General features: G+C 39.8%; 1 protein-coding gene across 9 annotated transcripts; it reads left to right on the top strand.

Annotated features, from left to right (window-relative positions):
- The first annotated feature begins 17,090 nt into the window (after window positions 1–17,090).
- ZNF438 (zinc finger protein 438) lies at window positions 17,091–57,867 on the top strand. Of its 9 annotated transcripts, XM_048952300.1 has the most exons (8): window positions 18,526–18,757; window positions 20,493–20,574; window positions 21,053–21,106; window positions 38,861–38,952; window positions 40,289–40,345; window positions 47,844–47,948; window positions 52,707–54,561; window positions 56,099–57,867. In XM_048952300.1, exons 5-8 carry the CDS (start codon window positions 40,318–40,320, stop codon window positions 56,709–56,711), a joined length of 2,601 nt encoding a protein of 866 aa, XP_048808257.1. In that variant the 5' UTR covers window positions 18,526–18,757; window positions 20,493–20,574; window positions 21,053–21,106; window positions 38,861–38,952; window positions 40,289–40,317; the 3' UTR covers window positions 56,712–57,867. The 9 variants fall into 9 exon arrangements, with proteins under 9 accessions (XP_048808256.1, XP_048808257.1, XP_048808254.1 ...); XM_048952299.1 differs by lacking the exons at window positions 18,526–18,757; window positions 38,861–38,952 and adding an exon at window positions 17,091–18,492; XM_048952297.1 differs by lacking the exon at window positions 38,861–38,952 and having other exon boundaries at window positions 18,527–18,757.
- Window positions 57,868–72,089: the final 14,222 nt, after the last annotated feature.

Below are 72,089 nucleotides of genomic sequence, written 5' to 3' on the forward strand. Positions count from 1 at the left end.
CATGCCATAAATACAGTTTTCTTCCTGCATGTCTCTCAGTCAGAACAATAGAAAAATGTGACCAGAATGATTAAGTGGAGAAAATAAGGTCTTTAACGTTTTTCTCCACATGCACTCAGTCTACTCAACTCTTGTGTAACTTAATGTAAAAGTTTAAATTTTATGTCCTCATTGTTCATTTCTGAGTAGGACTTGAATAAAATGCCTGGGAGGAAATAAAACAAAAAGCCAACAAGATCTTATTTAATGAATGCTGGTATATGGTCTTTTACAGAATAAAATTTAAATGCGTACATTGTTTATTATGATAGTAAAATAACAAATCTCTTCAGTTTTTCACAGCAGTCACAGAAATTGTCTCTTTCATGCTTCCTGCCAGCACTGAGCTGTACCCCAGCAGAGTCATTTTCTTTAGTATCATACACTGCATAAAAATCTTTTTTTTTTTAATTCCTGATAGTAATGAATCTCAGAGGCAAAGAGCTCTTTTCCATCCTTTCAGTATTACGACTGTAAAGGTATGAGGGCAGCTTGAATCATTAAACTGAGGGCAACATTCAGGAGAGACCCAAATGGGACCTCCCTGATGGATTAAATGTAATGTTCTCATTGCAGAAAACGGCTAACATGGATGCAGGCAGGAGGTTGGCTCAATGCTCTGCTAGTTCTCAGCCTAAAGAAACTGTGGTTTGTGCAGCTTTTCTTTATGTAAGAAGCACATTCACAGTCACTGTTCGGACTCAGTGGCATTATGCAAACTCTTAGGACCTTTTCCACCCTTTGTGGTTCTCTAGACACGAGTGCTGTGTTACTGCATGTATTCCTCTGCGTGTTCTGAAGGTATTTTTCCTTAGTGACCTGCTTACCGGACTGGCTAAAACTCAGATTATGGTGGCTTCCAATGGACATTAAGCACATATGGTACTTTCTCAGGCAGGAGTGACCTTTTGAATTCGGAGCTGTAAAGCGCAGCTACTGTGTTTACTCTGTTGAGGGACAAATCATACTCCGCAGGTCTCGTACTCCCAGGTTGGTTGTAAACCTTTTCCTTATGTTTACACTGCACTCTGGGACTCAAATTTCTCACTCTCATGAGGTCCCTGCGTGTATGAGGCTCTCTTGACAAATGTGACTGATTCAGCTCTTGTGCTGTCCTCCTGTGCCAGACACATGTCCAAATTGGCATGAGCTTCACTGTAATGCCTGATAAGAGATAAGTTAGCTGCACTGAAATAAAGTTGCCACATGGGATCATATTTTTTGTTCTCATGTCTCCAAATGAAGCTATTTCAGGAATTGAGAGTAATTCTCTTGGAGAAACAAAGTTTATATAGCCAACATAAACAATCCTATGCCTGCTTCATGCCAGGGAAGGAAGAAAGGGGTGATATTTCTTTTGCTACCAACATAGGCTCTTTTGCTTGAATAGTATTTTTGGCAGATGCTACCATATTTAACTTCCCACAATGGCACTGTTTACTTAAGGCCAATATAAAACATCCCTGGCCCTTCTCTTAGATTTTTCAGTCCCTCAGTGGACTTTCCCGTATCCTTTTAAGCACATTTTTTGTGGTGCCTTTGGAATCACTACTTGGTGCCGTTAAACGAAATACTTCCAAGCAATAAGAACTCCATCTCAGCAGGGCAAGGAAATGTGCTGTAGCAGCTGCACTATTGTTCATATATTTCATGACCTTCTGTACACCCTGTTCTCAACAGTAGTTCTGAGGAACAAAATAACCGCCGGAGGTTACCTAGCCAAGTACCTTGTCACAGGCAGAGCTCAGTTGTGATTACTTAGAGAAGAGAGTTAAAAAAGGACAGTGGTGCTCTGTCTAATATGTATGGAAACATCTGGCAATCACTTTAGGCAAAGCTATGCAGTTTTGTTTTATCAGACTGACCTATGAGAAGTTTGCTCTCTGTATTTTTTTGCTATAGAAAATGTATTTGCATCTACAAATGCTTTACATTTGATTTTAAAATCAAATATGTGTAGCTGTAAAAATAAGTTCCAAATTTTTATAGGAAGCATGCTAGGTCCTTCCTGATAATGGCTTACGGTCAGCCAACACAGCCTCTGCTTTCAACAGAATAGTCATTTTTCACTCATGATTTCAGGCTGAAGCCTCCCTCTCCAGATGAGCACAATGGCACTGCTTCTGTTTGTGCCTGCCGTGTGTCCATTGCTGGTCTATGGCTTTGCAAATGTTGGAGTAGAATGGCACTCCAACCAAAGCTCCTTCCTTACCCTGTCTAGCTGCTCTGCAAGTTGCCACTGCTGCTGATGAGCCATGAAGGGCTGTCCCAGTGAGTCACTGAAGGCAAAGTCATGGGACTCTATAGGCTTGGAGAAACACAGTTTGGACAGCCAGCATTTTCTCTGGCTTAGAGGGGCAGCCAAGGAATGCAGTTTTATCCTTTATGTGCTTGCCTAAATGTCCTGGGGTTGGCCTTGTGGTCACCTATCTATGTTATGCCTAATGTTTCTCCCACGTGCTATTTCTGTTGAACAGAATTGATTGCTGGCATGGAGGTAAGGACCAACAGCTCTGGCTCTTGACACTCAGAGCTTCTGGTCATGTTTTTCCACTGATTTTCTCAAGTAAAAATACTGCCTATTACCTTAGAACCCTCACCACCATCATTACCGTTTTCTGTATTTTCCTGTGAAGTACTGTGGGTACCAAATACAATCCAGATAGCCATCTGCAGAAATAGTGTCTCCCGAAGGCAGTGCAAAACGTGTGCAAACGTGTTCTATTTTCCCAAGGACACCTGCCAGAATCCTGCTGATACATCAAACGCAGGAAAGTATTTGGCACCAGCCACGTCTCCAAAGATTTCTCTTCTTGCAGGTAGTGGAAAATGCTCCTTTTAAAATGCATTTATTTTATTTTTTTGTTCTCTCTGTGTATGTGAACCACTCTGACTTTCCCTGCCACAGTGTCCAATAAGCACATCCACACTGGGAGGGCTCTTTGGATCCCTTAAAGCAATTACCCAGTCCCTCTCAGTTCCTGCCTCGAGGTGTGAACTCGCCTTGCTGCTGTGCCGCACTCTCTTTGGTCTGTTTCGTGCTTCTGAGAGCTTTCTTCTTCCCCAGAGGACATCCTCTACCTCATTTTCAGTTTTTTAAGTGCTTGGGTTTTCCAACAAATGCATCTTCTTAATGGCATTGGGATGCTTCAAACCCGTTGATGGGTGTTGTTTTCACTGGTGCACTCACAAATTGTGCTGAGGTGGTAGCATGATAGAATACCAACAAACAAAGCTTTTGCTTGCTCAGGCAAGATTAGAGGGAATGAGACACACTGCCCTGCATTCACGGGTACATGTGTGTGCTCTGAGATACAGAACATGGAGAAGTCACGGTCTGTGAAGATAAGAGAAAAGTGCATGAGGGGTTTGACTGCAGGAACTGCTAAGCATGAACTAAGGAACATCTGAGGCTTTTTGTGTGCAAAATGCAGAATCAGCTGAAGGACAGGATTTTGTAGTAATGAGGGATGTTAACCAGGTATTCATTGGTGAAAGAATGCTGCAGAATGCTGACGGTTCAGTGAGTTCTTGGAATTACTGGCGGTGTCTTTATAAAAGTGAGGAAGGAAGCAGAAAGCAGGCTTTTCAAAGTTGATGCTAAGCAGTAAAGAATTACGAGAGTGTGAAGGTGAAAGACTGCATGTGTTGGAGTAACCTTGGAGTCAAAGGTATGTGATCTCTAGAAAGGAAATGAAGGGAACAGAGAATGGTAATGGCCTAGAAGTGTGGAGACTTCAATAAACTCTTGGATAGCTGGTAGCTAAGTGAACATAAGCATTAAAGACGGCTGTAAATGCCTCAAAGAAATATTTCTAAGTACAGCAGTGTACATCATTTCACATCACAGGAACTACAGAAAATGTGAGAAGAGATCAAACTGAGTAAGCTGTGATCATTCATAATATGAGCTCAAATTCGGAAGTAAATTGAAACTGTGTCAGATTACTTGGGACTGAAGAAAAGTAGCCTCATCACACTGGGCCAGAATTTATGTTTTATCTTTTCTTACTCTGTTTTTCTGACATCCAAACTTAGATGCAAAGAGCGAGAGTGATGAAGCTGATAAGTTCAGCAACATTGAGGGTGAATGCAAGGAACATGACAGTTTCTGCTTAAAAACGAAGGAGAGCTACAAAGCCAAGAAGGCTTAATTGGATCGTTTTGCATCTGTTCTCATTCAAATGATTGCTCTAACCAGTCCTCCAGCACAATTTTGGCTAAGGACTGTGGGGTGTGGCTTCAATTTAGAAGAGAAAATAGCCTAAGGAATTCTTATGTTAGGTGTTTTCAGACCAGTTGCATCTGCTTCATAAACTTCATCTGTGGTTTCAACTGTAACAGGATGGCACAAAACTTGGTTCAAGAACTGTATCCAAAAATCTGTCATTTGTTCTCTGTTAGAGAATAGATGTATTTTCAGAAGGATTCCACAGGAATCTGTTTCGGATCACTTTCTGCTTGATCTCTATCCCGAAGACCTGAATATTTAATGTTTGAGAATGACATGGAACTGGGGGAACTACAGATGAGCTGCACAACCAGCTTGCAATTCAGTGTTCTTAAAGGAACTTCTTGAAGAAATGGTCTGAGAAAAGGCAGAATGAAAAAGAACAGGGATAAGGGCAAAGCATGCTTGTGCAGGTATGATCAACTGGGTAAATACCAGTTGTGGGTGCTGTCAGCTTCTCAAAAATGAGTCTGGAGAGATAGTGGATCATAAGCTGAGCGAGGCTCAATACAGGCGTTCCATTTCAAAAAGGCAGACTCAACACTGAGCTACGTAAGCAGGAGTGTGGCTTAGTATTGGATGATTTTATCCTGCTCTCCTCAGCACTGCTGGGGCATCAGCTGGAGCATCATGCCCAGTTTTACCGATGGCCTTCAAAAAGCACACAAAATAGCTCGGAGCAATCCAGAGGAGCCTACAGAAATGATTAGTGCTGTGAAACACAACCTGGGAGGCAAACCTGAGAAAAATGTGCTTGTACAGCCTACATAAACAACAGAGAGAAGATAGAGTGAAAAGGAAAGTGATAACTTCTCAAACGTGTGAAAGACCACATTAAAAATTAAATAAATTTAAATATTAGATAAAACATCCTGCAGATAAAAACAGAGACAAGCTAGATCCAGTTGGTGAATGTGGTGAAATCACAGTATTTCTGTGACTGGTGTGACTGGATGGAGTCAGGAACAGATGAGACCAAAAAAAAAAAAAAAAAAACACTGCAAAAATTCACCAATAAATAATTTTTCCTAATTGTGGGTAGAGAGGTGGGCTACACAATCTCTTGATTGTCTTCTCAGCCACATATTCAGTTGTATGTATCTTACAAATTGTTTACATCCTCCTTTTGGGTAGAACTCATTACTAAGAGGCCCAAAGTGTATCACTTCTTTCTGGTTTTTGTGTTAGAGTTCATGGTGTGTTCTTCCATCCTTCTTAGAATTGTGGCTGTTCTATTTGCATTTTATATTCTTGCATTTTTGATGACATTTTCCACTGATCCTACACAAAAATCATCTTGGCTGTTAATGCTGCCGTTGCCCTTTCTTATTCCTGCTGTGCACACTTCCCTGACACTTGCAGACTCTTACACAATGACGTAATCTTTTGGTCTTGCACCTCACTCCGTAGTTCAGCATTAATTTCCTTATTGTCTTCCCAGAACACAGCTCCATTTACAGTCTTGGGGGCACTACTTCTTAATACCGCTCCTGGCTATGTAACTTCTTCTACATGATCAAACCCATTCCAGCTGTAATAAATAAAATTAGAAAGGATCAAGTGGATCACTGTTTCTATTCTTCTAAGAGAAATGCTATAGCTTAAGACTGTGATTAATATATAGCTTAAGACTAGATTAATGCTAAGTACAATCAAAATTTTAAGACGACAGGTGCTTGCCCTTCAAAATATAAAGAAGAGAGTGATTAGAAGAATGAAGGGTGGAGGCAGGAGCACACGGCCTGAAAGTAAATTCATGCTGCGGTTGCAGACTGTGCTCCCTGTAACATTTTCACTGGAGTAAATTGCAGGATAAGAATGAGAATCAGGGGAACTGGTGGCTGAGGCCAGTTCCTTCTGCTTTCCTTAACCCCGCTCTTCTTAGCAATTATTTCTTAGAGAATCAGACTTATGCTCAATTTCCCTAGCAGCAGAGTTCATATGTACTTGATTACTTACACAGGAGACAATTTAACCATGAAAACCTCATACATGAGGGATTAGCTGAGGGCAAAGTAGGGCTCTTAAACTCTTAATGTAAGTATAGTCATGACAGCACAGTTTGATTAAATTGAAACATTGAACTTACTAAAGTATAGATTTAATTCTAATAATTTTAAAGGTGTCAAAAAGGAAGGGGTACTCATTTTACTCTGCATACAGTGTATATATGTGTCTCCCAGAGGGAAACAATGAACAGACCATGCAGGGGAAAGAAAATAAACTATTCTGTTTCCTGTACATCATTCTTCTTCTGGTACTTAGAATTCTTATGGACACATCTGCATGATTTCTACAAATCCTGTTGCACCTCATAGACAGAAATGAGATTAGTGAATCAAAGTTTTATTTGAAAGGCAGAAAGCAGTGTTCATCTGTCTTGAGATAAAATGCACTTATAAAAGTGTTACAAGTTCTCATTTTCTGCAGATGTAAAAAATAACTCATTCATAATGTCATGCAAAGGGTTTTTCGAGATATGTCTGCCATCTTCTTCTTATTGTCACAGTTTCTGACTTCATGCTTAGTGTTTATGTTTGCCATCCATCATGCAATCCCAGCTGACATATGATTTGATTTTTCTGCTACATAAACCAATTGTACATTGCTGTAGTTTCAGTAACAGGGGCTACTCACACCATAAGAAGAGCACTGAGCCTTTATTTGTTTTCTTTAGGTTCCTTTCCTAAAGTTCTGGGGCCAGATTCTCAGATTTTTCCCTGGGGTCTTCATTGTAGTTCTGTTGATGCTCTGTTGTTGCCAAACTCGCCTTTCATCTCTACAAATCAACTTTTAAGTGAGTCATTCGATATTTTTGTTTTACTGAAATCTTTCCTCTGGGTTGAATGCTTTGAGATCTCTTTCTGTACTCATGGGCACCCATGTGATTTGCTAAAATAATTTGTGCGAAATTATGAATCCAACTTTAAAGACTGATGCCTAAAAATAACCACCTCAAAATCAATGGCCAGTTTGAAGAAACCTGGTTTGTACATTTTATGTGCTGTGATAAATGACTGTTGCACTGTATTAAGTTTACAGCGAGAGTGACTCAGGTGGATGGCATGAAGTGCTTCATTCACCAGCTACAAATCCGTTCTCTTTTGCCTTGAAGAAAGGGAAAAAGCAAACATGATTTCTGACCGTTGCACAGCAAACAGCCGCACAGGTGTGTGCGGAGATGGATAAAGTGTGCAACTGTCACCATTGTGCAATTGCTCACGATTTAAGAGTCAGCCAGCAGCAGAAACAGGAAGAGAAAAGGTCATGGGAGGACAGTGTCCATGGCCAGGGTCAGATTTCAGAGTGGGGTCCTTAGGGGAGAAAATGAAAAACATTTGGATGTAATTAAGGCACTAATCTGGAAAAATGAGGAACAGTTGAAACCTGCAGAGTTGGGACATTGTACAAACTTCTGTCCTTGGTTGCAGAGCAGCCTTGCAGTAGCTTCTGCTACCGAGAATAGGAAAGAAAGACTGGAAGAAACTATGGTTCCCAGCTCAACCCCAAGGCGGTATCATTTGTGGTGCTGTAGCTTCAATAAAGGCAGAGAAAGGAATACAATAGGAAGGGGGTCTGGGAGGAAATGACATGCATTGCTTAGAGCTTCGCTTCTCTGAGGGTAGCACTTTCACATCTCTGAAAATGTGTATTTCTCCTAGAAGTGGCTTTCCAGTTGTCATCTTCAATTTTCTGCTAGAAAGTTCGCCTTGTGCTTATAAATAGCATGTAAATAGCAGGTAGGGTTTGAGTTATATAAAATAACACTGTGGAGAATATGCACATACATTTGCTGATCTTTATTTGTTGCTTCACCTCACTCTCACCACCATAAATAAATAAATAAATAAAAACCGAGGGAGGGTGAGGACAGCACAAAACGAGGCAAAGGAAGGCAAGATGCTGGAGCTCCTTTTACCTTTTACAGAGCCTATGTACGGTACAGCTCCAAGCAGCTACGGGCATGGGTATCCAGCTTAGTTCCAGTGTTCTGTGTTTTGTCACCAGGAAGTATAGCAACAGAGTTGAAGAAGAAAATTGGGGCACTTAGTTACACTCAGTGCCTGCCCACGTTTTAGAAGGCACACTAGAAAACCCTGGTTTCTAGTGTTCTGGGCATCCCAGACAGGCAGACACTGAAGATGGTAGACTTCAAAGTCTATCTTCAACCACTGTGAACTGGCAGAGCTATACCTCCGAGAAAAGCAATGATGCTCAGCATGACAGTATCATAAATCTTCCTATTAGAAGCCGTATGCACATATATGAGGTTATTGAACAAACCAGGAATCTAGTTGGATGTGGGTCAGAATGGATGTTGTATATCCTGTTATCTACTAAGAAAAAGAAGTATGTAATAACTTGATATTATTAAATGAGAAAAACGAAATATAGCTTAACATTTGATAGAAATATGTACTTTTCACTAATTAGATCTAAATGTTCATGAGTTTCACATGAAAGTAATTTTAAAATTTCATTTTGTGGTAATTCTTTCTAAAAGTGGCAGTGGCATGCAGCAAGGACTACAACTGTTCCTTTGAAGAAGTCTGTGTCTGCAGTGGTATGAAAATAAAATCCCACATCAAAGAGTACGGTACGAGTTAGCCCTGACCCACAGACAAGGATATTTATGCAAGGATGTGTGTGCGTTTTTTTCTAAGTTATGCCTTATGTTTTGTTCTTCTGACTTACAAATACTTTTTCTGTTCTTGTTTTCCCCTTGCTGGTGATATGGCTGTAGCAGAAAAATGCACAGATGTACCAAAAGCCCCAAACCTGCAGTTTAAGGGATGCTCTCCTGGCTCACCAGAAGCTGGTAGGGTGTATTCTGGTGTTGTTTGAACCAGATTTATGCTGATGGAACACCTCTGGGTGAAATCCAGGTCTTTTGGAACTCAGTGGCAAAGCCTGACTCCAAGGACAGCCAAATGAAATCAGCTTACAGAGAAAGCCTTGGAAATACCTTTGTTATTTATGCATTTGACTCGAGCCAAGTGATCTAACTGTTGATGAATTCCAGTAACGTAAGTCCCAACTGATGCCATTAAAGTAAACTGAGTTAATCTTGTTTTACATACATGGGACTGAGATCAGAATTTGTCCTAAATAATTTTTTTCATTTGTTTAAGTGGAAGAAGTGGAACTAAGGGTCCTTATTTACAGCTGGATAAGGATGTAAAGGTAAGAGGAGATGCAGGGAGAAAGGAGGAATAACAGTAATTTCTCTGAAGCATTCAGGCTCCTGGAGCAGCTGTTGCTGCCACTGCTGCCACCAGCCTGCACAATTACAAGGCATCCACATATTTCTTCTTAACAGAAACGTTACCTTGCTCACTTAGAATATCACAGCAGTTTTTTTACTCATTTTTGGCTCTTGAACAGACTGGTGACATTTCGGTGCTTGTAAGTTGTACCAGTGTGAGAGGGCTACATGGGAACCCCTTATTTTATCCTCTTCTACTGCCTGAGGTAGGCTGAGCCACAGGTGCTGGGCGGCAGCCATCAGTGCTCTGCCATGCATGGGCGTGGGCTGCTGCGGAAGTGCTGGGAGCTCAGTCCTGTCCTGGATAAATGGTGTGTTTACTTCCATCTAGCTGTCACTGAACACGGACGTCTAGAAGGCACTGTCAGAGCAAATGAAGCAGAAAAGGTGCTCCCCAAAATCAGTGGAGACAAATACCTCCCCTCTGCTTTCTGAAGAGATGCCAGTTCCTCCTGTGTATGCACCTGGATGAGCAGCACCATTCAAAACAACATCTCAATCTCCCATGGCACCGAGCCCAGAAGGTGACCTGCCAGCCCCAGCCCGGTTAACTGCTAGCAGGCAGCAGGGCCTCCTGAAGGGTGAGAAGAAACAATTTCTGCCGCGCTGTGGACAACTCTCACATGGTTGCTCTGGAGCTGCATCCCTCTGACCTCTGAGACAGATTTCTAGGAAGTGTCCTCTGTCTGACACCTGCTGTGAACACCAGGCACCTGAGTGCTGCTTCATGCCTGTCCCAGCAGCCTTCCTAGTGGGCTGAGTCCACAGGCAGGTTTCCTATCATGTGCAGTGATTCCCGAAATACAGCCTTGCAGACTTTGCCTTCCTCCCCCTTCCACATTAAACATATTCCCATGTCCTCAGAAGCCCTATGAACCTACAGTGTCAAATCCACCTGCCTTTATGCCTGCCAATGCCTGTACACTGATGGACATTATCGTGGCCTCCAGCAGCATCCCCTGCACTGCCTGTCAGCAGGTTCACCGTGGCACTGGCAGAATTGCTAGGTGCCAGAAGAAACATGGGATTTATTGGTTTTAAGTCTGGTCTCTGCCGTTTCTTGTAGATATCCTAGAATTAACTGTTAGAAAGAAGCACTACAGAATAGCTTCATGGAATAGTGAGGGATTTATTCAAACAGAGCAGTGGAGACCCTACCTTGACTCCAGGGGGAAAAAAAGGTGGTATAAGTGGATTTCCATGTGTTGTAGTGAAATCCTTTCACTTTTAATGAATGAATAAACTTGCTCCATGTAACAACCCCAAGCAGACATTGCCAGGAATTCCCCACCGGTGTTCCCCTGGCATACCCACTCTTTGCATATTTCCTGTCCATTGGCTGTAAAAAGAACTTCCAATTTTGTATACTTAGCTTTCCAGCTTATTCCAATTAGGAGCACCCCTACAATGACTTTCTTTCTTTCTCTCTTCTGTGGAGAGGAAAGCTTTTATGTTAAAAATCAAAATAGCCCTTCTCTCTTATTCTGGTTTTGTGCTGTGTGTACTCTGGCATCTCAAATTTTACCACTGCAAACTCAGAGATGTGATCCCTCTGCACAAAGGAGTTCTACTGCTGAGTGTGCTCAAAAGCGTAACCAACTGAACAAACTGGCAGCCCGTGTAATGCTGCTGGGAAGGCTGCTTTCCATTGTGCACCTCCTGCATAGCATCCAGGGTCTGCTCCACTCCTCTGCTGCTCTTTGTACTGGAGATGCCACAAGTTTTCCCAGGGCCAGCATCTCCTTCCTTCCCTCTTATGTCTGCTAAGTAATTCAGTCAGAATACTATATCTCCCCTCATTTGTGTTCTTGTTACCATGCAGACTGTAACTGGTAGGAATTCCCTAGGATATCCTGCATCCTTCTGGTCACATATTTTGCCCTTAACCCAGGAGACAAATTACCACAGTGGTCTCATTTCTTTCCTTTCAGGACACAGATGTCTTGGCACAGGATTCTCAATGAAGAATCCCAGTTCAGAATTGCTGTCTTTTCCTTCCTCTCATTGCTACACTACTCGTGGTCAAGAGCTGGACAGTCACAGGCCCAGTTGGCTTCTTTCCTTAACCTGGCTGCACAAGGAAATGAGACATTTACCACAGCACTTTTATTTTTATTTTTTTAATTGTTTTTTATTTTTATTATGACTTTTTTTTTTCTCTTGTCTGTCAGTGCCCTGATAGTAACACAGAAATCCACCAAGAAACATCTGAGAAAGGCAGAACCTCAAAGAAAATCACATTCTTACTGTGGTAATAAACAGATAGGGGAAGAAAGAAGAGATAATATGTGGTCTAATACCGTCACAGAGGATTACTGGACATAAATGATTACACATTTTAGGTGGCAGCAAGCTCAGGCAGGCTAACCCAGCACCTTACCATCCTAGCCCTGGCACTGGCATTCCCTGCAAACCAGGAGTGCCAGCACGGTCCTGAGTGCAATGGAGGTGGGAAAATGCACAGGAAATCAAGGTCCATGGATTCTGCTCCTGCTGGGACCTCTTTTCTTGCCTTATGGTATCCTTTTAAGAACACACCATTGTTGGTTTTAAACTAGAATCAGGTGTTTATTTGCATAGCTTCTATATTTGAGATCACAATCTACTATGTGAGTATTAGATTATTTTTGCCTTCTGAAATGTAGCATTGGACTAATTAATAAATTAAATATGTAAACATTTGCTTAATTAAGTACAGCTCCATTTTTTTCTTGATGGACCTTACTCAATCCATTTTTAATATACCTATGTTTATATATACAATACATATGAAAAAGAAAATAATAAAAACTAACGTGTTAACTATGTAAAATGTTCAGATAATGAACTATGAAAATTATTAGGCTTCACCATTGATTAAAAACTAAAACAACTGGTTTCACACGTATGTGTGACATTAACCTTGAAAAGAGCTACTATAAAGAATAAAATAAATGTTGAATGCTTTCAAACTACAGATTTTAGGAGGGTTCAGAAGACAGACTTCCGTTTAATTGTATTTTTGGGCTGCTGCCAGGTTGTCATTATTCCCTAGAGCTGAATCTGTGGACATCAGAGGTTCTCCCCTGGAGCTGCATGTATAGACATTAAAGATTTGGAGTCATTACATACCTTAAGCTAGGAGAGACAAGGGACTAGCTTCTAATTACAGCTTGTACCCACTTAAGGTTATTTAAGCTTGATGCACAAGCCTTGATGTAGATGAAAATCAGCTCCTCAGTCAGTTCAAATGTACTCACAAAAAGGGTTACAATTCCGTTTAACTTCTTCTTACCAAAATCTTGGGAAAAAAAGAGTCTTTTCATAACCACCAGGGCTCTGTGTGTTTTATCTGAAATCTGCTGTATAAAAAAGGGGATTGATTTTTTTTTTTCACATTAAGGGCAAAATGGCAGGAGCTCTGTGAATCACTAACTGTTAAACACATACCTGCCCACAAAAGAGCTCACTATTCAAATAAAAATGGGATTTCTGCATTTTAACTGTATGACTCGCAGGGCTCAATTATTTTGGATTTGTATTAAATTAAAAGCCTAAAATTATTTTCCCATGAATATTCAAGTCAGATTTTTTCCAAGGCCATGGGTCACTTGATTGTGCCCAGGAGTTTATTCCAAACTCTGCTGGTGATGTCTGACTTAATGATGTTTCAGTACACAATACTTCATGGTGACCAAAGCTGGTTCCCATGACTTCTTACATTCAGTTGGGGAGTATATCTTTCCCAGGCATTACTCCATGTTATTGTTTTCCAGAAATGCAACATTTTGTGATGATCCTTGATTTCTTACTTCTGTTTGTAGGCTGTAGATGTATTCATGGAAACGAAACTGCCATATAGAAGCAACAATGAGAAAAAATGTTACTAGTTAAATGTGGAGTGACATGTGTAACTATAATAAAAACTCTTGGTAATACACCTGGCCACTGTGGGACAGAATGTCATGCTCCACGTGCCGGGAATGACAGTGTGATGCCACAAGCATCTGAGAATCGATGGTGAGTCAGTACTCTAGCTCAGTGGCCTTGTTGCAGTGGGAACTGTACAACTGCAGGAGGCAACCAAGTAAATTGAGGTGTATTTCTAGCTCTCTTGTGTAGTAAGGTAAACTGAACCAAGGGATGTAGAAATGCAAAATTGCCAGTAATGGTAAAAGAAAACAGGAAGAAACACAACTACACAAATAAGTAGGTTGCACTGAAAGTAATGCCTCGTGTTTATTTCCATGTAAACCACAACAGATACAAAGAGTACAGTAACACTATTTGATAGAGCAAATTCTCAGCTATAAAGCACTATTTTTCAAAGTCACCACCATTGCTGTGCATTTCTACCAGCAATGAACAAGAGCCTGCATGCCCTAATGGTAAATATCTGCACCAGTGGAGGTGACCACTGTTTCACAGCTGTTACAACAGCATCACTGCCAGGAAAATGTTGTCCATGTAGCCCAGCTTTCTTTGAGCCAAAGAGACGGCAGTCAGAAGGTGCCAAATCTGTACTATATGATGGCTGTAGTAGAACAGTCCAGCCAAGATTGGACTGTGGAACACCCACGGTCTTTGAGCTGCTATAGGACCTGGCATGACTGTGTCGCCAGAGAAAGGTTGTTTTCCTCTCTGGCCTGACTCTGCAAGTTTGAGCCTTCAGCTTAGTCAGTGTTGCAATGTAGCTGTCAGTGTTGATGGTTTGTCTGTGTTCCAGGTATTCCAGAAGGAATTCCCCTTTCCTATCTCAAAAAAACAGTGCACATCACTTTACCTGCTGAGGGCTCTGTCTTGAACATCTTCATTGATGGGAAATTCACCTGTGCCATGGACTGCAGTTTTGACTCTGGCTCAGAGCCTAACCAGAAAAGGTGAATAGTCTTCTTGCTCGGTGGGTTCCATATAGAGAAAGCACTTGAATGATTTTGTTTTTAATCAAAGAAATGATATGTAAGAACTACCTACCTTAAGAGCTATTAAATTTAAGAGGTATTTCAAGTTTCTTGATGTTAAAATGAAAACAAATCCTCTATGCAAGAACCCTGCTCTGGCCACTGCTTCTCTTCCTGAGCTGTGTTCTTCATTCCAAGTAGTTAATTTTTATGACTTTATGAGGCTTCTCTTCATCATCAATGTGATGGTTTTATGAACTAACACAGAATTCTAAGCAAAAATAATGTAATTTAACACTTCTCTAATCACAGTATTATCTATTGGTATACTGCATTTATGGAAAAAGATGTATGGAGTATTATTTTCCAGATTGCAATTACAAGGCCATTTTCTTTGGGGAAAAAAAAAAAAAGGCCATAGTTGAGGGATGTTTTTAGTCTTCCCATTTTTGTCCCTCTTTTCAGGCTTCGTTAACAAGTGCTATGAGAAATTTTTTACAAAATACTGCTTGTCCCCTCGGATGCACAGCAGCTGGGCTGGCTGACCGGCTTACACATTTTTCAAGTGTTCTTTTAACTGCTTTTTAGGAACAACAAGTTTTAGAAGCCTTTTGTTAATTGTAATTTGTTCAACCCTTATGGAAGTTGTTTTCCAAATGAACATAAAACACTGCTACTGCTGAGTCATTCGTTTCTATCCTCTCCATTTATCTTGTATCTATTTGCAGTTTCCATTTCTCTCCTCTTCATTCTGCTTGCTAAGCCTACTTTCCTCATGGATGTATTATTTCATTTTTTCTGTTCTACCATTTTTGCTGTTTTTATTGACTCCATGTACATATATATGACTCTTAGCTTTCCATTTCCAAAAAATTCTGCTTTTTTATTCCTTCCCATTGCTGACAGTTTCATGCAGAGCCTTTTTATCCTACAGCTGTAGCAAAACAAAAACAAAAACAAAAATCAAAACAAACCAAAAATAAACAAACTTAAAAACAAAAAAGTGATGCTGAGAGAAGTGAGGTTACTTCTTCCTGCTTGCAAGCTTGCACGTTTCCTCTCAGGTTTTCTTGGCTTCTCATCAAGAAAAACAAGAAAAGAGACAAGAACTATGTGTTCTTGGCTTGTCACACTATTTTATTACCTTGAAGGATAGAGATCAACTTGTTGGGCATAAAACGAGCACTTTAGAGCAAGCAGTCTGTGGATTTTTTTAAACAATTCTTATTTGGCATCATCAGTCAAACCCTTCATGTTGCTGAAATCTATTGCTGTCTTTGAAAAATCCGTCATTCTAAGCTGGTACAAAATCAGTTCAAAGACAGATTTTTCTTTATGAATTTATGATTTCTTAGAAGCTCTTGAAAGTGTCTCCTCAAAAGAATAATAAGAAGTACTTAAAATATGTTCTTACTTTCTTCTATGAACCAATAACAATGGATATAAATTCTGGCCTTCCTCATATTACAAAACAAAAACTAGTTTGAAAGAATATTAGAGGTTGAGAAATCACATCTTGAGAAGTTAGGAAATGTCACCTAGTATTATTTTGACAATTATGCATTATGATACAATTCTCAGTTATGTTCCAAACATTAAAAAAAAAAAAAAGTTTCACTGAGTCAGTAACTGCCATGTGCTTACATTCTTCTTATTGCTGGGACTGTGTGCAAGACTGCAGCGCATATTATCCCTAAATCTGACATTTCCTCCTTCTATCTGCTCCTGCAAGTCCATCTTATTCCACTTCAGCAGACTGAAGTCCATCCTCTGCTTAACGTCTGGATCTTTGTTCAGTCGCAGTCTCGCCATGCAGTCAGTTTTAAGGTTAGATCAAAATGACCAGCTGAAAACCCCCATTCAGCCATCCCGTTACACTGGAGGTATCTGACCGCTGAAGAGGTGGAATTTGTCAATTTCACCTAGTAACCTTAGGCCCCTCCTATAGACAGAGAAACAGAAACTTACAAGGCACCACTGATGACCACTCAGGAGTCTTCAGGAGAGAAACTGCAGCCCAATGTATTGGCCTTTCTAGTTGTGTTGATATATGGCAGAAGTATTACTATGCAAGCATACTTCTTGATTTTAGTCTAAAAATATACTACAGTGCTAAGAAAACAATGTGAGATTTTGTACATCTATTTTTAATCTGTTTAATTCTCAACTACTAATGCTCTTCTAAGTAGTCCAAGTTTGTTACCTTCTCATATGATCAGAATTCTTAAATATGTACATATACTTTTCATTTTATTCTACGTGATTGCCCACTACCTTTCTTATCATTTGTATAAAGGATTGAGTAAAAACTTTTCTACCTAATATTTATTCTAAAGAATTGCCAATGCAATCTTTAAAATGGTTATTATCTCTGTCCATCGTAAGATTGTAAGAAGAGAAAGAAATATTTTCACCAGGTACCATACTGCGATTTTCTTCTGCTATCAATGTTAGCAAGTTCTTAAGTTCTACGTAATTTCACTGCTAAGAGTAAACTTCTACTACTTTGCTTCTAGGAAAAAGTCATTCTCAGAAAACCTCCAAGATGGAACTGAGATCTCTGACACACTTTCCCCTATGATATTCAAAGGGCAGTGCCTCAGCATATCATAAACTATGATGTTGAGGGGCTATTCCACACAAAATACCATCTTCAAAAAGAGTTGCAAGGAAGTCTTTTTCCCAGGATTCTGTTTTAAAACGTGAGGTCCCAGATTAAAATTTATTACCACTGCTTCAAAGTTTCTAAAGCTTATCGTGAAGTGTGGTCTTAGGAAAATTAATATACTCTATTAGAAGGAACTGATCTTTTCTGTGAATAATGAACAGTCTACAATGAAAGTTTATATTGTCTCACTATTCTCATCAGTTATCTTCTTTTCTTTCACCAGCAACAGATAAACCCACTGTAGAATTTTATGATGTTTTTAAATGAAAACTAATAGCTGGTAAAGGCACAGACACATTTGCACATCACAATGAATATTTTGTGTCTCTTCAGATAGCAGGTAAATATATCAACAACCATTGTATGGTAATTATGTCTCATTTATGGTTCAAGAAGTCAGTGCATATACTGAGTATAGCAACATTTTTGCTCAAGTAAGTTAGACACAAATGGCTTCAAAAGGAATTACAACTGTTTACAACAATTTGAGGGTTCTCTTTCAAATTCATTGTATTTTATAGGCTCTGTAATTGCCAAACACTTTGGATTTAGTAGGCACAAAAAGGTGAGGAATAAATTTGTTTATTTTTAAACTTCAGTTCCTGCTGAAATTGTAAATGACTTTTACATGAAGCAGTTCAGATACCTACATTCCAAGCAGAACACCTAACTAAAGAAAGTATCTTATTATAAATGTACTTCAATTCTCAAGTGATTCTAAGTCAATTTGTCTGTCCTATCACCAGATATTTCATATGCCACGATGAAGAAATCTGCATATATATTTACAGACTTAAAATATGTTAACGTACTGTTAACTAACAAAGTTTGTTTTTCAGCCTGAGGTATATGTGGAGCAACACGGAGGTTTGGAAAGGAGTACATCGTTCTTGCATCTTCTCCTGTCTTGACCTCTATTTTTGCAATTTCTTGTGCTTTTTTTTCCAAGCACATGACAACAGATAGCAGAATTAAATGCTTCCCCTTCACAACTTCCACTTCCCAGAGATGTGCTAATGCAACTTTACAGATCCATCGCTCCAGCAGGGCTGGGGTGATCCTATCCTCCTCTTTTTCAGCAAACGGCTGTGACCCGACAGAATAGCTGTGGTAAATGGGCTCAGGGGTCCTGGCGGAGCTCCAAAGAGTTTGTGGTGATGGAGACAGCAGAAGACACCAAGCTGAGAGGTGCAGCCGTATGACAGAAGGGAACACAAGCTGAGCTAGGCCCCATCCCTGGAGGCACTCAAGGCCGGGTCGGGTGGGGCCCTGGGCAGCCCGAGCTGCTGGGGGCAGCCCTGCCCACGGCACAGGGATAGGACCCGTGACCTTTAAGGTTCCTTCCGGCCCAAGATGTCCGCGCGTCTGTGAGGACGAAGGAAACGAAGGGCCAGAAGGACCAGGCGAGGTGGGTGGCTCAGAGCGAGCGCAGCCACCCGCTACAAAGCGCAGGCAACAGCAGGGCGGCGCACGGGCAGGCAAACGTAACCCCGCGCCCAGGAGCCACCCACCGCAGGCCTCAGCCGCCCCTCGGCGGCCCCACTCGCCCGCCAACGCCGGCACCACGCCTGCGCCGCGCCGGGGCGGCGGTTTCCCCGCGGGCCGTGACGCCACACCGTCTCCGTGACGCCGCGGCGGCGTGACGTGACGCGGCCACGCGGAGGGGCGCGTGTGTAAGTTCCCTTCCCTTGCAACGGAGGGAGCCGCGGGACGGGGTGGGGGCGGGCGGGACCGCTCCCGGTCTCTGCTCACGCCGCCCCGGCTTCAGGAAGCCGGCGGCGGGGCCGGGCGGTCTGGCGGCCGCTCGGGGCTGGGCAGGAGGAGGAGCCGGGGCCGTCCGCCGAGGCTCTTCCCGCGCTTCGGAGGGTTGCGGCGGGGCCGGGCGGCGCTGAGGCGCCTGTGCTCGGGCCGGGCCGAGCTGAGCTGAGACGCGGAAGCGCCGCGCCGGGTGAGATCCCATCAGCGCCGTGCCCGGATCCGGGCCCAGGTGCTGTCAGCAGACCTCGCCGCCTCCTCCGGGCAGCGCTGCCGTCCCGTAACGCTGCCGAGGTCCGGAAGGAGCCTGAGGGCGCCCGGCCTCGGCTCTGTGGAAGTAGATGCGATCGGGGCGGAGGGCTCCTGCCCGGCCGGGGCTGAGGCCTGTCACCTCCACAGCTCCTCGGGGCTTCATGTTAACGAGGTAATGACCGTATCCCAAGCACTGAGCGGTCCTGTGTGGCTGGTGTTGGAAAAGCAAAGAAGGAAGTGTGAGAAGGCTTCCTAGAAGCGTTGTGGGAGGGCTGTGAGCGTGCCCTCAGTGAGGCAGATGAGAAAGAAAGCACTAGAGAGGCTTGCTGCACTTTATCTTGTCCCACGGTCACGATTGCTGGAAGACTGCCCAGTTCTGTGCCTGAGCTGGATCTGTGGGATGTGCCTTACATACTATCGGCAGTCTTACCCCCTTCAAGTCAGGAGCCAAGCAGCAAGTAGCAGTTGTTTTCTCACTGCTCTCCTGGGAGCTGTGTAAGGAGCCCGAGGCTCACTCAGCGGTCCCATATCTGTGGTGCAGTTCACCTGGCTTAGTGTAGAAGTTACTGTCACGGATTTGCTTACACTGATGCATTTGTAATGTGATATGAGCAATGGAATAATTACTATGCAATAAAATCACAGAGAGATGGCTAAAATAAGATAAATACACAACTCCCCTGGATCACAGGATTAGCTGAGTGCAGCTTGGTTTTTTGCTCGTTCTTTTTTTTTTTTCCTATCTTTTTTTTTTTTATTTTTTTCCAGGGCTGTACAGCAGCCAAGATACTCAGTTGCTTTTTTTTTTTCCCATCTAATCTTATCATAGCTACTTATTTTTAGTAGCAGTTCTGGTGAAGTTAGCTCTTTTTGTTTATTTTATTTATTTTTATTTTTTAGAAGCTATTTTTGTGCAAAGCAAAATGTACGTATCAGCATGAGGGCATATCTTGTTCTGCTTCGGCTGTTGAAGGATTTGGGTTTTGTCCAAGTTCCAGAAAGATCAGAAAGGGAAGAAAGGAAAAACCTTATAACAGTTATGATGCCAGTTTAAAGTATTTTTCTCTAGTGATCTGGTGTAATGTGTTGGTTCAGTGAAAAAAAAAAAAAGAGTTCTTGCATAATGATAGCTGGAGGGTCAGAATAAAAACAACATGAGTCAAAGGTTTTCAGCGTTTGCATTGAGTAATAGATTTTAAGGTGACCAGAAATTCTGTAGCTAGTGTTTACCCAAACATTCACGAAGGAAATACTAATTTCCTATTTATCTTCTGAGTCTAATTTCTGGAAATATTGGAGCTAGCAATGGCAGTGACAGCGTATGATGAGATTTTTGTCATTGCCATGTATGACTTTGGATATGGTTAGCAAACGTCATATGTATATGTTTTTAATGTGCAGGTTCAGTGATCGTGCTGCGTTAGACCAACAGGACTTTCTTCATCAGTGACTTGATGTGTTTTGAGGAGTTTTATGTGAAGAGGTAACGTTTATGGATGTGGCTTAATGTTTAAGTGTTTGTATGAAAATGATGATAGTTTTGTGTGTGTGTTTGAACCTGATGAGATAGGTATTGTTGGATCAAAAGAAAATGGTCAAATAGTGAAAGCGTAACTTGCGAAGGAAACTTGCTGACAACGTTATTACCGTTACAGAAACTTACACTTTTAAAAGTAAATGGTCAAATCAGGAATGTGCTTACTTACAGTTATTTCAGCAGTATCGATTCAAGCATTTATTACTGTGTCTTGTAAGCTAAATGATGGGAAATGTATGATGAGCCTTGAAGAACATGGTGTTGTGTTTGCCCCAACTGAGAACAAACACATTTTAGGAGGAGTCTTGTTTATTTACTGCTTTCTTAAACGTATACCTTTGTTTCTAATTTAATATGATGTCCTGACCTTTGTGAAATACATTTTGTGAGAGATTGGGACTTTTCTGTTTTTTCTTTAAAACAGGAATTTAGATGAATGAAATACTTTATTGGCCATAGGAGGATCAGGATGTGCAAGGTAGGTACTCTGAAAGAATACAGTAAGTATCCTTGCAGAATATTCAAATGATTGATTCAGTATTGAAGTACAAATTAATGGTGTACTGTGGGGGGGGGTTGAAACTAGATGATCGTTGTGGTCCCGTTCAACCCAGGCCATTCTATGATTCTATGATTTTTTTTTGGTGTTTGCTCATTTGAATGCATCTTTGACTTGCCATAGTGCAGTGCTTGCAGATGTTGGTTTGTCCTTAATAAGCTAATTAACTGAGTGGGGGAGGTGTTCAAAAATCTGTTTTAAAGGACTGTTTTCCAGGGTATTTATAGCATAATTAAACACTTTAGGAAATGTTTTCAGTTTGTGGAGCTGGACAGTGAGCTCAGACAGCGTTTGATTCAAGTAGATGCAACAGATGTGGGAAGAAAAAGCACCATATCTGACAGTTTTACCTGCCCTTAGCAATGGACTTGATTTGGGTTACTAGGTAGCTTCAGCGTTCATGGAGAGTTTTACCTGATTGGTTGAATTTGGCAGAGAAACATTTGATCTCTGAATTAGTCAGAGAAACATTGCTGTGCTCAGTGTCCCATATGGAGTCAGACATTATTGATAACTGAAGATAGAAATATCTGTAGGAATTATTTGATGTGTCCTCTTAAAAAAACAAAACAAAACGGAAACCAAACAAAGTGAGCTCTGCATTCCTTTGATAATTCTTATTTGAGAACATCCAAACATCTGGAACACGTATATTGATGATGTGAGTAAAGGAATTTAGCTTTTCTCTAGCTTGATTACAAGTGGTTGCATCTCACTGTTCTGTGTGTCTGTCTCTGCACCAGGTCACATCTCAGTGGAATCCCCTTTAGGTAAATGACTTGTTCTCCCGGGACTGCCCACTTACTGCTTTGATCTTCTCATCAGTGGGGACACTGAGAACTTTAGGCAGTAACACAGAGTCCTTGTCAATTTGAGCCACATCAAGAGAGAAGACTGACAAGTCTAAGAAGCTGCATTTGCTTTTGGTTTCTGTCAAATTTAAACCTAAATATACAAAAGTATCAAAAGCAGCGTTCAGCAGGAAAAGACTACAGAGTTGGCTCCTGCTCATTCCCACTGAACTGTTCTTTTCATTCCATTTAATGGAGGTTGCAGTTTTTACTTTTTGGTGTAGTTAGCAACAGACTATCTGAAACTTCTTGCATTTGGCTCTGGAACAGCAAAGAACAAATGTCAGGGAGGTGCTGCGACAGGAATAAAAGTGTTCAGAAAGTATGTGGGAATTTGGGGGGAGGTGACAGGGAAATCTTCCTCCTATTTCTTCCATGCTGGAATTCATATTGTAACATTTAGAGTTGGTGTTCAGTTCAAAACTTACTGTGCTGCAAAGGTTGGTGTGTTGACATGGGCATGCTTTCCCACAGCTCAAATAGTGGAGAGTTTATTTATAAAGCAAAATATACCTCTGAAATTATAATTGATACTGTAATTATGGAGAACTTGCCTTAAAGAGGAGGCTTAGTGGCCTGTAGGACATTTTCCTGGCTTAGAATAGTCAAGATTTATACTGCAGCATTTTCTCTGTATGAGTCTTAAACAGGAAATTCCCCCATCAAGACAGAAAAACTTCAGTAATTAAGAGGTACTGTGACGGGGATGATAAGCCTAAAATAATGGTCAACTTTAAATGTTATTTATGGTTGGAACATCTAAATGGTGAGCTTTGCTTTACTTCGTGGGGATCATTGCTTTTGCAAAATACGCGTTCAGAAGCCAGCAGTGTGTGGTGCCAGCCTTTCCATAAACCAGGGTGTGCCAGATGTGTGTGGGATCCTGGGGAAGGTGGTTGCATTGGTTTCTCTATTTCACTTTGGTAACGAGCAGAATGCTTCCCAAGTTGCTGTGTTTTTTTCTTCTTTCAAAAGACTGGGAGTTTTGTACCTCAGCCTTGGGAAGGAGGCCGGTTCTGAATGTGTTTCACGCTCATTTGTTACCTGGTGGAATGGTTGCTTGTTTATCTCATTTATAATTTTTGTTTCCCACTCATTGTCTGCCTGCACTTCAAGAACACCCATTGCCACTGTGCGGTTTAGAGATGATAAGAACGCAAATACGGTCTAATTTGCAGTGATTTTGATCACAGGTTGCTATGTTTGAGAGTTGTGCCAACTCTCTCTTGATGTGCCTGTATAATGATGTACTTAATGCTTAGTGGAGCCTGAGGGATTTGTTCTCCTGTAGTGAAAAAGTGCTATTTATTTGCACCGTAATCTGCAGAGGAGGATAGCAGTAAATCTCCTGATTTTTCTTGAGATGGTGCTCCTTTATCTTGTGTTCTATAAAACCGTGCTGCCTCCTGCTCCGGGTGATTGTGGTCTAATAGTGACTGTAGCAGCCCTTATCATTTGCAGGGGAGGTGGGATTTGAAGTAGAGAAGTGTATCCTAGTTATTGCACACTTAATCACAAAATACAGAAGAAGGCTGACTTTTTTTAAAAGCAGTTATTATAGCAGAATGAGATGCCAGAAGCGTCGTATCTGCAAGATATGTGGGATACTTGCTCTGTTCTCTCAGGTCTTACAAGATCATGACTGGAGTGGGCTGTTCAGATTTAGGAACAAGTCCTGCCATGTTTTCTGCTGACGAGCAACATAGACATACTGCTGTAAGAAAACGGGGCAAACCAGCTTCCTTTTTAGCTGCAGCATTTGAATGGAGGCTAGGTACTCTGATTTGTTATGGTGCTGTGCCAAGACCAGAGCTGCAGTTCGATGTCAGAGCTCTGCAGAGAAAGTTGCCCTAATTCTCCACCTGCAAAGTGTTTCATCTCTTGGGTGTCTCCCAGAGTGTGTTGTGGAATTCCCACTGAATTTAGAGCAGTCTGGTTTCTGTCCAGTGCAGATGACTTGTGTGTTGGAAAACAATTCAGCACCTTTGCACTGCAGGTAAATAGACAAGGGAAAACGTGGATAATAAAAACTGAAATACAAAACAACCATTTTCTTTTGTTTCCAACAAAATGGCAGTTATGAACTGAAGAAGAAACTTTGACTTCACCAGTGAGTTTTTGGCCTTCATTTAGTTCTTTACTGCACTGCATCTGCCCCATTCGCACACCCATCCTGAGACATTTTCATGTGTTGCTTTTGTATTTTGCTTTTGTATGTTGTATATTCCATAACTTTATTTCCTTCGTGGCTCTACTGAATGAGTGACTGCAGACAAGCATTGGTCTTGCAGGAGTTCACTCTGCATGCACAGCTAGTGATGACAGTGGATTACATTAGAAGTGAAAGCAAGGAAAAGGAAACAAAATAAGAATCATACAGAATAATTGAGGAAAGAAAGACTGACTGACAAATGAGTTGTCATACACGAGGTGTGGTGACAGTGGTAGCGCTGTTCTGATTTGCAACTTCAACGATAACTAAGGAAGCATGGCATTTAAGTGGTTTACTGTCTATTTTTAATCAGAAAAGTACTTTATAAATTCCATTTTTTGGGGAGATTGCTTGAAGAGTTTACTCCTATGAGTGTACAAGTGTTCCCCCTATACGGGATCTTATTTTTGTATAATGTAATGAGGATACATCCATTGTAGTTTTTAATCAACAAATTCATAAAAGCACTGATAATTGATTGCTTTATTGCATCTTTTGTTAGGGTTATTTGCTAATACTTTACAGTATTATCTATCAATAGATGTAAGGTAGTACAGTTTTCTGTAGTGTGAGCTTAAAAAAAATAAAATCTCTTAATGTGGAGTCTTTGAAGAGCATTTGTGTGTGATCATATTCACTTTCCAGCATGGCACTTGGAGGCTTTGTAACTGGGTTGAGCTACAGTGCTCAAATTCTATGTGTATCTCTAGAGAATAAAAACCTCTTTACCATTAAATGCATAGGATAGCTTGAAGCCATCCCATTGAGCTGTGGGATTTATTTCAGGTTTTGGGAAAGTAGATAACTGAGGGAGTGAGTATTCTTGCTTGGATAATGCACTGTTTGTTTTGGAAGGAAGTTTCCTATGACTAAATAAGAACAAGATGTGTGACCACCTTCCAGGGAGGAGGCTGTTTGGTCAGCATCAAATTAAAAGGAAAAATTTAGAAGAGGCAATTGCCCATTTTTACATAGTGTTTGAAATGTTTTCATTTTTCTTCTGAGCTTTAATTATACGGTATGTGAATGGCAACAAGAAAGGCCAGAGGTTTTCTTCTGTTCTTGGAAGTATAGCTTTATCACATCGTTGGGAATTTATAGCCTAGTAATATGTAGTGTTTTTTCCATTCCTGTGTTTTACAATTGGTTTGTAGAGCCTCGTAGTTTGGCAGCACAGAGTTCAGTTTTTCATGATTTTTTTTTTTTGGCATGAAAGGGTTACTGTTCACGTTTCCTGTGTAATTCCTTCTGATCTTGCTGGGCTGTAATTACTTTCTTGATGTTAAACATTCCCAGGCTCCTATAACCTTCTAGCCTGCTTGCACTGGCCAAGTTTGTCCCAGGTGATCGTGTGGGCGAACCTCCTGTTTTTAAGGATAAAAATCTCTGCTTCCTGTGTAGGATAGGCCACAAACTCGTTCCTTTGCTGTGCAAACCCAGGATAAATCTTTTTTTTTTTTTTTTTAAATAATAGGGTAACACATCAGCCTTTCAGAGTCAGATTTAGCAGCTAAATTTGTGACAGACGAAGTGGGTGGGTTTAGAACTTGCTGAATCTTGGTTGAATGATTTCTAGTTCACATTAAAGATTCTTCTCTTAATTCATTTGGAAAATAGGTTGTGATATAAAAAAGATCTTGACTGCAATGTCTCACGTCTGGCCGTATAATTGCCCAATGGTTTTAAGGTTGTTTAAATGGAGAACTACTTAGTTGGGCTTCCAGGATCTTTCTTTTTCTTTTAAATTCTTTGCTGAAGCTGTTTATCTTGCAAAAAAATGAGATGGATTCTCTCCTCGACATATAGTTGTTATCTGTATTTCTTCTGATTTTTAATTTGTGACATATAAGCATTAAATAAAGTATTATTTTCCTTTTTAATGTAAGTAGCTGCATAGAGCTGAAAAATATTGGCTTCAGAGGTGTGGGAACTGCAGTGTTCTGTTCTGCAAAGGCATTGCAAGCTTCTGTGTGCTTCATTTAAGCTGTTCTTCAGGGGGAACCACCTGTGAATGCCAGTGAGATCTGCTTTCTGCGACCTTTGTGCCACTTTCTCACAGAGTCCAGAAAGATGTGGGGTGGTGATGGTAACAGCGACTGTCTGACCTCTTGTGAACGCATAACAGTGTGTCAGCTCAGTGGGGCACAAATAAATAAAGGTAATAAATAGGGACTTTGCTTAGTTCTCGTACATTGCAAAGCCTATGCTGTGACTGTATAAATAGAAGTTAGACCAGGTGGTGATCCTGTTAACTGTGCTGATTTGCTAATGAAGGATAGGATGAGTATATTTTAATGAAAACGTCTTTTTATCAGGAGATGTTGAAGTTGATGGCTTAGTTATAACTGTGATGCAGTAGGTGTTCTGCCCTGTTCGTAACTGGATCCTTTATCCTGTAGTTGATAACGTGGCTGTCACACACGTCATGTGTGTGTATTTGTTGTTGAATTTGGAGGTTCTTACCAGCATGTTACTCAAACGCGCAGGAAACAGAGCCTGGAATAAAGTGTGAACACACTAGCAAAGGAAGTGAAGGTGGGAGGGAAAGCCCACAAGAACAAGAAAACTAACCAAGAAGCACTAGATGAATATGGCTGAACAGGCAGGAGATGCTGCTGGTATCTTGAAATAAAGCAGTTTTTCATTTAGTTGTTTATCATTACCTTTATGTGATTTCCAGGTGCTGAGATTTCGTAGGAACTCCATCTTCACGCAGGGCTCACCTAATGCGTCTGGTTGGTGTTGCATTCTGGGCTTCCTGTGCAGTAAGCACGGCTGGGCAGTGCTTTTGGTTAAAGCCCTTTCAAAACAGCTTGCTTTTGACTTTGGATTAGGAAAACACTGAATTCAGAGTTAGTTGAAAATACGTACAACTGTACCGAAGTCTGCTTGCCATCCAGTAGCAGATAAAGACCTTCTTTCTCTTCCTGTCTTGTTCCACTCCTGTTCAGATGAATACAGTGAGAAATTGTGTGTTATATTATAATTAAAGGTAATCTGTCTTAAGTTTGCTTTATGAGGAGCTTAGAATAAAACAAACACAACTTTCCACTATGAACTTCACCTTTGTGCTAACAAATTCCCTCAGAGGTGGTGAGTTTTGTTCTTTAAAAAGTATGGCTTCAGAGTCCTGTGCAGTGTGTTCTGCTTTCTGTGTCAAAGGCAGGTTAAAGGACATAAGCTAGTGCTGCTGATCTTGTGCCATCTTCTGTATGTGTGTGTGCTCGTGTTCTTGTGGTTTAACTTAAATAGAGCTCTTTGATTTAGTTGCCTTTAATGTGCTAGAGGCTAGGTGATGTTTGTAGCTGTGATGCAGGGAAGAACTGGGCCTAAAATTATTGTATTCAGTACAGAGAAAAAAGGGTGATTAGTTTTAGCAAGCTAATGTGAAATTAGGGAATAATCAGAATGAGATGAGTTTCTTAAGCTTTCAGACAATGAACTCAACTGTATTTTTATATTTAGTTCTACAAGTTCTCTCCTTGAGAAGACATGTAAATTACTGTTATGACAAAGTGCATAAATATTCCTAGGATTTGATAGTAATTAATTCATTTAAGTTACCTAAGGCACAATTAAGTGGCTCAGTTTGAAGCAGGCTATAAAAAGTAATGTGTAAACAAATGTAACACACATCAGGTGCAGTGGCAGCCGTTTTTATAGAACTGCAGACATTTTGTTTTTAGGTGCAGTGGTTTCTCACTTTCCAAGCTCACAAACTGAGGTTCAGTTGCAGTGCTGCTTGACCAGATCTTTGAGGGCAGTTTTTTTTTTTGTTGCTTGAGTGACTTAATACTTCATCGTGTATACTTCAAGTACTGCTGAAATATTAATTAGCATTCTGATAGAGTTAGTTACCACTGCTGCATAAAACAAATGATAGTCTTTTCCAATTTTCTTGTATTTGCCCTAGTTCAGAAGCAGCTGTCTATCCACCAATGCAAAAATCTCAGGATGCATGCTGCTTGTGATGGAATAAAATCAGAACAAAATTGTCTTTCAAGGTCTCTTTTATAGATAATATTTTTGCTGGGCTACCTACTTGAGTTTGACATCATGGACTGCAAAATAGATGATGTGCTTCTCAAATTGCATTCTGTGCTTTCTTGGTTCTTTGTATTTGCACACATGTACATATTTATGTGTAAATATATTAACACGAGTATTCTTATGTGACTTGACTGTAGTTGTTCTTGAATAAAAGCATGCACAAAGTCTTTTTGCAGAGCTCTCCCATAATGGATTATTTACATCCCACGTTTTAATTCCACCTAGCTGCTTGCTACTTTTGCTTAGTAATGCCTCCTGACATGCTGCAAGTAGTCTTGCTATTCTTTATTTTAATGTATGCATACTGAAATAATCCCTATATTTTGTCTCTAAACACTCAGGCCTTGTTATGTAATATTTATTATTAAATATTGGCAATGTAATGTAGGTTGGAATGTTGTAAAATTGGGCAGTGTGGGTAAAGTTCATTGTGGTATGTCTTGCCCTGCATCTCTTACTGGTTAAAAAAAAAAAAAAAAAAAAAGCTTTATGAATCGAAGTTTAGGGAAAGTAAGTACTCTTCTGTGTTACCTCAAAGTGAAAATATTTGACCTGAAAAGCTTGAAACAAATTTGAGTTTGTCAGAATATATGCAAGGAAGAAGAGAGGAACAGACCAGCTTGTCAGACTGCCGTTAGTTCTTGAGACAAAAAACTCTGCAGTTACACTACCCAGCTGGAACATCATGGTGTGAGTGCTGATTTCAAGGAGAGGAAAAACAACAGAAATAAACAACAACAAAACAAGCAAAAAAAGCCCCAACCACCAGCTGCCATCTTTCACTTAAAAAGTGGAATGGGTACTTTTTCTCTATCGACTCTTTAAAATGAGATGATATACTGACAGAACCAACTGTGCTTTAAAGAGCTGGCACTGAAAATAGTGATTTTTTCAGTCAGATGAGAATCTTTCCTACTGTTGTAAGTGGAGTAAATCCTGAGTGTCGTTTTCTTTTGAGACGGACATGAACAGACATGGGTACTGGTGATACACTTCCCACCTCTAATATTTAACTGCTCCATTTCTTATTTCTGGACAGTTATTTTTGGAAGTCTCTCTCTTCAAAGTTCACAAAACATGCACTCAGCTTGTGTTCTCATGGACTTTTGCTAAACAGAAGTGGAGGCAGTGACTTTTGGAGGCAAAATAAACCTGTCTGCAATTTATTCATGTTTGCAGTACTGTAACTAACAAGATTCCAGGTAGCTGTTATTTTTGATCACGTAAAGGAAGCACACACATTCATTGATAGCTTATTTGCAGCTTTTAGTGACTAGTGAAAATATTTTCTCTTCCTGTTAGATAAATATAGGAATAAGAATGCCTGATAGGCTCAGTCAGTGCTAAGTATTACTGCACAGCTGACCTTATTTAGACACTGCTTTCTTAGCTGAAGAAGAAAAGTGGTTTAAGCGTAGGGATAGACCTGTAGGTATTTTGTTTTGTGCCAAGGGAGAATGAAGAGTCATAACGTTTTTAACATTTGGGATGAAGTAACCACAGAAGTGCTATCTGTATTTTTAAGACTTTCTAATTGTATGCTTTTAGATGAACAGCTTTGGAAATAAAAATATCTTACAATTTGAAAGGGATTAGGAAACAGAAATCCATGATATCTTCTGTGTAGAAGGACTTCTGTTTTTGTCATGTGATCTGTGCTTTAAGTAGTTTTATGCTTTCTGTGTTACCTATCAGAAGTATGTCTATTCTCTAGATTTGTTACTTATTGGTGGCTTTCAAAAAATCCTGTCTTAAGTTTTGCATTTCGGGAACGTAAAGCTCATTCTTCCATCTGTATAAAATGAATTTGGTTCCCATTCTGTGGATTTTCATCATTTTTACATCAAGCAAATGTTTCAGCTACTGCAGGGAACAGTTGTGCAAATACTTACAAATTATATATTTATGAAGCCTGAAATACTGAATAAATGAGTTACCTATTCATCTGTAGCCAATGTTAATGTGTATTTTTTTAGATTAATCAAAGGAATGTGGTTTTTAGTGGAACTCTTTATCAGTGCTATTGCATGTTTCTTTTTTTTGAAGTTATGTAAGTCCAGACTCATGGCAAATCGCTGACATTTACACGCTATGGATCATGAGGCCTGCGTGCAATAAAGGATGCAGTAAGTAAATTGATGTATCAAAAGACTTGTAGAAGAAAAGTAGAAAATGTCTTTCACAGTTCAACCATTCACTTTCACAGTTAGTACCATGATTTTTTATATTCCTACCTCTTCTAGAGCTCTTCAAAAAACAAAACAAGGTATTTCATAGAGTGGCCTGGGTTGGAAGGGACCTTTAAAGGTTATCAGTTCTACCACCCTGCTGTGGGCAGAGTAGTACCCAGCAGATCAGCCTGGCCTTGAACCTGTCCAGGGATGGAACATCACAACTGCTCTGGGCAACTTATTCCAGTACCTCACTATGCTCTGAGTAAAAGATTTCCTTCTCACACCTAGTCACAGCCTCCCCTCTCTTAGCTTAAAGCCATTCACCATTGTCCTGTTGCTACCAGACCATATAAAAAGTCAGGCTCTGCCTTGTTTATAAACAGCTTTTAAATAATGAAAGGCTGCTGTAAGGTCTCCCTGGAGCCTTCTTCAGGTTGAACAAGTCCAGCTCCCTATGCTTTTCTTTGTAGGAGAATGCTCCAGCACAAAAGCCTGGTTGCTTTAAAATCTTGGTCATTCTTAATTGTTTTTTCTCTTGAAGTACTAATTCAGTTTGGTTTTGCTTAGATTGAGATAAAACTAATAAATTAGGAATACAAATATCCTTAGGAGCAGAAGGCAAAGCTGGAGGCCCGGAGTGAAAGAAGAATGTTCCCAGGGTTAGCATATTCAGAGCACCACAGCTGCTTGTTGGACATTAGCCAGGAATAATTTTGACTTGTTTATTTCACATATTTTTCTCCATGAACATATTTAGGGGACACTTCATTAAGCACGTCTAATAGTCTTTGAAGCTCTGTGTTTTTAAACTTCTCTTTTTTCAAAGAGCTAACAGGGTGGTGGATAAGAAAATGGAAAAATAATATTAGCAAGGATTATCTGCACAATAAAAAGAACACAGTAGAAGTGAATGAAGGCACTGAAGTAGGACAGGTTAGAATTCAGTTAATTCTTTACATGTTTATCTGCATAAAGATTTTCTGTAATAAGGTATGTTTTATTGGTAACATTGTGCGGGTATACAGTAACAAATCGTACAAAAAATATAATCTAAGTAAATCACAGAATTTGGATATTCATTTTGTCTGCAGATCTTGTGCTGTATGCTGCATGGCAAACGGCTCTCCATTCTGAGCAGTAGACGTTATTTTGTGTTGCTTCTGGCTGCTGATCAATCAAGCAATATCTCCAGATGTAGACAAACCTGTGGAATATTTGTGTCTGTCTAAATTTTATGATTGGTATTAGGAAATGTATTTATGCCAGGTTGACTAAAGAAAAATAATACTGTTTCATGATGATCTTGTTTTAAAAGAAATAATGTGTCAGTCTGTTTTTGCATCAGACTGCTGGGAGCTCCCAACCAGGGAATCAGGGCATTCCATGCAGGAGAACTCAAAGCGATGTGTCCTTTCCTGAAAGAAGAGATGAATATGACTGTAAGAGCAAAGAATGCAGACTGAGCAGCTGAACATCTCTGTTCAGAGGACTCTTAGGAGTGAATATAACAATTTGGTTATACAACAGCAGGGAGGGAGGATGCTGCTGCCTCTGCATGTTCTCAGCACACAGCTGGGCAATTGCTTCTCTTGGTGCAGTCTTCGTAAGGGCTCTGTGGCTGAAGTCCAATTATTCAGCTCTGCAAGCTGAACTGAATTTCATTTTGCAAGAGAATTTTGAATACATTGGTTGGATGTTTAGAATTATTTTTGCCTAAATGAGAAAAAAATGATTGTTCATTAGCATTTAGGGTAAGTATGTGTTCTTGGAGTGAAGTAGGCTCTCGGCTATCCTGAAAAAAAGGTCCTTAGTAATGAAACACTGACAGACTGGGTTTGGGGACAAGATCAGCGTAGCACAAAAGCAGTCAGAGCAGTCCTTAATACAGCATGTGATACGGTTTAGTTTTTGCTGAAGGAAAGCTGGGCCTTAGGATCTGTTGTGCTTTGATTCATCATAGGCGTAAAAGTGTGTGGTAGAGGTCAGTCCTTTTTCGGAATCTTGCACAACCAAACATCTTAAAAGTGATTAGTTGGTATGCAGTTACAATTTTAACATACTGGGACTGTGTATCGCATTGGCCTTCTTGATCAGCCAGTTCAAAGTTGGCCATCTCACTTTCTCGGTTTTGCTGTGTACTGGTATGCTCCTTTTATTTTTTTCTTTCCAGCTCTTGAATGCTTATTTTGTTTAAGTCTGCAAATAAGACTCTTTGAAGTTACTTTTTTAAAATGTACAATATTTTCTGTGTGATGGATATAGCTGCACAAACATAGATGTTTTTATTGGGTAGAGGTTGTATCTTTCTGTAGTTATCTAGTTGACTTTCTAAGAAACTTCTTAGCAGAAATTCTTACAGAAACAACTGTAAATGATGCTCACTTTGTCATGTGGCAAAATTTAGCACTATTCAACTTTGAAGCTGTGAAAGCAAAACCAGTACCGTTATTTGAGTCAGATTTACAAAGACAAATCACCTTACAAATTTGGAGTGGTTTTTTGATTGCTGAATTTTTATCAGCTGTTGGTTATCTGTCTTCTAATGTGAGTGTTAACAACATCTCCAGACTTCATTAAAATAAGAAAAAGCCTCTACAAAATCCTTCCTGAATGGCACAAGAAGTTGTGTCTTTTTTTAGTCTTCCCTGAGGGAATCAGTGTCCAAGTAACCTGAAATATTGTAATACAAATAGAAGTAGCGATTAGGGATTGATTGTTTCTCATTTAGTTTTCATGTAATTTCAAGGCCAGCTATGATTCTGTAATACTTCTGTGCCACATCTCAGGCTTCAGTTGGTTAGCTTTATAGGTGAATTTGTTATATTCTTGACTTAACATTAAACTTTTAATGGAAATGGCTCTGTTATCTGAGATATTCAAATACATTTTGACTATGTTTAAGTTCTCAAATATTGAGTATATCTAAAATACATTAAGGCCTCCATATTAAGAAAACAGAACACCTGATCTTCCGACAGCATTGCAGTCCTGGTTGATTATTTCTGTGGTCTAAGCTGATAATAAGATCCTGAAAGTGAATTTTTGCCAGAAAAATGTCACTATACTACCAGTAATAGCTCATTCCTCAGCTGTTCAAGTTGAAAATGGAGAAAAGGAACTAAAATGCAAGTACTGTTTTCTTGATCTTTCCTTTAGTAATCTTTAATTATTTCTGTTAGTAACTTTGTCGAGCATGTAAGTCTTCTTCTACTCTTCGAAATAACCTGTTTATCTTTAGTGTAAGAATAAATTGGAAAAAAAATAGATTGTGTGGCACTCTGTTAGAAAGTATCTTTTCTCACTGCCAGTCATAAAGAATTTGATTTCTTGACTGGCTACTGGTGTAGCATGAAAACGGGAATACCTGTACAGCTATTTCTGAAGTGTGGTGAAAACACTGGAAAAGGAGTTACTGGAGAAATCGGTCCTACAAACACAGGCTCAGTGTTATGGTAATCTTCAGATTTTCCGTTTGCCAAGTAGTAAACGTAGTTTCATTTTTGAAAAGCATTTGTTGAATTGGAAGTTTTCAAAACTCATCTGGATAAAGCTTTAAATGCAAGGCAGGTTGACTCTGCCTTGAGCAGGGAAATTGGGACCTGCTGGGATCCCTGCAGGCCTTATTGGCAGTGTGGGTACTGGCATAAGAAAATTATGGCCATTTCTCTAATGTTGAGTAAGTTGTGCTGTAAGTGCAGTGCAGCCACTGTCTAGTATTTGTGATATTCTTTATCTGAAAGGAAAGCTAATATACAGCAAAACTACATTATATATTCTGTGCTTGTTTGGTCAAAGCAGTTATTAATTATGAGCATCAATAAAGTTTTAATAAAAAAAAAGTCTCAGTTTAGTCAGTCATTACAAACTACATTATAGCTGAAAAGCTTAATGATGTGCTGCAGTTCCACCATGAATGGTGTTTCATATTGCTAACAGAACATTAAGATCTGTAGGTTCCGTCTCATGGACCTGCAGTCCTCAGTCATGGACTGAGAACTGCAGCAGAACATATTAGTGACTTGGACCAAAACAGTAAATTAGTCCTTAGTCTGGGGCGGGGATAGCACAGAAGGAAGCAGAACAAGAAGGAATTGCACAATTTGAATTTAAAAATGAGTTCAGAAGTACTCACTGCCAAGTAAAAGTACTAGATGTCTCTGTTTCATGATTTTTAAAAATCAGAGCTCTGCGAGAACAGGACAAAGGGAAATGGCCATAAGCTGGAGCACAGGAAGATCCACACCAATATGCAAAGGAACTTCTCCACAGTCAGTGATGGAGCACTGGAACAGGCTGCCCAGGGAGGTTGTCGGTTCTCCTTCTATGGAGATATTCAAGACCTGCCTGGATGCCTACCTGTGCAACCTGCTGTAGGGAGCCTGCTTTGCATGGGATTGGACTCGATGATCTCTGGAAGTTCCTTCCGATGCCTACAATTCCATAATTCTGTGAATCTGTAGAAACGTGGGAAAAATATTTTTGGTTTTTTTATTGTCTAATGATAGTCATAATAACAGTTCTTGTGTTCTTTGCTCTTTTTAGTTTTTAAAATGGTGTTGTTTTTACAAATGGGAAATAGATAAATTTACAGACACAAAAGAAACTGCTCGGCTACAATTTATTTTGTGCGCATACATTTCATAAAATGATGAGCTGGTATTTCTCCTTCATTCAATTAATATTGCTCCCGTGCATACTTTTGAGAAACTTGTATATAATTCTTCACAAGATCTTAAGCTTACTCTCTTGGTGTTGGTTACAGTTCTGAAATATAGAATTACTGTGACTTCTTAAGCTGTCTTCATCAGTAGAAAATTTTTGGGATATTCTCATTTCTGGTTGTGTGTGTATGTGAAGTCTTTATTTGTGCAATTGAAGAAATTGGTTTCAAGAGAGAAATCTGTTGCATTGCCTTCAATCGCCTTCAATTGCTTTTTCTTTTAAGCCAAAAGATGCAGTCAGAAGCTGAACTTGCACTGTGCCGTTTCCTAAGTAAGCTTTCATTATCAACAAGATATTACTGGAAGTAGCATAGAACCTGTTATGTAGGCACAGTTCCACTCTGACAGATGGGCATAATGTAGCCATGCCAGAGAACCATTATATAGATCACCTAGCAGGGTGTGAAGCAAGGAATTTTTGTCCAGGATTGCCACTGAGACGTTCAAGTGAGCTTGAAGTTCAGGAAGTGTACTCTGGCTGGTCCATCACACAGGATGACCAAACATGTAAAAATAGTCTAGGTTATAAATTCTGGTGGGTTTTTACTGGGGGTGTGGAGGGGGAAGACCAATTGTAGTGAGGCTTCTGCTTCTTTTTGGCTGTCTGCTGAAGTCACCTAGTGGTCTCAGCCAAAAGAATTCTGCTACAGGCACACATTTCTCCCTGATTAATTACCTAGGTATGGGAATATTAACAGTAACAGTATGTAATCTGTTTTGTAAGAAAGCTGGTGTTTTAGACTGTGTATCTCTTTGGATACGTAGTTGTAGGATAAGGAGCTACTGGTGTAGGGTGAAATACTGGTGTGAAAATAGGGTTGAAATAGAAAATTTTCAGTAATAATAAATAAAGCTTCTGACTGAAGATTTGGATAGTGAAAGCATTGCAGAATTTTGGCAAATGCTGTTACTTGAACAAATGCTTTCGTGTATTCCACTAGTCAGTCTTTATGTATGTCATTGTCATTTCCTCAGGAGCTTTGTCATACTGCATCGCTTCAATGTTCTAATCCTTTGTTTCAAGTCTAACTCAGCCTTTAAATAGTTAGATTTTGCTAACTTTCCTGGAAGCTATTGCTAATCTGTACTTTTTGGGGAGCTTGGTTTCTAAAAAGTTTCTGAATGTTGGGAAATAGTGATGGCGTGGAACCATCATTTAAAAGATGACACAGTATGTAAAAGAACAGGTGTGAAAAATGGAGTAAATGAAATGGCTTTTTAAACATTAATTGACATTTCATGGGCTTCTGTTAGGAGGATGTATTTTCTTAAGTGTGCTAAGTACTTCATTTTTTTCTTTTTGGTGAAATATTTTCCTTCTGAAATGAAATTACATAATACTATTTAACTGATGCTTTGTTACATGCCTTGTTTTAAATTAGAATTTGTAATTAAGCTTAATATGAAATTATAAAATTTGATTTAATGCTTTCTTCCAGTATCTGAACCAGTGTTCACTGCATTAGATGGTATAGTCATCACTGAGAAGCTTTGTTCTTCTAACAAATGTACCAAAACTAAATTCAGTTAAGGTCACAGTGGTTTAGTTTAATACTATTAAGATATTAAGTAGTGTAATTACTTTCACATAGTTCTCCCTTCCCAGAGCGTGAGGTTTTTAGTTTTGATGTCTGCTTAAAGCTTGAGAATAACAGTAAAATTAATGTCATAACCTTTACAGCCTATTTATCATTTTCTGTGTAGTATCCTGAAGGATTTTGTCTAACATCTAAAATAAACATCCTAGTATGGACAAGCATCAAATTAGGTTAATTGAGTTCACCTGATATTCAGAGCCCATATGTCTGTCAGGACACCAATTTCCTGTAAAGACCTACGAGTGTCTTTCCATGAAGATTACTTTTGAATAAATACAAGTGTATGCTCTGCTGCCTTTGACTGTTGAAGACAATTTACAGTGTAGTTTTGAGACTCTTTTTCATTTTATTTGATTTTTTTTTTTTCTTCTGTATTTAACCTTTCATTCTTTGGTAACGTAAGGAGGAGTGTAAACATGATAGAGATTTTTTGTGGCATTAAGATGAATTTGACTTCTTAATTCTATCCAACTTGAACTCCACTTATTTGAAATTCTTAGATCCATTAACAGCGGATTTCAAGGGACAATTCTATGTTCTGGACTACTGCATTTTGAATGTCTTTTTTAACTATCTTATCTTAGTGTTACAAACTGAACAAAATAGATTTTAAGGTTCTGTGGAAATGTACAAGTTTTGTCATTTGGTTGAATGATGTAAAATTGTTTATATTGGTCCCTACTCAATGTCATCTTTTGTATTTGGAAAGAAGTGGTATTGGAAGAGTAGGAGTGCTATGAAGTCCATTATTAATAAGAAAGTCTCCTAGAATGATTTCCACTTTAGCAGTCATTAAAAGTTAAAATCAGTAGGACATCTTGAAGTGGTGGCCAACATAACATCTGTTCTGGACGTAGGAGTGTGAAATATATACAAACTGCAGCTAGTAATTTTGTTTCTAAGATTGGATCTTTTTGAACGTGATGGTGTTTTGAGGAGGAAGTAACACAATGATTTAGACTTGCCAGCGAATGAAAAAAGGAAAGAAAGAAAAAAATGTGGTGAGGGTGAGTTACAGGTAGCCGTGTAGATGTTTTATCCTTGAATCCTGTGCATTCATTCAGAATTTCAGAACTTTTTGAACTGACAGCAGCATATGTGTTAGGACACCCATCAAATGTGAGTAGCTATTGAGTAGCTGTTAAGCACGTATCAGAGTGGCTGAAAAATGTCACGAATTTTCAGTGAGCAAGGGCCATTAATCATTGTGTTCATACAAAAATACCAGCAGGGCCAGTTCCCAGAGCGGCAGCAGGCAGCGATCAAAAGGCGGCATTACTGTTGATGGAAAACGTGGATACAGTAAAAGTGTAAAATCCCCTCCGGTCCCTGCAAGTTTCGTGTTGCCAGGCTGCGGCCCGGCCCTTCCGTCGCGGCGGCCCAGGGACGCTTTGGGGCCCGTTGCCGCTGTGCGGAGCGGTGCCCCGGGAGCGCGGAGCAGTGTGAGCGCTGCGGGCCGGGCCGTTGCTTAAGCACCACGGACAGGGCCCGGGCGGCCGGCGGTCCGCTGCTGCTGTTGGAGCCGTGTGTCAGTCGGCAGATGGTTCCTTTCCAAAGCCTCCAAAATGAGTATCGGGAGGACAAGAATTTTTATACCCCGTGTGACTCCTGCCTTGCTCTTTAACATGCCGCTCAGCCAAACCAAACTATGATGCAGCCAATCCAGTTGCTGGACCAGATCAAAGGAAACCAAAGTAGATAACAGCATAATTTGATGTTGTGATTTGTGTAATGTCTTTCATACTTTACTGTTAAATCACACTGGAAAGAAACAGAAACGGTGGCCAAGTAGCCACTTAGTGATTTATGTCAAACGCTGTGCAGTAGAGTGGTAAGAACCAATGTCAAGCTCAGGAGAGATGGCAGTGTAATGTTGGCTTCACAAGTGTGTGCTAGCATTCCTCATTGTAACATCCATGGAAGATTCTGCTTATCAGTCAGCTATAGAGGATCCATACAGTCAGATATTTGAAAGGAAACAGATGCTTAAGCCTACATTGTCTGTGTCTTCAGAATACACTTTCCCATTGGAAATCATGACATATTTTCTTTCTTTGAGTTTAACAGGGACTTTGAATTACAAGAAACCAAAGTTGTAGACAGAACTGAAATATGAATGCATATAAGCAATTCAGTGAAACACTTGGTTTAAAACTCAGGTATGGTTTGCACGAGGTACAAGCATACTGGGTTCTATACAGAAATAATTTTGGAAAAATGTTGCCATTTTTGTTTTGTTACTAAACCTGCTCTTTTTTCAACAGGTGAAAAAAAGTATTTACTTTTTCAGGGACCTTTTTAGTTTTGCTTTTAATATGGTGTTTTTTGAATGAACCAGCAGGTTAAAATTTGAAAATGTGTTGTCAGTGTTAGTGTGTAGCAGTGGTGACCTATTTAGTTTTTGAGAGTGAAGAACTGTTGGGAAAAAGAGTATTAATGGGCATGTGAATGGAGTCTCAGTTCATGTATTGACTGAAATGTGCTTTGAAAATAAAATTGAAGGCTGAATAGATACAGAACTGCTGAATACGCTGGTTCTAAGTTTACTTTTGTTCACTTAGATAAATTAAAAGATTAGTGTGGAAAAGATGGGCATTGTTTGTGACCTCTGTACTTCAGCAAAAGCTGCCAATACCCAGAAATTACTATGATTTGACTAAAGTTTCAGTGTTGAGTCTACAAGGTGAACATGTAGCACAGTAGTGTTTGAAATAACATGTGAAAACATTTGCATTTTACAGGATACTAACAGTAAATAAAAATTTGTCAAGGGATCTTCAAGTGGAAAAAAGAACAGTCACAGAAAACATGTATGCTGAGTTAACATCATCAAATTACTTTTCAGTTATGCAGTTGATTTGTGTTTTTGCTCACTGTTTTCTTTCATTATGCTATGTAAGGCTTGCATGTAGTACAACACTGGTGTGATGTCAAGCATTTCAATGGATGAGTCAGTGATTCAGTGAACTAAATTATCACTGCAAAGATTGGCCTTCGAGTTCAAAACATCTTTGCTAGGATATATGAGGAGACTTGGTTTTGTATTGATCCCAGATTGTACACTGCATCTCAGAATTAGAGTTACTGACTCGTTCTGTGAGGACTAAAGAAAAGAAAAGAAAAAGTATGATAGCATACAAAAATAGTTGTTACTTTTCATAAAAAGTTTTGCTTAGTGCTGGCTTGTTTACTTTTTTGTACATTGCTTTAAAATAGTTTGAGAACTCAGAGTGAACACATGGTTTTTTTTAATTTTACATTTAAAAATATATGGCAAAGCATGTTAAATAAAATTTTAAGAAATGAATGTATAGAAAGATAAGAAACCTCTTTACATGTTATGCCTCCCTCTAAATTCACACTTGAACTAAAAAATCTTCCCAGCAAGATGTGGGAATATTATTGCGAGTCTGTTCATTTAACTACTAGTAACTTCCTTTAGTTTTTTTAAAAAAAGTATCAGAACTTCTAAGCATCTGTATTTCTTCTTTCCAGGAACGTTGTCCTATCTATTAGTGGGCATAATGCAGAATCCTTTAACTTTTTCTGCAGGTACAGTATGATTTCTATACGTTTTTTCTTTGAGAAATTAGACATTTGTGATTCAGAATGTGGACTAAAGAGTATCCTTGTTAAGAAAAGCTTAAATGGTAGGTGTAACTCATGCCCTAATTTTTCATCACTGTTTAGCTGTAATTACTATTTGTTATTTTTATAAATAATAACACCTATCACATTTAAGTGATTGTAGAAGCTAAGGTTGTTTTCTTTTTAGGACGTGGGTAATTAATGTTACTAAGACTTTAACGTATATATAACTCTGCTTGTTTGAATTAGCAGTTAAATATTCAGGGCTTGTTACAGTTTTTATCCTTATATATTTGAAAATCACTGCTATATTTGATTCCTGTGTAACTGGGGCTCTGATCTATGTGCAAGTTACTCTGTAAGTCTAACACAAAAAAGAAAGTGCATATTTTCTAAACGCAAACTTCGCCTTTTCTCCAGCATTTCTATCCTTATTAATGTTTATTGTGTTCAACTGCATTTCTGCTGTTTTGTCTCTCCAAAAGTCATGTTTTCATGTAGTTTTTCAGTGGAGTGTCTTGAATTTTTGTCTTCATTATTAGTGAGTGTATTTACGCCACAGCTGTGTATTCCGAAGTCTCTAAGTGTTCAGCCATAACTTTTATTTCCTTTCCTTGTTGTTCTGTGTTGTGACACTGGTATTTAAGTATAATTTTTAGCATACACTGTTTTTAGTGGTAGCTCTTAAACGTGAATGTTGATGGATATGACATAAAGCCTAATGGACCCTGCTGAATCATTTTAGGCTGTCTGTTAAGTTTCCATTGTTAGTACTTATGTTAATTAAGAACAGACTCTATATTACTTGCCTGGAAGCACTGAGCTTTTGCTGTCGTATAAGTTTATACTTTACCTCTTCTGTCAAGTCTATGATAATTCTGAGGAAGCTATTCCAAGAGGACATGACGTGAATTGATCTTTGTTGATGTAGTTCTGTCTAACAGGACTGTTCTTTCAATGCAGGTAGTACGTAGCATTGTATAAAGACATCCACTGTGCAGTGTGCTCCACATCCGTATGCTTGGGAGTGAAATACCTGAAATTCCCATAATTTAAAGAAGTTGAATTAAGGGTATTTGACCATCATGTAGTTAAACTCTGTTCTCTTTAACAAAGTTATTTCTGGACAACTGAAGAATGCAGACTGTGAAGCTATTTGCAAACTCAAAAATAAGTTGGTGGGCTTTTCTTTTGTTTCCTTAAGAAAAATTCTTTTCAGTGTGTATCCCATTAAGAGCTTTCATGCAGAGTGAATTATAAGGGCCATGGTCTAACTTCTGGAAGCGTTGCTCACGATGGAGCTCATAACCACATCCTGACCAAGAGCTGTATCAGTATGAAATCGTGATGCTCTACAAATGCACTTGGCTCAGTATATGTTTGGTGTTCTGTGGCTATCACTCTTCTTTGTCCTTAATACCATGAGCAACCTTTGATTCTTCAAATGTTATGGCCCTTTGAAAATATCAAAGTTATTAGCAATTTATTATGATTTATGTGCAACTGTCACATCAGTTACGTCTCCTACAGATAAAAGGTTTGAAAATGAATGGCGTTGGAAGTAGAACATATCCATCAGCTACACTTGGTATGGTACTTTTGTCAGCCTCTCTGTACTGTCAACAGGCTCGTTATTTTTCAGCTGAGTATGGAAGTAACCGTGATTGCAAGTGCTTCGAGTGACAACGTAACCAGAATGTTACCATTTGTCATATAGAAGCATGAGTTCTGTAATTTGAAACGTGCTCCTTCTGCACGTATTTTCTTCATATTAAAATATGATATAAGAAAGGTGATTTTTTTACATATACAGTGAACAGCGGCATACATTTAAAACAGGTGGCTTCTCTGAGTAATGAGAAATAATTAACTTCTGAGATTTCAAAGTTCCAATGAAAATTATAAAATCATAATAGAAATGTCTATCCATGTAGATATTTGTGTTTGAACAAATGCTGTGTTTTTTTTATAGTGCTCTATAATGACACAAAATAACTTTGAACCTTAGAGAGTTGAAATCCCCTTGGATGAGTGGTACTTTCAGATTCATAAATTGCTTTTTTCTCTAGGAACTTGTTTAATACTTTCTTGTCATTTTGAGTTATTAATTAGAAAAATATGCTCGTAGGCTGGTAGAGTTTTGCTCCTTGTATGTTTGTTTTAATAAAAATCATCATATAACTTAAAAAAAAAAAAATTGTATAGTTTAATATAACAGTTTAATGTCAATGTTAATGTAGTTGTTTGGTGCTAGGAGATCTCAGACTTCAATTAGCCATGTAAATGTGTTCCTTAGCATCAGACCTCACTTTGCTGGAACCCCTGCTGCCTTTATATCATTAACATAAATGCAGGTGCAAATAGCATTTATGCACTTTGATAGAAAGCAGTTGGAGACATTTCACTGTGGGACACGACACTTTCAGATTGTGTACATCTGTTCAAATAATGTATCCAAGCCAGTGACATGAATGCAAGGATAAAAACATCTGCCCCTGAGACCATTTGCCATACGGCAGATGCTTACATCTTTATTTATGCAGATGGTTTGTGTGATGAGCTGAGAAATGATGAAAGCAGGAAAGTTTGACAAAGATTTCAGGGCATTGCTTAGGATGGGAAAATATCTTGGCAACAGAACTTAATTTTCAGATGTCTATTAAAAAAAAATCTGTTATAGTTACTGATGTTTTTAGTAACGCAGACGTATTTGAAATATTGACAGTTAAGAATTCTCTAAACTACTTTTTAAATCAATTTTGTGAAAAATTGTACTGCAGTTAGAGAAGATAATAGTTTAATGGGGAAGCTCAACAGATAAAGACTCATTTAATTGCTTTAACAGGAAGGCTCAACAGCTTTGCTTCAAGTTTTTCATGTTTTCAAGTTTATTTAAAATACTGAGTTGAGTGAAATGTTTGCACTAGGTAGAATATTTTGCAATACTAAAGTAAACTTGGGAAGCATGTAAAGACTGTGTTAAGTTTTTGTGTCATTTAAGATTTTTCAGCAGAAGCTATATTTACTGTTACAAGAAAAATCAGATTTGTAGGCTAGCCTTTACATTTTTTGAAAATTACTGTGGATTAATTGGCACAAGTTCGCATATCTAAGCTGAGTTGGCACTGAATAAGTAAAAAGCAAAACAATGGCTTAGACCTCAGTGCTTAGGCCTGAGGAGCCCTACGGGGGTGGATGGATGGGGCTTTGTGCTACACCTGACTCCCTCTGCTGGACTTGAATGACCAGGACTTGCTTTGTTGCAAGTTGCCTCTCGACTCAGCGAGCGCTCCAGATAAACAGAAATTTAATGTTAAATCTAATGATATTTTTGTGCGTGGCAAGTGAAGGATGTTGTCTCTGGCCTACATTCTTGCTAATTGTGTGTCATCCCTGGCCTACATTTTTGCTAATTGTGTATCTGTTTTAATTCCACTGTATGTTGGTACTCCTTTACAAGCATTGGCTAATGCATTACCACTTATCAGCAGCATATTCGATCAATTTCTTTACAGTACATCCAGTACAATCTTCGAAAATCAGTGCTGCCTTAGGTAACACGGCATCTAACATGAGCAAGTGTAATAATGTCAGAAAGCACTGAAGATAATGGGAATTATGCTTGGGGTGGGGGACAGCATTCAGATACTCTAATTTAAATCTTCTGCTACATCCTGCTGCTGGAATGGCCTAGCTATGTTCAGGCGTAGCAGCAAGTGATAACTTTCTGTTCTGAAAACAAATATTTTAGCCAGGCTCTTTCTGAAGATGTTCACTTTCATTTGCTCTGTGGGGGCTGTGTTTCCTTTCAAAAATATTCAATCTATTTGGAGTGTTGTGGAGATCCTATGATCTTCATTTTTGTTTTAATTCTTACTGGAACTGATTACAGGTAGCAATGTTTTGCATATCTTAGATAAAGCCATGTAATATGTCTTCTGAAGCAAACTTTCTTGTGATAAAAAAGGGTGGGGGAATAGTATAAAAAGCATTCCAGAGCAAAAGCCGTAGAGATTCCTCATTCATAGAATCATAGAATGAATCTTAGTATCATAGAATGGCCTGGGTTGAAAAGGATCATAATGATCATCTAATTTCAGGCCCCCTGCCATGGGCAGGGCTGTCAGCCACTAGACCAGGCTGCCCAGAACCTATCTAAGGATCATTGGGTTAGATCACAACAAAAGGAAATGAGCTATTCACTAAATCCATCTGAAAATACTCTCCAGAAATCCGTCTAAGTTGAATAGTGTGTTTTATATTCCAGTCTCTCCTTTGGAGAAGAGAACTATAAAAGCTATTTGTATGAAAAGACTCAGAACAAGTCAGGCTGTGTCTAACCATCTTCTGATCCTTTGCTCATCTTCAGTGGGGGAATGCATTTTGAGTGCAAAACTTAGCTGATAGATGCTTCTAATGTCTGAAGTAATACAGATTTGCTCTACGGAGAATCCGTAAGACAGAGCAGAGAATTAATCATTTGTCCTCTCTTACACAGGTCTCAGTTCAGACAGAAGTGCTCTGACTTTAGCATAAAATGGGTACCCTATAAAATGATTAACAGTCTGGCTCTTTTTTAGTGCTTTGTTTGCATTTGTGGGGGAAAAAAAAAATAAAAAATTGAGGTGTTACAGTCTTATTTCCCTTAGTGCAACAGTAGTAGTTTTCCATCCCAGAGAGGGATGGAAGGAAAGTTAAATTCCCAGTGAGATGAAGATTGATTCTGTTCTCAGCTTATTTGAAAGGTGAGCAAGAATGTAGTTGGAAAATATTTCATGACTTATTCATAAAATAGTTCTACTTGACCTTTTGTGCTGCTCAGTTTCTGAAGAATTCTGCCTTCATTTTTGTAGCAGATTCCATCATTATTGTCTCCTGCACTTAACAAAAAAAGAGTCTATTAATTACCACTTACGTTAGGTGTCTCAGGATTTTGTCCAGGTTGATGTGATCTTGATTGTCCTATTAAAAAGGATTTTACACTGACATCAACTTTACAGTGAATGAATTAGTGTTTGGTCTGTTTGATTCTTGAAATTCACTTAAGGAAATTTAAATTGTCAGGTCTTCCAAAAAAGAACTTTGAAAATCCACTTGTTTTTTTCTTTTGAAACTAATGTTTGTTCCCACCTCCTAGAGTACCTAATTCATATTCACAATGCCATTGAAGTTTTATGAATTTATAAAACAGTGCTTACATCACCTCCTTTTATCTTTTATGAACAATTATTTCCTCCTGGTGGTTGCAGCACTGAAGCCTTGCTTTGCAAATCTCTAGGGATGGAATCCTCTCTTGAGTGGAATGACTGGGCAAAAAGAACAAAGATAAAATAGTGGAACTGCAGTGCTGTCTAAATCGTTTCTTTTTTAATCAACTGACCTGTGTCAGAGCAGCATGGTTTCTAGAAAGTGCACGCTTTAGTTTTGATGTGGTTGATGGTGGAATCTAGCACGGAGATGTATAGAAGCTGGAATGCTCTCTTTTATCACATATGCATGTAACTGCATCTCTCAGAAGTGTTCTGTTCTTAAACAGAGAAGAACCAGCGTTCTCATCTTCATTAAGATAAAAAGTGGTTTCAGAGGCCAGGCAACCTTAGATCTATTTGCATGAACATTATTCCTAAGTTCTCTTACTGTGTTAGAGAGAAAAATGTGTGTGATTTCTTCAGCTGTTAATAATATTACTAATAATTATAGATGCTTTTCTGTGACAGTTCTTGTTTCTTGATATGAAAACATTTTGATCTGTTTAAAGCCTATCATATTAACCTTAATAGGAAATGAGTAGTTTATAATTTGAAAGATAGTGCCTTCAAAAGGAAAAAAAAAAAAAAAGCTTTTTTAAACTTCTCAAACACAACTGTAAGAAGCTACGAAGAGTCTTTTGGAAACTATTTAAGGAGTACAGGAAGTGTCCTGCTGTTCAGTGTTTTTCTAGAAATGGGCTTTAATCTTGATCCCATAAAATAGTAAACATGCACGGAGTTTAAAGCAAAGGAGGTCTCTAAACGGTAGAATGCCTTGTGAACAACTGTCAAATTATATTGATGCTAAAATCACTATTAATTAAATATAGCTCTAAAGAGATGTAATTTCCCTTCTTAGTAATTTAACAAGCTGTTTTGATCTTGTTCCTCCAGTGGTATGTCAGAACACGTTTTCTAGTGTTTGTACGTTATGTATCTTAGACTTTGTGCAAATGTTCTGTGGTTTTCCAATCTTGCAGTAGAGTGCTTTGTTGTAATGTTTGATTTTCCAATCTATTTTAAATTGCACAAAAGAATTCCTATGTAAACGTAATTATGTTATCAAGCATTAAAAGGTAAGGAGTGCAAGATATGAGATTATCCTTGCAGTTTAAATGCTTCTCCATTCCAAATTACATGTCATAGTAATGTTCCTTTCTCATCTGAAGTATACTCATAATTCTTTATCCCCATCTGATTTTGTCCTAGACACTTTACAAATCTCATTTCTAACTCTCTTGTCATTTTTCTGCTTGCCCTCTGTATATCCTAGCTTCTCTTTCATGCTGTGTGAGCCCAACAGTTAAGAGCTAAGGAGAGTTTTCTTGTTTCCAACACTGATATTTGAAACTGAAACTGTACTTTTTGGAAAAATCTGCCTCAGCCTGAAGCACGAGCATGTTTAGTAGAACACAATCATTGGGAAAAGCTAGTTTCTTAAAGTATCTCTTAAACATATGCCGAGAGCCTACAGCTTGGGCCAAGTTGGGGCAGCTTTTCAGGAAGACAGGAAATTATTGTGTCACATGTCAAGGTCTTCCTCTAGTAATGTATTAGATTTTTATTAAAAAATAGAAATGCACACACCTGGGGATGGCTGACGTTCATTTTCTGTGAGTTTTTTTAAATTATCTGAGGCAAGTAGCTAGAATGGAGTGTTCCTCTCAAACCATTTATATTTGGCAAAGAGAAATGGCCGAACATTGTTTCTTATATGGTGTATGTGGTGTTGGACACTCCTGACTTGTGCACTTTATTACCAGCTTCACATCTTACAGGTGTGCACCAAAAGTAGCTTTGAACATAAAGGCCAGATTCTGTTTTCTAGAATGCTGCCATTCTGTTAATTTATGTAAGATTATGGGAAGTGTCAATTGGCATAGAACTTAACCTTCGCTATATAAAAAAACTCCAGAAAGTTATGGAAGCTTCATTTTTCTGAGCTTTTGGTTTTGGTACTGTCGTCTCTCTACCATGATGCTCAAGTTAAAGTATCACATCTGTTTACCACTTCAAACAGCTTTATTACTTTTTTAAACTGTTGCCTTGTGTTTGGTATGTAATATATTGGATTTTAAAACATTTGTGAAGATGGGAAAATGGCAAAGACCAAGAAGCAATAGCTTTCTTAATGCATTAACTGAAAGATAATGTTTTATATACTTTCTGGTGCTGGGATTGATTAATTGAAACTGACTGAAGCACTTTTGCAGGTGGTGTTTTTTTGCATGCTAATCCTGCAGAGAAACAAAGTGTTCAACACAGTATGCTGGGTCAGCAAAAACAAGAAAGTTGTGCTGGAAAGACAGTATCCACAGGTATTTAGTGTGTATGGAGATCTGGTAAAATCAGTGATATTTCATATAGCATTGACTGAAATAAGTGTAGTGTTGTGTGTTAGAAAGTAGTTACGCATTTTGTTTCCCAAAGAACTCAATAGTCACCTTTTTGAAGTTTGCAAAGGACTGCAGAGTAAAATGTGCATTAAAGTATTGTTAATCTTTTTTCTTATCTGTATTTTGCCTTTTCTTTCACAACTGAGTGGTCCTCCTGTGTTACGTTCTGCCAATTGTCCAGTCATACACAAATTGAGTATATGCCTGACCAAGTAAGGAAGGCTTACAAGAGTTGTTTAAAAACGAAAAAAAGGCATTAATACCCAGAGACTGAAGGAATTCTGAGTTGTTTTTTTGTTTTTGTTTTTTAATTTTTTTTTTTGTAATTTTTAAGCAGGTTAGGTGGGAAATGTAATTTTTTCTGGTGTTTTCAGTGATGCCTGAGTTCTCCAATGTTGCATGCTATATGTATAGTGAGAACAAACAGAAAGACATACAAAAAGAAGGCAAAAAAGATTGGAATAAACTAAATTTGAATGACTTGTGAAGAAAAGAGAGCCATGAATGAGTGGCAGCCCAGTGGAAGGTGTCCATTCTTCCAGAGGACTCTCCTCAGCATGACTTTGTCAGAAGTTTGATGCATCATTGATTTTTATTGGTATATCATTGGCAGTCCTATACAATTTTAAGGTAATGTGGAAGTATGGAAAGCTTATGACATCCTGCAAGTATCAGAGTAATTTGATACTCATGTGTATGAGTGTGGTAACCATTAATCTTTCAACAGAGACTTTTAAAGCAAATGGATTGAATTGCATTTGACTTAACCTTGTACTTAATTATTTAAAAGTGTCTACCTATTGCTCCAACTGGATGCAAAAGTGGAAGACTGAATACATATCAGTTAAAAATGAGATGCACAGCATTCAGATACTGCATTCAATGTGTTCATTTGTTTCCTTTATTTCTAAGAAAGTATAAAAGCTGCTGCTCTGCAATGACAGACAGACCTGTAGACTGTGACTTGTAAAAGGAATGTGTTCTAAAACAAGGGCCATCCTTAAAAGTGCCGTCACAGTGCCTCTCATAACTGCCAGTTCCTCTTCTCAGATCCCAGACTTCATTTGCTCAGCTCACAGCTGGCTAGTCCTTGTCAGAAAAGAGTCCTTCTAACTAATGGAAGTGCTTTGGAAGATAGAGTGGAATAGAAGTGGAATGACCCTGAAAGATGCGTATTAATTATCCAGGTAGCCTTCTGGAATGGTGGCAGCCAGAGCATATTTAAGTCATTTGACTTTTTCAGTGTCATGGTGGCAAAGACGTGAATAACATCACCAGTGTCCAAAGTATGTTGAAAGTATGTGTATGTCTAAAGGTTATTGTTGAAACTTCTAGCAAAGTATAAATTAAAGAGAGAGTTTTGATCATTGATAATACTTGGGTGCTCTGGGAGGGCTCAGTAGAACCTCCAAATTGTGGACTGACTGGGTCCTTTTTGCTGATCCAAGATGCTAAATTGTCTTCAAATTACTGTTCCTAGTCCACATCACAATCTTAACTGAGTCTGAAAGATCATCAGAGAGCTGCTCTGCATCTAGCCCATCTCTGTATTTAGGCACTGGCTAAGCTGCTTAACTGCAGCAGCTGTGTGGGATGAGGAGGAAATATAGAGCTGAGTATCTTTTGCATTCTAGAGGCATGGCAGTGAATATTTCTGCACTAAAAGGTCTAATGTAAACTTGGCAAAACAAAACAAATACAACTTGTACTCCAGGCTGCTACCAAACATGGTTAGCCTGGAAAAAGTATTCGTGATAAAATTACATTAAATGGAAAAGGAGCATTTGTATAAAGATCCCTTCTGAGACAGTCGTATCAGTACTTTAGCATTAGGGTAGCTGGAGGAGAAAGAAGAATGTTGATCTAAATGGACCTTGTTTCAAACACCATTTTGTGGTTAATTTTTGTGAGAGTCTTGGCCTCTTGAATGGTACTTTCTTCTACAATACTGTGAAAATAATGTAGATGGTCCTTCTGTAAGTAAAAGTGATTTTACATCTTGAATTGCAATAGGCAAATCAACATATTTGAGAAGACTGTGCTTATTTTTATACCCAGTACAATGTGTTATTACTGCAAGCATTTGCTTCTAACCGTGAATTAAACGCTCTTGATGCTTCAGCTGCCATCTCAGCATCCTTGTAGTGGCTTGTCCTCTGCAAAATCTGTTTCCTGAGCATTTGCTTCTATTAGTTGGAGAGAAGGCAACCTCCTAACTTGCAGCATGAAGCAGCTCAGTCCTCTAGAAATCTGGTGTTCCTAGAAATTTTGTGTAGATCAGTGAGTGAAATTTTGAAAAACGAAGAAGGAAGAGACACAAGGCAGACATGAAGAGCAAATGGAAACTGCTTCATCTTGCTTACTGTGGCACACTGAATAGCTACTGGTTTGGAAATTTATTATCCTTAAATGGCAGGCATAATCTGGGGAGTAAGCTCACACTCCATCCCCTAAAAGAAAAATACCCTTGTTCAATAATCTGATGCATTCAGATTGTACAGTTTGACCTGTAACTGGCTTTGAACTTCAGAGTCTAGTTTGGACAATATTTAAAATACTTCTCAGAAGCTCTTAAAAATATTGCTTTAAAATCAGCAACATGAAGATACCATGGAGGTCATAAACAATTCCCAGTGCTCTTAGCAATCTAGCAGTTGAAAAGATCAGGATTTATCTATGCATAGTGATTGGAGGTGGGCAAAATAGAGGTGCTTAGTGAAAAACAGTGCATGCTTCTAGCTTTTGGAGCATAAGGAAATAATTTTTACATTTCTGCTTCATCCATGTTGCACAAACTTCTTAGGCCTGGCTTTATTGCTGTGTGTAGGAATCTCTTGGTATTTGTGCAGGATTTGCACGTATGCTGTAGTGCAGTCTTCACAGAACATGTTGTTGTGAATATGAGTTGTGAATAATTCTACAAGCATCAAGCAAAAAAGAAAAGTACAGTTGGTGCGCAGTAGATTCACTGAACTGGGGGGAGGATGTACAAGGAGATGTATGATAGACTTGGATTTTGATGCTTTAGATGGCAATAAAGGATCAAAGGGCTATGCTCTGTATAGCTGCTCTATAAACATGCTGTAGGTCGAAGGCTTTGAAGAAGCATCAGCCCTACCGTGTATCATCTGTACGGTTTCTGTGCAATTGAGCAGTGAGTCTAATGTGTCCTGAAGGCAGTGGATTTATTGCACATGTGCTTACCATGTGTGTGCACGTGCATCTGTCCAGGAGTCTTGGTCATGAAATGTGATAGCTCTGTAACTTCCAGTGCCTGTTGCAAAGTGTGTAAAGTCTGGAAAGAACATCCAGTATTAAAACAAACTTACTGGAGTTTCCAGTGTTGGTAGTCACTCACAGTTACCTCTTTAAGTCTGTAACAGTCTGTAACAATGTATAAACACATTCATAATACAGGGTTTAAAAAGGAATAGATACTTCTCTATGGAATTACCTCATTGCCATTGCAATATTTTGGAATTCCAGCATTTATTTTTACATATAGTATTCATATGTTATTTTTTCTTAAATTTATTTTTTCTTACATCCATCGTTGTTTTTCCAAAATGGTTTTCATATCTGGTATCCTAGTATCTTTGTGATTGAATTGTCAGTGATTGAGATTGCTGGATTATTGTTTCCTTTGTTGTTTGAAAAAACCTATTCCAGTTTCTGTGAACTGGAAGCATCATTAATTGAATTTACTTGAGAGTGGGTAATGAGGCTGTTATATGAAATGGTAGCAGTGCGATTTAGCTTTATATTAAGCCTTTTTTTTATAGAGCATGTGAAAGGTCAGTATAGATCTCTGTAGCTGAATGTGGCTTTTATTTTATACACTGTAGGTTTTCCTTTTTTCTCCTTTTTTTCGTTTTCCTTCATTATCTTATTCTCCCTTAAAAACATTTATGACATTTACCAGCACAAGTAGAAACAGCAAAGAACTGGAGTATAACTAAGGCAAATTGCATATTTAAGAAAATAATTGAATAACTTACATCAACATACAGTTCTGTTGTGCTGTAAAAATGGATGAACGATGTGTGTGATTGGGTTTTTAGCAATGGTTCATCTTCTCCTAAGTCCTCATCGATTTATTTATTTTTACACATTTGCATGTTTTATTGCAGTTGGTTTTTTGACAGCTTCATTGGGTAAGCTGTAGCCTGTATCTAACAAAACCCACAAATTCTAAGTGGTACGAGAATTTTGAAAGATAGCATGATGCCAAATAAAAAGCATGATCAAACATGTGCTCAGTAAGCTTCTATACTGTGAAAAGTTTTAATACAACCCATGTCCTGTTCTTCCAAATCAGTACTGAAGCCATGCTAGCATAGCTTGCAAGTAGAAGAGCCTTAATGCACGCATACGTCCTGAAGTGTCATGTAGCTTGTAATCTAGAATGAAACATACATTTAAAATTAGAATAAAAAATGATTATTTTCTTTTTTGTTTGTTTTTGTTTTGCATGTGAATATTTGCATTGTTTCAGAGAGTAGTTTTGTCTGAGACTTCTGCAGTTCTAAACTTCACTTAGTGCTCATTTAAATAACTAATATTTTTAATAGGCTTGTGTTTAATAGTATCCTTTGTAAGCAGTTTTATTTCTGCTGCAGCAATATAAAAAAAAGAAATACTATACAGTTTACTATTGTCTGTGTTATTTTATTATTACAGATAAACACAAATCCCCTGTGGACATAATACAAACTTTTCAGAAGAAAAGTCAGTTTAGGACCATTGCTCCAAAAATGGTGCCAAAAGTTTTAACATCTGGAATGGTTTCTTGTCTTCAGTCATCTGTGCCTGAACAACGTACAGTGATTTCAGCAGCAGGTTCTAAACCACTGGTAGTACCAGCTCAAAACTATGCCATCATGCAGGTTGCTGGGCATGAGGGTAGTTTTTCTCTTTTGGCCTTGCCATACATTACCCCTGCCGTGATACAGCCAAGCCAGCCAACAAACGTGGCCCGTTCTGAAAACCGAAAGTTGCCTATCCCTCGCTACCAGTCTGTGAGAAACAAATTGCTTTGTGACAATAAAACAAGCCAAGCCTCTGTTTTGAATACACAGAGCAAGGTATCTACCAAAGCACAAATCTCATTGCAGACTTCCCCCGTGACTACCTTAGCTGAAGACTGTCCAAAAACTCATTCTAGCTCAGATTCAACTGAGCCAGTGAATCTAACAGACCATAATTCATCTGAAATGATGGTTTCTACATTACAAAGAAAGAACACTTGTTTGGAATCTGGATCTCCTTCAGTGAACAAAACAAAAACTGCTATCAGTAATGTTTCTGGACCATGTATAGTTAAAGAGTCTTTAAGCAAGCCAGAAAATTCAAGTGTGAAATTTAGCCTTGACTCTGTGAAGACAGCATCTGCAACCACGAAAGAGTCAGTCATTATGTCAGAGAAACTAAAGGAAGCACCCACAAATTCTGCAAATTCTGTTTCTGTCCTGTCACCAGCAGTTTTTGGCAGTACAGTACAGATGACTCCACCAGCACCAACAGGAAAACTTCCTATTTTGCCTTACTCAAGAATGAAAAATTCAGCGTTTTGTAAATCACAAAGTACTAACGTAAAGGATATATCCGGTATTTCACCGAGACCTGAATGTGAAAAGACGCCAGCTTTGGTGAAAACCTTTCACGCCCCCGCTGAAGCATCTGATGAACAATTGGCTGCATCTTTGACTCAAGCCCCCAAACAAACCATTCCGGAAAATACTTTCTCTCCATCCAATGAAGTGGATGTTGACAGCCTTAAAAAGTTGAATGGTGCACACTCTAAAAGGATAGGCAGGAAGAGAAGAGTCCAAGATGATTTATTGGCTTTTCAGGCCAAGCGAAGGAAATGCATCGTTAATAAATTCAGAGAAGTAAGAGAGAGGGTGAAAGCTGATCTTCAGCCACCTGAAGACAAAAAAGCAGAGGCAGTGAAAAAATACCGTAATATTAGACCCAAACCAATGGTAGTTGTGCAGGCAATTGCACCGCTGCCTTCTACGGCACTGGTGGAGGAAAGGTCTCCTGACCATTCAGGCAAAGGTGTTTTTTTAAGCAGTTCACTTGCCAGTAAATATTCAAGTTATAAATATAACAATACCACATCAGCTACGTCAATTGATCTGGGTAGAAATGCGTGCTCAGCTGTACCCAAGCCATGGCATAGGTGTCATGTATGTAACCATAAGTTCCAGTTCAAACACCATCTTCAGGACCATATGAATGCACACACAAACAAACGACCCTACACGTGTCGAATTTGCCGGAAGGCTTACATTCATTCTGGAAGCCTGAGCACGCATATGAAACTTCATCACAACGAAGGCAAGCCCAAAAAATTTGTGTGTTGTGAATTCTGTGCTAAGATTTTTGGCCATGCAAAAGTATACTTTGGTCACCTAAGGGAAGTGCACAGGGTTGTTATTAGCACAGAGCCCTCTGGTAGTGAGCAACAGATGCAAGATGCGTTGAGGAACAGGGACACGAATATAAAAGAGGCAGAAGAAGCAACAGAAAGGTGAGTGTTTTCAGTGATCAAAAGCTAAGGAAAATAGATTTCATATTAATTTCATAGAAATTCATAAACATCACCATTATGAAAATTGTTGATTTTTATAGGTATATATTTTCTCTCAAGTAAGATTGATGATAATTTAAATATTTTTTCTAGTGGAATCTAGTCAATGTATTAAACTATCTAGTGTATTGTAGATGATCTATGGAATATAAATTATTACTGACACTGGAATTTCCAAAGTAGTTTTGCGTGTATTGTAGGAATACCCAACTGGCAGTGGAACAATTTTGATCAGTTGATAGCTTCTGACTGTATCGTATCCACTTTGTGTTTTTTCCCAGAAGATAAGTGAACCAACTGCAATAAGTGAAAAGCAATTCATATTTCAGCATTAGTTTGTAGTTTGTTTACACTATTAAATATCATTATTCCATTTCCTTCTCTGGAGTGCTGTGAGCTAATCTGTCTTGTGTGTTGATTACCTCTGCTTTTGCTTTTGCTTTGCCAAGTCAAAAAGTTAGTATGCACCATATTAAGATGGGTAGAACATTATTTTAATTCTACTCTATGAGTTTGAGGAGAATGTTCTTGGCACAGTAAAATGGTTAGCGTTTTTGTTAACTCCATTGTGCATTTACCTTTAAGTGTGCTTCATTAAGCCCACTGCTTTCACCTGATGCCTCCGCACTGCACTGTGTGTGTCTGCTTTGCGTAATTCTACTTCTGGGGCATCACATAGAGAATTTTTAAGGTACTGAGGCTTAGGAAGTACCAGTACTTTTCTTTCAGCTGTCACTAGTTGTCATACAGTGAATCATTTAGTATATCCGTTTTGTTAGGTAATCTGTCCAAAGTGTGTTGATAAATGCATACAAATAAATGACAGTGTGGTCCTTTTCCGAGATGTTGCAAGAGGGGGGATCTGTTGAGTTTCTTTTGATTGGCTTAACTTAAGCCAGGGGCATATTAACTCATACATACATCTGTTTCCTTTCTACTACAGAGCGGTTCTAAATTAGTGAAAGGGGCTGTCCAGTCATAAATTACCTTTTAAAACTTTTTTAATGCTCTTACAAGCTTTTAGAAAAAGACTGAGATTTGAAGTTTTCCTGGTTCCAGTTCAGAGTGAGAGGTGGGACCTGTGCTTTTGGCTTCATGTCAGTCAGGTGCAAACATGATAGTTTCTGTTAGTAGTCAGCTACTGGAAATGCTTATTTGCACTTTTCTAGCACAGAGCTAGAACAGTTTGAAATGACACCACCAAATTAAGAACTTAAAAAAATGTTATTCGCCTTTTATTAAAAGGTTAGTGGCATTAAAAGATTATTTTTACTGAGATTACTTTGCTATTATGAAGGCAATTAGCCTTACCGTTATTTTATTGGGTTCTTCAGCTGCGCCTAATAAATTGGATGCTGTAACAGTGCCTGTTTTTAATTAAAAGATTGTTTCGTAGATGTCATCTTGAAACTTGCGTGGATCATCTCTTTAGTGCATGGCTGGTTCTGAAATAGTTTCTATTTCCTTTTTTTAACAGGGGAAGTAGATGCGATTTTGAAGATCTATTCCATAATCCAGGAGAAGTTAAATTACAGATCAGATGTGGTCAGTGTCAGTTCATTGCACAGTCTTTTGGTGAAATGAAGTTTCACTTATTATGCTCTCATGGAGAAGAGATCCAGGGAAGAGTAAAGGAAGGAGCTCTGCAAGGCAATAGAGGAACTAGGGGAGAACTTATCAAACATGCAGCTCACTTCTGGAAACAGCGCAGTGAAAGAAGACTCTTGGCAAAATGCAGTGACAACGAGGAGGAGTTGTATACTTTTCCAAAACTGAAAAGACAGATATACCTTCACCATCAAAGTAATGTTGATACATTAACTAAAAGTGAAATGACTCAGTCAGGAAGCAGTGAAGCAGACAAGGGGATGCAAAATGTAGGTTGTGGGGCGCCAAGCAAAAAGATTGAATTTTGGTCAAAAGCTGGATATAACTGCATTTTATGCAAGCAGTTATTTGGAAGAAAGGAGGATCTTTGTAATCATTGGCAAAGTCGTCATAACTGTGAAGACTCTTCTATTTTATGGACAATTTTTAGTTTGTTCTCAAAACAGGGAATTTTTGAACTTTCTAGCATTGGTGAATATTGAGGCTCAGTTCTACAGTGCTGCGTTGATGAACGTGTGAGGAATTTGCAGCAGCAAATACTCAATGCTAATGGTTAAAATGAATAAGATGCTTAAGTTCCATTACACTTTATACACAGAAATAAATCAGTTTATATGAAGTAATCCCAATCTTGAACAAAATGGCAAACCAGATTGAAAGTGTGATTTCAATCCCGACTGTGCTTCTAGATTTTATGCTAAAACTCTGTTACTGCAGTTCAGTAGAAAATTTTGAAGGTACATACACACAACCTGCATTCCAGAGCATAGTTATCTTTGAAACCCCTTTACATTTTGTTTTCTGAATTTCAGTCTTTTTGGACACTAAGTTTCTTAGGTGTTACGTTCAGTCCTTGTAATAGCAGGGATTTTTGGACTTCAATGTGAAAAATCTACAGTTCTTTTTTTTTTTTTTTTCCCAAGCCCTTTGAAAACAAGAGTTGCTCACTACCTGTGGAGATGGAACTCTCAAAGCTTGACTGCTGTATGAAAATGAAAAAAAAAGTTGTTTTTAAAAATAGTAATTTGAGCTTGTTACTGCGGGGAAATCTGATGTTCTGCAATAGATCACATGCTTCACTGTGAACTTTAAGCACTTTCCATGTTCCTCCAGTGGCAGCAGTGCTATTGCTGAGAACACCTTTAGCAGCACTCTGCCTTTAACACTCTTGATATATCTCTTTTATTTTTGTGTAGTTGGCCCAGACATAGCTGCAATGGGAAATTGTTCCTCTGAGTCTATGATGCAGGTAGTAAGGTTTTGTTGCTTGTATTTCCACATCTACTGTACAGATGGATCCAGAGGCCTTTTCCAGCCGTTCTTTGTGAGCTGAGAAGTCACTGTATCACTGTTCAACAGAAATCAGCATATCAGAAGGCAGACTGATGAAAAATACACCAGTACTATTTCTAAACTACTGCTCCATTCATTTCTTCTTGTGGTCAAACTGTAATTGAGGGATTGGAGTGATGAAAGAATCATTCCTAAAATGCCTTGTGTGGCCTCTCACTGTTTTGCAAAAAAATTTTATGAAGAGATCTAAAAAATGTTGGGGATTTCGAGGGGAATTCCAGAAGCTGTTGGAATATTTTGTGTATGTTTTTTGTTTTTAAACAGTAAAGGCAGCTTTCTGAGCCAGTGGTTTTGAATGTTGTTTCTTGTACGGTGCTGTGCCTGGTGTTGGACTGCGAGACTGAAGCTGAGAAAAAATGAAAAAGGAAAGGTCTCATAGAAGTGCAGGGCTGCTCGGTGAGGTGGAAGAGTCCCTGTGGATTTTTACAACTTCTTTCTTACTATCAGTTCCATTGAATACACAACTGGTTTGTTCACTGTTTTAGGATAATACTTTGTGTGCTGAACTGCTGTAGGAACAAGTTCTTATGCTTGTGTGAAAAACATGTTTTAATGCATACAATATACTGAGTATAGTTGAAAATGCACTGAAATGAGAGCAGCGCTGACACCGAGTTCCCCCTCTGCAGGAACAGCACAAATGATGGCTGGGTAGTCCTTCTAAAATACTTCCCAAAAGTGTGTTTTAAAATGATGCATCAGAGCCAGTGATGTAGATGAGTGATTTGGTGCTATTTTACTTATTTTTTTTTTACCAAGAAGAGTCACTCTCTCATTTCCTTAGAAGAGGGGCTTGCTGTGCTGCTGGAGGAGGTTTGGAACTCAGGAGCCAGTTGTTTTTTTTTTTATTTTTATTTAAGTGGAAACTCTCATGTACAATCTTCACTTTCATTATGTTCCTGAACTTCTTTTTCCTTCTGTAGTCCAGGCCAAGCGGGTAAACACAGCCCAGATTTCAGCAATTTAAAGCCTGAAAATATGTTTTAAAGCATAGTTCTAAGCTGCTTCTCGGTGTTCTCATAAATGTTTAAAATTAGAAACCTTTTTTTTCTGAGCCTGAAAGCATTCTTACATTTCAGGCTATTAGGATTATGGTAGATCATGAAAGCTTGGGGTTTTTGAAAATACATCTGTATTTAATGCAGAGCTGTTCTGTGTTTTAAAAACACGTTTGTTTTGAATTTGAGTTCAGTTTGATAGCATTTGGAAGAACGAAATGAGCCGTATTTACAGTACCATTAGATAGTGCTGTTCAACAGAATGGTCGTCATGAGTGCCGTTTGCTGTTTACCTTCAAGTCGGACAAGGTAACATCTGGCTTTGCACAGGAATTATAGTTTTAAATTGTTAAAATGAATGTTATTGTTTTTGTAGTTTTTTTCCCCTCTGATTTTTTATTAAATCTCTGTTTCAGCTTCGCTCTTAAACTTGAAAGCAGTGTCTCGTATGGAAAATTGTTCCTTCATCATCACACCATAAATAATCAAAGCTGGATGAGTTCCTCTGCTTCTCTGGCTTGCTGAGTATTGCCCTTCTCCAGCTGCAGAGCTGCAGTTTCCTATGGCTAACATATGGCTAACCTATGGCTAACAACTACACTGCCAGCATGGTTGCTGGCAGTAAATTTTTACTTCATTTATTTATTAGAATTTAGATGTCTGCTGTTTTGCTCCATCAGAGTTTCTGTCATACCTCATTAGATACTTATTTTATCTACTATTCACTGAGCTCCTTAGAGTCAGTGTCATAAGAAGGATGAACAGGTATTTAGGAGACTAGATTTCAACCCTAACTTTGTGCAGCTGATGCTGACGTTTGAGAATCGCCAGCTTATCTAGGCTCAGCCATGTAGTACATTATATTTCTACAACACATCTACCTACATACGCATCTGTTTTTGAAAGAAATGTATACTTCAGATTCAGCTCATGTCAGTTATGATTACCAAACCTGTACAATGTAGGTTTGCGATTATTATGCATAAAGATTAACACACTATTGACTATAGTAGGTTGACTTGTCAAGTTCCTTATGGCTCTAAAAATGAAAATCTCTTCATGCTGAGTCTGACACAGAAAAGATCTGTTCTCGTGGAGAAAATACTCATAGCTTAAAAAGAATGGCAAAGTTTGTCCTCATTTCACTGGGTGGTTTTATAGCTGATCTCCACTTTTCCTTAAAGTGCCCTAATTTTTCTTTGTTATTGAGACTAAGGAGGACCCAGGCAGGCAAGTGAGTTTCGTGAAGATGTTTTGATTTCCTCTCCCCTTGCAGGCAGACACATCTGTGGATCGAATTGTCTGGGTGACCTTGCTGTGCAGGCACAGTGCAGGGCAACACGAAGATCTGGCTTCAGCGTGTGACTTTGTGGCTGACCTTTCTGCAGTTCCAAAGTAAAAATTGTGAATTTAAGTGGAAAAAATAGCTTACTTTTCAGACATGAGTGAATTTCTAATTCCTTACTGTCAAACCCTTAAATTCTAAGAGTGACAGTAACATACCTCTATGTTTGTGGTTTATTTGGCAATTTTATTTATGCGGCGGTACCAGCAGCATTTTAAAACTTGATAGGTCTGGGGCTGTCAAGTACAAAGGGAGCTTTCTCTGCTTTCTTTACATTTTATTGACTTTCATGTAAGCATTAGAAACGATGGGTTGAACTACGACTTCTGCTGCTGACAAAAACATATACATTATTCTTAAGTTATTTGGCAGAAATTTGCAATTTCATCTAGAATAACAGATTAAGTCAGTGAAAAGAAAATTCTTTCAAAAAAGATACGTAAGCAAACTGTCCATGTGTGGGTTTCTCTGCACACTGTAATGGATGAAATCTGTGGATGACAGACCTACTAGTGAATGCCAACCGTTTCCTCTTATCCAGAATTACTAAGAGTGGCCAAGGGAAGTGAGAATTAAAAAATCCCTTGCTGTTCTGACTTGAATTTTATTCAGTATTGCTGCTGTGCCAGTACACATCATGGACCAAGGCATGATATTGAGGCATTTTGTAAGGCACTTGAAGCATTTAGTGTAGTTCAGTGGAAGAAAGGAGAGGCAATGTGCAGAGCAGAGAGTGATGATGGAGAGCAACACAACCCACTGAATGCAGGATGTGTTACTGGCCCTTGGTGACCTGCGTGCATAGAAGTTTCTGCTGTAGCCTTCCTCTGAACTTCTCCCTTTGATGCCTGTAATCATGTCGCTTGAGGTATATGAGCCTGTGGCATCCCTGGCTTCCCGGGACACAAGCTCATCCAAACAGCAGTGCTGACTGTATTTACCCCTCCTTTGGGGGCCTCATTTACAGACTTGGAGTTAGGTGAGCTCCATCCAGGCTGCTAGACCAGTCCCATCACCTGCCAGTTTACCATGGAAAGCATCTCTCAGCTTTTTTCCAAGAAAGTGAAATCTAAAGCTATGTCGTGCAAAGCAGGAACATGACTTGCTCAGTTTCCTGCAGATACATCACTGACGAGTAGCAGTAGGAAAAAAAAGCTAACTGTAGCTGTAAGAAACAGAAATAGTTGAATGTCATTAGAGGGTTTTAAGTGCCATTGGAAAAAGACAGAATGTCCCATTGGTAACATAGAAGTGTCTCATACAGGTGTGGTAGCGTAAAGCAGCAAAGCTGAGATACTGATCTTTTTGCCCCTTTTTCCTTTCCCCTCTCTCTCTTCCTTCTTTTCCTTTTCTCTTTTTAAAGCAGTCTTGCCTTTTCTGCATCCTCTGTGAACCATTCTGGCTGAACGCAGTTTTGAAATGACTCAACAAAGTCAGATGGTGCCATATCTGATGTCTGTGCTGTGGCCACAGCAGCTGCGCATGGCTTGGCAGGCTGGGGATGTGTGGGGCTGAGGCAGCTGCAGCAAGGCCCGGCAGCCCCATTGCAGCAACCCTGGCCTGCTTGGTGTCTTGGCAAAGAGTTCTGTCAGCGGCACCGCTGGCCTGTCCCCAACGGTAGGGCTGCCAGCGTTAATGAGGTGTCAGTGTGGGAGCTGGTATTTTAAGCACCGCTACAAGCAATTTTGTGACATTTGTAAAGAAAGAACCGAACTTGGGATAAAAATCCCCCCAAGACCAAATAAAGTGATGGTTTCAGCTGGTGATGTTTCAGTAGTGAGAACATGTTTTGGCACGAAACCGCATCCTTTCTGTTGTTGTAGAGCCTGGCCAAGGCCTTTGTATACCTGCACAAAGGGCTCCTACTCGGAGCGCTCTGCGCTTTCTGGGGCTTTGGACTCTCTGCCTTTCATTCACAGTGAATACACTGCTTTTTTCTACAGTTGATTCAGGATGAAAATAAAGCATTTTATTTCCTGTATGCTAAGTAATTTTGTGCAGCTTCGGGTTTAATCTGACTTCTGAACATATACCCGATCAAGGAGATCAATATACCTTTCTACAGCTAGAAGTAATAAATGACACAGCAAGGGAGGAAAGCAGTAAATATCCCTTTGACCATACATACCTTTGAAGCAATGCAATTGCTTTTCAGTGGAAGTTTAATTTCTTCATGTTTTTACTTAAAAGCTTTTATTAATTTTAACTGAAGTAAATACGTTATGCTTTGCTTTTCAAATCAATCCTTTTACAGCTTGGAGTCCTTGGAGCTTGAATCCTCTCCAGCCATATTCTGCTATCTGCCAATTCCTTGCTAAGTGCAAATCTGACACTGCTGCCAATAAATCCACCTTCATGCCGTTTAAAGTCATCTGCCGTATTTCTGTGAAGCTAATCAAAGTCTGTGAGAAGACATTTTTTGAAGGGGACAGAATTCTGGCCATTTCAATTAAGTAAGTTAATTAAAATTAATAGCAGTGAACTATGAAAGAGAGAAGTGGTACAGTTTGTTTGAACGCTCACTTATTTTTATTCTCTGTTGCTGGAGGAGTTTTCCAGACCAGAACTGATTTTTGCTCTGCTGCTGTTTGTGATGCTCTCCCTGCCCACTTTCAGACTCCTGAATGCAGTGAGCCCCGGCTCTGAGCTGATTCCATCCCTGTGAACGCAAAGCACTGTTTTATTTTTACCTGGTGAGACAGCTGGCCTGATAAATGGATGGGATGCCAGCACTGCAGGAGACAGCGATGATGTCTGCATGGTTCATGGTCTGCGGTTTTCCAGGAGCAGATTTTCCAATCTCTTTACACGCACGCATGCGCCACCAAACACAAACTTATAAAGGATTGGGTCTGTGGAACATTTTTGGGGGGCTTGGTAGAGCCATACTGTACACTCTGCACTCCAGTTATTTTTTATTGAGTGCACTAGCAGTATGATTATTATACCACCAATATATTTATGGCGGATCTGATTCCTGAAATACAGCATGGCCATCTGGGTTCTTCCAGGAAATTGGATTAATTATTGAATTGTTTGAATTTCATATAAAAAAAACGTGCTGCTCTTGCTGGTTAGCAGTCCACATAGAGTTTAAACAATATTTCTGAGAGTGATTTATTGGTAGAGCGGAAAAGCCTGGTGCTGAATCCATCCACTGGGATTTGCTTACATTAGGAAGCAGTGCAGGTGGCAGTCTGTTTCAGCACCGAATGGATTTTTCCCTTTTCTCTCTGATAAATGAAGTGCTTATATAAGGTGAAAGATTGGAAAAGTAAGCGGTGCAGAGCCCCTGGGGAGCCCTGCAGGCACAGAGCTGGGGCTGCTGGCCTTGCTGGGCTGTGCTGGGCTGTGCTGGCGGCTGCGGGGCCCACCTGGGGCCTGCTGGGGCCGTCAGGGGCTGCTCCGTCTCAGCCAGCAACATGGGGATGTGGCTTGAGGAGAGCTGCTGATGGCATCATAGAATCATAGAATGGTTTGGGTTGGAAGGGGCTTTTCAGATCACCTAGTTCCACCCGCTGTTGAAGTGTTCACCTGGAGCTCCCAGTGTAGTTGCAGCACAGGAGGATGTTTCAAAACCAAACTCATTTTGTCACTTGAGAACAAATCGTCCCCATGGCTTTGTTGTTGTCAACTTCCTGTAAGCTTTGAGCTTCGGTCTCGTGTTTTTGTTGTGTGCATAATGGGTAGGATCTGGTTTTGAATTAGTTCTCAACAAATTATTCTGAGTCTTTATTGTATGTGAGACCTCTCCTTTTCTTTATTGCTAATATACAAGATGTTTCTCCCAAATAATTATTTTGGTGTCATTTAACAACAAACATTTGATGGCTTTTACTGTCAAATACTATATATAAATTCCTCACAGCGTCATATTTATAAAGTGTTTTAAAGAGGCAGATATAATCAGCTCTAAAAAGGATCCAGGCTCACTAGCAGTGTTTCCTGCAATGCACATCTCTGGAGAAAACTGAGATCGGACTTTTACAGCCAGGACCAATTAGGCTCAGCACTTAGATGAATCCCATTTTTCAGGCACAGCTTGAGCAGCCTGTCAGGTGTCTGGGCTGTCTGCTCCTGGGCACCATGTTCCCACTGTCAGCCATGAGACAGTGCCCCTTGTGCAGCCGTGTCTTAGGAAAGCACGATGATGAATCCGCAAGTTGGAGTTAAAAGGAGAAAGTGCAGTAGTGATTACTCAGTGCTGAGTAAGGTTTTGTTCTAGTAGACACATCTGCTGTAATATGGGGAATTGTTCGGATGTCTATGGCTACCTACCTCATGTAATTATGAGGACTCATCTTTACTTAAAAGGAAAAATAGGTTTTGCCCTTAGTTCCTCTTCTGGGTGTGCCTACAATGAGGCAGGGGTTTTGAAAATTAAAAAAAGGGAAAATAGAGTTGCAAATACAGCGTGACAAAGCATCTAGAAAAATATGGGCAGGAAATCTCTGACAAACACTGGCAGTCCAAGTGTGAACATTTCCAGATAAAATTCCTGATAGATTGGAGTTCCTGCTCAACAGCTCTGATGACACTGAAATATAATTAAGTCCTTTAGAACTGAAGGAGAACAATCTTTTAGCTTTGGAGGACTTGGAAGAGACATTCCTGCTGATGTAGAGGCATAGTGCAAAGTTTATCACTTAGAATTGCTGCTCAATTCTATATGCAGTATTTGTTTTCAGTGTTCCTCTCTGACATCATGCGAGTGTGATCTTTCACATGGAGCAGAGATGCTACAACTTCCATCTCCTTTAAGCCTATGAAGCAAGTGAGTTTTTGAGACAGTGAGTTTACATTGTCAGAAGCCTTAAAAAAACCAAGCCATTATAACAAAGCCTCTTGCTGTTCATCTTTTCACCTTTCAGGTTTCCTGCCCCTCATTATATTGGTGTTAGATGTAATTCACGTCAGTATCAGTTCGGCGCAGCCATCCTGAAGTCTCACTGTCTGCATGCAAACCATGTCAGTGTTCTAATAAACCTCTAAATACATCCAAATCCTTCTAAAGGCTTTCAGACAACACAGCAAATAGTGCTTAGCTCGCTGTCAAATTGAAGCGATTACTTTATTTCTAAATGCCGTGCTAAAGCAGTGTGGTAAATGCAGCCACCTTCCTCCTCTAGTGAGCGTACGCCAGCAGGCGGTGCGAAACGAGAGTTCGTTTGAATTGCAGAGCAAGTGTGCCTTATCTCATTAACTATGAGAAAATTGCATGTGTAGCAGGAAAAGTCCCATTCCTCGTGCTGATTGCAGGGATCCCAACAACGGGTCAAGAAATCCCAGAGCCACCTTTGGAGTTCAGTCAGTGAATGTTCTTCCTGTTGGGTTACCCTGTAGCCACAGGTAGGAGAGTGAAGTTCCATCAAGAAGCCTAAGCTGAGAAAAAGGAATCAAGGAGTAGATTTATTTACTGAGAAAGAAGGCAGCTGCTGTGTACAATAACAATTCAAACTGAAATAAATTGGTCTGGACTCACTGAACAAATTGCAGCTTGCAGAAAGCACCAAATTAGGTCAATAAATGCTGGAGAGGAGTTGAAAAAGTTCAGAATTATCTTTAGAGCTGGTTATTTTAGAAGGATGAAGGCGCATGAAGGTAACTGAAAAGGGATGCAAATGTTTTTATATCCAGCAAAGTAAGTCACTGCAAGGGATTAAATGTAAAGACTGTTTGGTTCCTTGCTCTGTTAAATCCCCAGGGCAGCTTTCCCTGCCCTCCTGTTTGCTCTTTCACACATGAGAGCATCCCATGGGAGCAGCAGCTCTGCACAGGCAGAAAGCACAGGGTCCGAGCCCGGTGTCTGCTTGGGTGGGCAGAAACCAGAACATTCCTGTATTCTAACATTCTTTATTGTAGCCTCTACAGCACCAAATCTTGGCTAGTCTTTGCCAAGGGCAGCAGTGCATCAGTCCAAGTAGAAGTTACTGATTTAGGAAGGAGTGGTCACGGGTGCCCAAAGCATTTCTTCCTCACAAACTGTAAAGGCACTTTGCTATAGATTTTTCTCCCTCATACAGTTTCCTTCTGTAGTGTTGGTGGTTGGTTGATATTTTATAGATGGTCTGGGAAAAGTAATTAAGCAGGTCTGGAAGTATTTTCAGGGATTTCAAAGAGAAAAACTGAAATACTTTGGAAAAATGGCCTCGAAAACTAAACAGCAGCTTGATTTTCTTATGTGCAAATAGCACTGTTTGTTGCCTTTCCATTCACATCCCCTTCCTGTCTGGGTGTAACAATCCTCTACAGCAATTAAAACAAATCAGAAGTGAAAAATGACGAACCAGCTGAGGCTGAGCAGCAAGGCTGATTGACATGGGCCAGGGGAGGGTGTGTGATCCTGCCCAGCCATTTCCCCATTTCCTATCCCTGCTGTGTTCATGGGCACAATGTTCAAACCAAGGCAGCTGTTTGCAGTCTCCAGCAGCGTCCCAGCAAGAAAGAAGTGACTTGTCATTGGGTACTTTTTATCCCACGTAAAATGCTTTGCTGGGGAAATCTGATACAACTTTTATGTTAAAATAATCAATGTACTTCTCTGCTGCACTTTGATACCTAAATCTTGAAAGGCTTTGCTTCAGCTGCTGAGAAAGGGGGGAGCCAAAAGCCCTTGGGCCACCCCAGAACAATGGGGAGGAGCTCCAGAGCTGGAGGCAGAAGGGAAGGAGCAGCCCATGGCTTTCCTGGCCTGGCCAGGGCTGCAGGTGTCACTGACAAACTCTCCCAGTGTTCCCCTCAGGCTTACAATACTTGCTAACTCTTCACAGATTTCATTAGGATTCTCCTAATGTTTTAACTGGTTGTTATTAAAAACATTCCCTGAAGTGTCTTCAAATGCCAGGCCCTCCACAGGCCTGTTGCCCATCTCTCCTTGGTGCCTCCCAACCATGCACTGACGTTCTCTCAGCCAGCCTCTGCCCACTGTGAATGCACTTCATTAAATAACCATTTTTTGCATAGCATCTCTTGACAGAGGCACAGGTTGCTCATACTTAATGCATTGCACTGTGCAAAAAGTCGTTTTTCCTGATAAATAATTACAGTAAATCAAATTGAGGGTAGATGACTCTTGGGACTATGTGCAGGACTTCATGTCTTTAATTACCTTTTGACTTCAGAAATGTTTCCAAGTGTTAGTTCAGTACTGAAGATGCAAGTGCTGACGTTGCTTTTCCCCTCTTTGTCATGTGTTCTGGCTCATGCATGGATGAGCTCTTCATTCGATAGATGTTTGCAGTGGAGATATGCCAATCATTCCCAGTTTCTGTGCCACAAAATCTGGTCTGTGTGGGATGTGGGCTCTCTCAGTTTTACACCTGCATTCCTGTTCAATTTCCTTTGAAAGATTTTACTGGGTTTCTCATTTTGCAGTGTTTGCACCCTGTACCTTCTTACCTGTAACAGTTAATTTTGCTTTGCCAGTTTTGTTCCCAAAAAGTCATTTGGTGTTTCTTCTCTCCATCCTTCCTGTGATGGCAGGATAGGATATTTTCCTTAGAAGGAAAATCCTTTTTGGATGCTGACATTTGAATAGCATTTTTGTTTCCTGATAGAAGTGTCATGCCTGCCCCATACTGAGTTCCTCAGTCCAGTTGATTTCATTAACCTCTTTCATTTCTTCCTTGAAGTCTGCCATTAGAAATTGAAATCCTGACTTGAATACTCCCTTTCTTGATCACTTCTTTGCTTTGAATTTAAAATCAAATCATAAGGAGGTGGCATCAACGTTGCCTGTTACAGATGTCAGCCAAGACAGTGTAGCTGAATCCCCTGGTGTTTCTGCACACAGCTGGGCCCAGCACCAGGTGGGTGCAGAGATCCCATGGCAGGCAGGGAAACCACACCACAGAAGGAAAACATTAAGCATTGTGAAACAGCCATGGAGCCCCCGCAGAATTTATGGCCTCTGGGGGCCCGTGAGAGGTTTATGAGGCCGGAAGGTTTCTGGGGAACAGTTTTGTGTGGGATTTTGCAGGTGGCTCCCTGAGATCACACATCTCCTCTCACTGTAATTGCTGGAGCCAGCGCCAAAAAGGATCAGGAGCTGCAGCCGTCCCACTGGGCTGTGTGCGCTCCTCCTTGGCTTTGCTTTGACTTTCTGAACTGCTGGCCACATCTTCTGGGGAAACATGCAGAATTTTGCACAGCCATGCTAATGTTTGCATCGCCAAGAAGAATGGCAGGCTGCATTTCTTCTCTTCCTGGCATCAGAAACAATAACCAGTCAGGTTCAACGTGCTCTGTCATGCTCATTGACCACAAAGTCTTCATTTGCACATCCAATCTGACACTCCTCCTGGGGTGGGTTTTCCCCTCAGAAAATGACACGGGGTGTCCATGTGCCCACTTCCTGAGCAGCGCCGTCTCACAGGACACGCCTGCCTCCTGCCCACGTGCACCACTCCGGGCGTGGGGCCCTTTTCTGGCTTTGGCCAGAGAGGGGAAACCGATGGAGAGGCAGAAACTCCAAATTCCCTGTTGGGGATTTGAGTTGTAAGTGATGGTCGTGTCTCACCAAAGCCTTTATTTATACAAATGGTGCAAATATCATGGGAATATTACTGCGAAGGGGTGGATGGGGGTCGTACAAAGCGGATTTCAGGAAGAACACAATGACTGATAATTCAGTTTTATGAGCTGCAAAACTGAGCAATTGGAACTCAAAGAGTGGTAATTGCAAGCATAACCTGCTCACCAGTTAAATGTGTTATCCTCTCACAGAGAGCTTTCTCTGGCTGCTTTTTAAGGGACATACCTGAATGTAGTTATTCCTCCTGGGTCTTTCTCTCCAGAAGGGCTGGCAGCTGGAGAACATGCTTTCTGATTGTATTTTGCCCTTATTTTTAATTCATTTTCCTACCTTCATGTATCCATCAGCCACTGCAGCCCGTTGTTTCAGACAGCTGCTAGGGCCCGGCTGATGGAGTTCATTGATTTCTGACCCTGATCTTACAAGCCTTATTTCAGATGTGCTGCCTGCCGTCTCCATGGCAGCGCACTGCGGATAGGGGATGGCAGCCCCATGCCCACCACCCCCAGCATCTCCACGCTCCTTGCACATGAATTGGGTCCTTGCTGAGAAGCCTGGAAACCTGATCCAGATGCCCACATCTGGTTTCACCTGTGTTTACAGACGGGCTGGAAGCAATAACTCCAGGAGGTATAAACGCTGCCTTTCATCGTAATCAGATGTTAACGGGGGAAAAGTCCCGCTGCTCTCAGCGGTCCCTATTAACGCCACGGCAGCAGCTGGGGGGTGCTGGCTGGGAGTCAGCAATGCCCACCGCACACGCAGCCCCGTGCCCAGCTCCTGCCTAGGGACTGCTGCAAAGCAAACATCTGTGTGCCATTGCTTTAGGTTGTTTATAACGTCTTGGTGCGCCATTTGATTTTTAAGATTCTGGAGATCCTTCCAAGCAAAGCATTTTGGAAATGTAGCTCGCTCCTGGTTTATGTATTTCAGTGAAGTTGTGAGGGTCACAGAGCAGGTTGCTCGCTGATGCAAAACCAGCCTGGCCCTTTGATATGAAATGAAAATCACATCTTTGCTTTTGAATGCGGGTTGCAATTTCTGGTTATGCAGCATGGGATTAGAGGAGCAAAGCCAGCCGGTGCCCTACTCTGCACAGCTCCCTGGCTGTTTGCTTTTATGTAGCGGAAAGCCCATGCAGAAGTACAGGCACCGTGAAGATAACAGGGGATAGAGAGGCAATGTGCTTTCTGCTGGGCACCCTTATCTGCGCTGATGGTGCTGGATTTTCAGCTAAGTGCAACTGTGAAGGATAATTACCATCATGTGTTACCTGAGATTACAGGGTTGCTTTCCAACTAATGACACCAGGAGAACCAAGCAGTTGTTAATATTTAATCAGACTCTTGGCTTAACAATTGGATAAATGAGGTGTGTAATTACACAATTATAGAAGACATTTCAGATAGGAACTGTGCTGTTATTAATAGTGAAGGTGAAAGCTGGTGTACATACACTGTTCAGACCCATCGAGCATGTCATTAAAAGCGATCTTCAGCAGGAGAGTCTGACAGTATGTCCTACGAGATGGTAAACAAAGGTTTCAGCTGCTTTTGAGATAAAAATTCCTGCTCGACCAAGAGCTTTCCATGTCAGAAGAATACCTGACCAGATGTGTAGCTGATGTGGCAAGCTGTTAGCAGGGGCAGCTAGGGAACGTATAAATATGTACACAGAACATATCTCCCATTTGTCCCTGTGCTGTATGCATCATTTCTCAGCAGCCAGGGGATTATTTTCCCTACGTTATTCATTTCATGTTATCTAGGAAACAGGGAGGTACTTTGTAAGTCAGTGTAGTACTTACCTGCCCAAGTGGAACTTCTCTCTAACATAAATGCTTGTCACATAGGACATGCAAGGTTTGTGTGCTTGATCACAAAATATCGGGCAGAATTAACCAGACGAAGGTGCTATTAGAAATAACAATAACACTAATCTGTTTTTTTAATCCTGTACTTTGTCTCTGCTCCTTAAAAATATTTTTTTCCAAGTGATTTTGATCTGTGAAGATTGCAGTAGTGGCAGTTTGTTTGTGCTCCACCAGTGGGTGTGAGCTGCAGTTCTTGCAAGAGTCACTTTGTGGGATACTGCAAAGTTACATCAAGCCAGAAAACAGGTTGACCAGCATGACTGCAGCTTAATGAAATGATTCTGAATAATGCAACAAATTGGACCTCAGAAGTGCTTTGCACAGTGCCATGAGCTGTGTTAGCGTGGTATCTGCACGAGGGGCTGTAAAGCCAAGCAGAGGTTGTTAGTGGATGCTGAGGGCAGCAGTGTTTCCGTCCCCTCCCCACTTAGCACTCCTGAGAGTCTGAAGGGACCCAAATCTAGGCACACAGATGTTGAGTTTCTTGGAGTCTGTTTCAAAGCGTGATTTCGTACCATGACTTTTAGAGTGATGAGGGGAAGAGGCATCCTGTCCAAGTGACATTAGCATGTTTCTCCTGGAGATATCTCTATTAAGGAATGGTGTGATCAGCAGAGTGGCTCGCATTGCCCAGCCGCGTTGGTTCCATGCCAGCAGAGCTGTCAGGTCCTCCTCCCGGCGTGTGCTGAACATGGGCTCATCTTGAACAATTTGTACGTGGTGTCGAGTTCACGCTGTGAAAAGAGCAGAACCTTTTTAATTATAGTGATGCTGAGCCAACAGAGGTAATTAGGAAAAACAAGCTCTCAGCCCCAATGAATTTAAGATTTACCTATATGACACATTGGCTTGGGAATAATGAAGTAAGCAGCATGCCAGGCTTTCTGATCGCACCCTACACACCTATGGCAGCTGTTCCTTCAAGGGCTGAGTGCCCAAAGAATGAAATGTCTTCTGGCAGCACTTAAGCAGGCAGCAGAGAAACTGCTGTGTGCTGGTGGGTGTGCGGTGGGGTCAGGAGAGAGCAGCTCCTGGGTCCTGCCTGCTGGGAGCAGAGGCACGGTGAGCCGCCCTGTCCTGCCACGGATTACAGCCTACTTTAAAAGATGGTTTCATTATCTCTAAAGCTTTTTATTGCATCACATCCCGTTAGTCAAGATAAAATCTGTGCCCAGTGCAACTCCAGCAGTTCCGATAAAGGTCTTTTCTGTTGGCATTAGGGGAACAACCATGACTGCCAGAACTTTCCTAGCTACAGCAAGATCTATCTGTTAATTAATGTGTGCATGACACTTCAAAAAGGGAAAATGCTGTGTGTGCATGCCCTTTTTTCGTGCCAAAACGGCTTGCATTTAAACCTTTTGAAGCCCTCATACTTGGTCTGTGAGTTCCTGACCTGCTTTATCTATAAAATTGAAAATAAAACAGGAGGATATTGAATCCTGGTGTCTGAAGAACTCTCCTTGCACGTGTTCCCTATCACAGAAGTTCAGAAAACTGCACAGTCAATGACCATACAGCATTTATGGGATGAACGCATAAAAGATGGATTTAATTAAAGTGTTAAAAAAAGTGGAATGCTCCAGAGATGCTGCTTTGTAGATTTCTGCAGATTGGGCACGTCAGTGATTTACACACTGCCTGGTTTCACACATTGCATCGTTCTGTTTCAGCCCCTCAGCATGCGCCACAGAGGCCCTTCTGCTCCATGCACACCCTGGTGAGGCTGACTCCTTTCTGAAGGACAAACGGTGACAA

This window comes from Lagopus muta, chromosome 7 (genome assembly GCF_023343835.1).
Source record: "Lagopus muta isolate bLagMut1 chromosome 7, bLagMut1 primary, whole genome shotgun sequence".
Lineage (NCBI taxonomy): Eukaryota > Metazoa > Chordata > Aves > Galliformes > Phasianidae > Lagopus > Lagopus muta.

Excerpts from the sequence above, each read along its gene's own strand:
- ZNF438 (XM_048952299.1), top strand. The coding sequence starts at position 40,318 with ATGCAGAATCCTTTAACTTTTTCTGCAG. Across the intron at positions 47,949-52,706 it reads TGGAAAGACAGTATCCACAG|ATAAACACAAATCCCCTGTG; the intron begins GTATTTAGTGTG and ends TTATTATTACAG. Across the intron at positions 54,562-56,098 it reads GCAGAAGAAGCAACAGAAAG|GGGAAGTAGATGCGATTTTG; the intron begins GTGAGTGTTTTC and ends TTTTTTTAACAG.